Source organism: Hyla sarda, chromosome 1, assembly GCF_029499605.1.
Source record: "Hyla sarda isolate aHylSar1 chromosome 1, aHylSar1.hap1, whole genome shotgun sequence".
Taxonomy (NCBI): domain Eukaryota; kingdom Metazoa; phylum Chordata; class Amphibia; order Anura; family Hylidae; genus Hyla; species Hyla sarda.
Genome location: NC_079189.1, coordinates 10,569,525 through 10,641,613, shown reverse-complemented (window position 1 = coordinate 10,641,613; position 72,089 = coordinate 10,569,525). Strand labels below are relative to the sequence as shown.

At 45.7% G+C, this 72,089-nt stretch overlaps 1 protein-coding gene across 1 annotated transcript; it reads right to left on the bottom strand.

Moving 5' to 3' along the window:
- Positions 1-35,559: 35,559 nt before the first annotated feature.
- On the bottom strand, positions 35,560-70,589 carry LOC130267152 (vomeronasal type-2 receptor 26-like). Its single transcript, XM_056545052.1, has 4 exons — positions 70,403-70,589; positions 56,323-56,543; positions 54,626-54,749; positions 35,560-36,467 (listed from the first exon to the last, which is right to left on the bottom strand). The coding sequence occupies exons 1-4, from the start codon at positions 70,587-70,589 to the stop codon at positions 35,560-35,562; spliced, it is 1,440 nt and encodes a 479-aa protein (XP_056401027.1).
- Between the last annotated feature and the right edge of the window lie 1,500 nt (positions 70,590-72,089).

Below are 72,089 nucleotides of genomic sequence, written 5' to 3'. Positions count from 1 at the left end.
CCCAAAATACCTGTGTAATAATAAGGTTAGCGCTAGCAGTTATATGGGCTAATGCTAAACCCCGGCTAAGTAAGGCATACCATCAAAGCCCAAAAAATACAAAAAAAGACCTATACAAGGTTTAAAAAAATCAAAAGCTCGACCTGTTGAGCCTGCTATGCTGTGGCCCTCCAACTGTTGCAAATCTACTACACCCATCATGTTCTGGGAGCCACAGGCATGATTGGAGTTGTAGTTTGTCTTTTTTTTGTTTTATAAGAAGAAGATTGGATTACCTCAGATGTAAAACTGAAGAAAAATGTATTTTATTGATTTACTGTTTTTTTTTTCTTCTAATAAATGAAAAGGTCGATGAGGGGTTTAGGAGCATTTTTATATTAGTAGTTTTTTTCTTTTTAAACTTTGTTTGTGTCTTTTTTTTGTACATACTTTTGGTTTAGTAGCAAAAGCTGTGTGATATAGGCATCCTGTACTATGCCAAGACTAGCAAAAAAATACCATTATTACTGTGGTACCCACTGGCACGAAATGTACTGGGTAGAGCCGGGTGTTTTGGGACTAGACAGCAGCAACTAGCTATCTGGTATTATTAGGCTGCCCTTGCCATCCTAATGGTACCACCCTGCTAGTACTTGTTTCATTATCTGGCAAAGACAATTTATTTTAAATCTCCCCAGCCTAATAATAGCAGCCTGATACTGCCCCAGTCTACCGGCTTTTCCAAGTACCCCTAGTACTGGTGGTCATTTTATGGGCCAACCTTAAAAGAGTAGTCTAGTGCAGACTACTATAACTCTATGTGCTCAGGCTGAAATAAAAACCTTCCTGCGTTCCCCCAGAGCGCCACTACAGCTGATCAGTCCTCCGTTCCGGTCTTCATCCTTCTTCCTGTGCACGGATCGTAACACCGCGCTCAGCCTATAACCGGCCGAGGCGCGACATCGCTGCAACCGGTGATAGGCTGAGCGTCGTATAACGATCTGTGCACAAGAAAGAAGGGAGAAGACGGGACCTGAGGACCAATCAGCTGTAGCGGTGCCCTGGGGGAACGCAGGAAGGTGAGTGAAAGTTTGTTGGCACAACAGAGTTGGAATAGTCTGCACTCGACTACTCCTTTAATCCCAAGATTAGCAATAGAAACTGTCTCTCAGTCAGCTTCCGCTATTAAGCAAAAAATAAATACAAAAACACACACGGTTTTAACCCCTTAAGGATATGCATCATAAATGTAGGGCACTGCTTAGCACAACTTAGCGCACAGCATTGTACATTTACGGTGCAGTGTTCAGGTATCGTCATGTCACCAGACACGTGATCGGGCCAGGACGGCTGCTGTTATCTAACAGCAGACATCCCGGCATATCACCCAGGGGGGTCCTGAGACCCCTCCATGACGGCAAATCGCAAATCGCCGGTCAATTCAGCTCATATGGGTCTTCAGTGACCCGGTGACCCAGAAAATAAGGGGGATCGAAAGCGACCAAACAATAGCAGATTGGGGGCGGGGGGATGAAGTTCAGTTCCTACGTTCTGCCCACCGACGGTAATCCCGGCAGAACGGGGGAACTGTCCTGTGACCGGTGGCGGCGGAGGTCCCTTACCGGCAGCGGGCGGCGATCCTCTCTCCCCCTGGTGCGGAGTGCAGCGATCCTACCGAAGCCGGTGAGTTGCCTAGCAACATCTGGGGGCTACAGTTTGGAGACCACTATACAGTGGTCACTCAACTGTAGAACTCCAGATGTTGCAAAACTACAAATCCCAGCATGCCCACACAGAAGTTTGCTGTCTGTGCATGCTGGGATTTGTAGTTTTGCAACATCTGGAGGGCCACAGTTTGGAAATCACTGTGCGGTGGTTTCTAAACCTTGGCCCTCTAAATCTTGCAAAACTATAACTCCCAGCATGCACGAACAGGCTGTCTCACCATGCTGGGAGTTGTGGTTGCGTACCTCCAGCTGTTGTATAACTACATCTCCCAGCATGCCCTTTGGCGATAAGTACATGCTGGGAGTTGTAGTTTTGCAACAGCTGGAGGGACACTGGTTGGAACATAGTGAGTTAGGTAACAGAACCTGACTGCCCAGAACACTGCTCCTCCCCTTACACTGGGTTAAATATAGCCTTCCCACTAATAAATAGCACATTTGACAACAATTAACCTTTTAACTGGACTGAGGTGGTCGGTCACAGCTATTTATTAATATAAAATGCTTAGCAGTTAACATATCAACATAAAAATCTCCGGCTCGACCTACTGCTTCTCACTGAATCAGTATGCCTGCAGCCGGGTCCCCGACAGGCATGTGTGCCTTCAGCTTCCCTGATGGCAGGTCATCTTCCACCGCCAGATGTGACTTGAAGATAAAACCTATTATATCAGAAGGGGAAAAAGAGAGAAAAACAGTACAGCAAAATACCAAAGAAACAGTGCACCGAGAAATAAAGTGACCTGGCAAAACCCACCAAAAGCTGGAATGTAGAAATTTTATTTTATTTTTATTTATTTAAACGCGATCCATTAACATACATATATAATTTTTTATATATATATATATATATATATATATATATATATATATATAGTCAAAAGGGTAACAAAAGCAGGGGCAGACCAACAAAGAAACAGGTACAAAATGAACAGAAAACAAGGGAAGGAGGGCGGGACAAGATTCTCCCAAGCTGGTGAGTGATCAAAAGAGGGGGAAGGAAGTGCAGAGAGTAATATAACCCAGTAGGTGTGCTTTAGAGTCCCCTCCCCCTGGACAGGATGTTAACCCCTAGTGGTTTGGCTGTTAACCCCTTCTTCTCGCAAACCCAGGTCCTGGCAGTCAGAGTCACCTAGCCCTGAGCAGGCCGGTGGCCAGTGATCAAACTAAAGGTTTTCCATCCAGTGTGCCTCCAGCTGTTGCAAAAGTACAACTCCCAGCATGCACGGTCTATCAGTATATGCTTGAGTTGTAGTTTTGCAACAGCTGGAGATTTGCCCCCCCCCCCCCCCCCCCCATGTGAATGTACAGGGTTCATTCACACGGGCTTCAAGTTTGAGCTGCAGCAAATTTTCTGCCGAAGCGCAAACTCCTAGCAGGAAACTCACTGTAAACCCACCAGTGCAAATGTACCCTACTCCAAAACGGAGCCTCCAGCTGTTGCAAAACAACAACTCCCAGCATTTCCGGACAGTCACTGACTGTCTAGCCATGCTGGGAGTTTAGCAACAGCTGGAGGCACCCTGATTGGGAATCACTGTCGTAGCATACCCCTATGTCCACCCCTATGCAATCCCTAATATAGTCCTCAAATGCGCATGGCGCTCTCTCACTTTGGGGCCCTGTCATATTTCAAGGAAACAGTTTAGTGCCACATATGGGGTATTTCCATACTCAGGAGAAATTTCATTACAAATTTTGGGGGCTTTTTCTCCTTATGAAAAGGAAAAGTTGGGGTCTACACCAGCCTGTTTAAAAAAATTTTTATTTTTACACTAACATGCTGGTGTTGCCCCATACTTTTTATTTTCACAAGAGGTAAAAGGAAAAAAAGACCCCCAAAATTTGTAACACAATTTCTCCTGAGTACGGAAATACCCCATATGTGGGCGTAAAATGCTCTGCAGATGCACAACAAGGCTCAGGAGTGAAAGTGCACTATGTACATTTGAGGCCTAAATTTGTGATTTGCACATGGGTGGCTGATTTTACAGCGGTTCTGACATAAACGCAAAAAAATAAATACCCACATGTGACGCCCATTTTGGAAACTACACCCCTCACGGAACGTGACAAGGGGTATAGTGAGCCTTAACACCCCACAGGTGTTTGACGAATTCCCGTTAAAGTTGGATGGGAAAATGAAAAAAAAAATTAAACTAAAATGCTGGTGTTACCCAAAATTTTTCATTTTCACATAAAATATGAAAAAAGCCACCCCAAATTTGTAACCCCATTTCTTCTGAGCAAGATTATACCCCATATGTGGATGTAAAGTGTTCTGCGGGTGAACTACAATGCTCAGAAGAGAAGGAGCGCCATTGGGCATTTAGAGAGAAAATTTGTCCGGAATTGAAGGTCATGTATGTTTACAAAGCCCCCATAGTGCAAAAACAATGGACCCCCCACACACACACACACACATGTGACCCCATTTTGTAAACTACACCCCTCACGGAATGTAATAAGGGGTACATTGAGCAATTACGCCCCACAGGGGTCTGACAGATTTTTGGAACAGTGGTCCGTGAAAATGAAAAATTGTATTTTTCATTTGCTCAGCCCACTGTTCCAAAGATCTGTCAAACACCAGTTGGGTGTAAATGCCCACTGCACCCCTTATTAAATTCTGTGATGGGTGTAGTTTCCAAAATGGGGTCACATGAGTGGGGGTCCACTGTTCTGGCACCATGGGGACTTTGTAAACGCACAAGGCCCACGACTTCTATTCCAACCAAATTCTCTCGCCAAAAGCCCAATGGCTCTCCTTCTCTTCTGAGCATTGTAGTGCGGCAGCAGAGCCCTTGACGTCCACACATGGGGTATTTCCATACTCAGAAGAAATCGGGTTACACATTTTGGGGGGCATGTTCTCCTATTACCCCTTGTAAAAATGTAAAATTTGGGGGAAAACCACCATTTTAGTGAAAAAAAAGATTTAATGAATTTTTGAATTGCTGTAAAGCATTTTGTAGCAATTATATGTAGCAACCTGATTACTCAGAGTTCACACTGTTACTTGGGCCACTCACAGCTCCTGCTATGTGCTTCCAACAGGGCCCGCTGTCTCCCCCTTACAGCGACCTACTGTTTCCAAGGGAGAGCCCAGATCAGACTGAGCCTCTTCCTTTTGAACACCTCCCCTGTCTGCTGCCTGACTACTTAGGCCCCAGGTGAGGGATCCTTCAGAGTCAGTAAAGGAAACACACCCTTTCCTTGCCACTTTATCACAATATATATAATTTTTATTTTTTAAATAATTTATAGATACTGAAAATTGTCAAAAGTGTCCTGAGGATCAATGGCCAAATGAGGAAAAGAATGAATGTCTTCCAAAAGTTATAGATTTTCTGTCCTATGAGAAGGACATAATGGCGACAGTTCTTCCTTCCATATCTGGACTATTTCTCCTCATAACCGTCTCTGTATCAGGGATTTTCCTCTCATTCTTGGACTCTCCAATCGTAAAAGCCAATAATCGGAACATCAGCTTCATTCTTCTTTTATCCCTGAAGCTGAGTTTATTCTGTGTGTTCCTGTTCATTGGTCGGCCAGATGATATAACCTGCATGTTACGACAAATCTCCACCGGAGTCACCTTCACTGTTGCGGTGTCCTCTATCCTGGCCAAGACTATTATGGTTTCCATTGCTTTCAAAGCCACCAGACCTGGAAGCTCCTGGAGGAAATGGATGGGGGTAACACTGCCCAATTCTGTAGTATTGATCTGCTCCATTGTTCAGGTTCTGAATGGAATTATTTGGTTGTCGGTTTCTCCTCCATTTCAGGAGCAGGACATTGACTCTTATCCTGGAAAAATCATCATTCAGTGTAATGAAGGTTCTGTGGTGGCTTTTTATTTCATGTTGGGTTATTTGGGGTTTCTGGCAGCGTTGAGTTTTGTTCTGGCCTTTATGGTGAGGACATTACCTGATATCTATAATGAAGCCAAGTACATCACCTTCAGCATGCTGCTGTTCTGCAGTGTGTGGATCTGTGCCATCCCAGTGTATCTGAGCAGTAAGGGGAAGAACATGGTCATGATGGAGATATTTGCTATATTGGCTTCAGAGATTGGGATTCTCGGCTGTATATTTTTTCCTAAATGCTACAATATTATTATGAGGCCGCAGATGAACAGTAGAAGGCAGTTCCTGGAAAAACAATAATTCCTGTTCTGATAACACTAGTTACATTGCTTATTACATGGATTGCTCATCTTTTGTCCAAAAAAAAAAAAAATATATATATATATATATATATATATATATATATATGATATTCCGTATAATATAGAGATATTTTATATTATTGTTGCTTTTTGAAGTAAACTAGAAGACTAGGGATCCTCTAAATGCTGAGGCATGTATAAGATTCAAAAAACATAATAAAGATAAACAGTTACGTAAGCATCAGAAAATATTGACTTATAGCATATTGGGTTACAAGGAGTACGAGTGTATTGGGTTAAAGGAGTACTGTAGTGCAAATTTTAGTTTTGTAAGTAAAAAAAAAAAAAAAAACTTGGCAGGTGATAGGCTAAGCACAGTGTCATAACAAGTTCGGCCAGCAGGGAGAATGTGGGGCCCAGGCTCGTTACATGACACTGCACTCAGGCTAGGCGGGACATCGCTGTGGCCAGCGGGGGGAACATCGGATGGTGATTTAAAGTTGGATTTTCTACTTTTTGCAGCTTGGGCACAGGGTCAAAATAAACATTTGCACTTTAGTACTGCTGTAAGGGTATTTTGTTACATCATTCGATTGTGACCTATTTTCCTTTTTCCACCTTATCTAAGCTTCAGGCTGGTTGAGGGCCTTAGACTCCCTTATAATGTACTGTATTGAAAATATTTATAGAAAGAATTGGCATTATATATAAAAATGCCTAAAATGAAGAATGAATGATCGTCTCTCAGACAGGTCTTCGGAAGTGACATTGTTAACGCATATTAATAAGTTATCTGCACTTTTTTGGTCTGACCAGTCATATATCTTAAAATGGTTTATTGTGTGAGACATTATTAGTAACTTATACAAAAAGAAAGTCCTACAGCATCTATTGGTGTAGAGATTCACTCGCAAATCGGGTCCCAAATGTTCCAATAGAAAACTCCAACAACATAAATAGAAGTGTTCAACTGTTTATTGGCAATTCCCAATACATCATTGTGCTACGTTTCAACATTTATGGTCTTCCACACTAATGGACCTGGCCACTTACAAATTGGTGGTGTTTTGTTTTAAATTATAAGTTAAATTATAATGTGGTGGAAAGTTTTTGATTCTGCTTTGCTTAAATAATAAAATTACAGAAACTTTACAAAATCAGTTTTAAACTTTGGTGTCAATGGGCATTATTCATTATAGAAATGCTACCCCTAATACAAAACACTAGCACACAAAAATTCAAGAAAAATATATGACAATCTTTATTAGAAAATACATGATATAAAAACATTTAAGAAAAATGGCACCAGTAACTATCTCTATGCGTTATATGGCAGGATAAGGCTACATAAGTAATAAAATATGCATCAAATGGGAAAACATTACACAGTGTCAATATTATAAATGGAGTAGATACAATGTAGGCACTATAGCAGCAGAAAACTATATATGGTGTACATCCCAAAATTTATCTGGGGCAGCATATAAAGGGCATAGTGAAATCTATAGCAGCATCCCCCCTGAGGAAGCTTATGGTGGCGAAACATATGTTGGGGTCTGTTATGTGTCTGGTAAGGCTCAATTCATGAATGCTGGGACTTCTTTTGTACTGTTATATTTGCTGTTACATTGCTTATCTGCTGCTATGTTATCTACCCTATATGCTGCTACATAGTGTCTTGGACATGCTGCTATAGATTTCACTATGCCCTTTATATGCTGCCCCAGATAACTTTCGGGATGTACACCATATATACTTTTCTGCTGCTATAGTGCCTTCATTGTATCTACTCCATTTATAATATTGATACTGTGTAATGTTTTCCCAGATGATATATATTCTATTACTTATGTAGCCTTATCCTGCCATATAACGCATAAAGATAGTTACTGGTGCCTTTTTTCGTAAATATTTTTATATCATGTATTTTCTAATAAAGATTGTCTTATATTTTTCTTGAATTTTTGTGTGCTAGTGTTTTGTATTTGGGGTAGTATATATATTGTGACACTTCACTCTATATTATTCTGACAGAGCTTTGTTGATGCTGTCTGTTATGCTTTTTGGTGTATCATTATAGAAATGATTAATAGGCTTACAGTGTAAATATTCCTCACATTGCTGTAGTATATATTTACAGTAGTATATAGCAACAACTGAAGCCTTACAGCTCTACTGAACCAAATCTAGATGACCATAGGCTTCCATGAACAGTGAGGGATCTTGGTGTTACACTGAGAATAAAACACAAAAATGTGGTTGTAACTTGTAAAAATGGCTTATGAGAACTAAATATATAACATATGGTAAAGCTTTATGAATCAATCAGGAACCTTAGATATGTTCAAAAAGACTGTGGCGATTCACTTTTTGAATTAATTAAATTTTAATGAGTTTTTATCTAGGGTTAAAGTATGATCTGTGGTGAATAGAAGTGACTGAAAATCAAAGCCGAGACTGGCTGACTAGTATGAAACTTAACTAGAACGATGGATCGGCCACACCGGAAATAATTAGTCAATGTTGCCCTGGCTTCCATGACATTCTGATATAACACCCTGTGACTTCTATCTGTGGACAACTGATCTTCCCCTCTACAGTGGACTACAGCTTTAAAGGGGTACGCCACCCCTAGACTACTTATCCCCTATACAAAGGATAGGGGATAAGATGTCTGATCGCGGGGGTCCCACAGCTGGGGACCCCCACAATCTCTCCTGCAGCACCCATTTGTCATCAGCTACATACCCCCTCCCATAGGCTTGCATTGAGGGGGCGGGGTGTGGTGTCACACCGTAACGTCACGGTACTCCGGCCCCTGTATCGTGAGTCATCAGACACGGAGCTTTGAACATTGTAGTGTATAGGTGTGACCATTGATGGCCACCGGGACACACCCGATATGACACAGGGTCACTACGTGACCCCGCGGCATATCGCGGGAACCGGCGGAGGTCGTAAATATACGTCCTTCGTCGTTAAGGAGTTAATCACTCCAGGGAAGATTTATCAAGGACAAAAAATTGTGAATATTGTGTGAAAAAACTATGCAAAGTGATTGGAATTTAAAATTCACTGAAATTATGAGCAGTTTTAAGTAGCAAAAATTCCATTTGCGCTCTGAGCACAACAGTAAACATTTTTTTAACCCCTTAAGGACCAAGCCCATTTTCACCTTAAGGACCAGAGCATTATTTGCACATGACCACTGTCATTTTAAAGCGTTCCCATCAAATCCAACAAAACACATTTTTTAATATATCACTCAGTACCTAATCCTGACAATGTATATCTAATTTTCATATGTGTAGCACTCACAGCCCTGCATGCACAGCTGTCAATCAAGGAAGTGTGTCCATGACATAGGTGCAAAATTTCTAATGAAAGCAATTGCAAAACCTCTCGGTTTTGCGTGCTTTACAACACAATAAAATATTTTGCATCTGACAGTGCCCATTTAAGCATTAATAACTCTGGGATGCTATTACTTATGAATTTGATTCCGAGATAGTTTTTTCATCAATACTTGCATCATATCTGAGTGAAAAAGTCCAAAATGTCATGAAAAATTAGAAAATTTAGCATTTTTCTAACTTTGAAGCTCTCTGCTTGGAAGGAAAATAGACATTCCCAAAAATATATATTGATTCACATAAACAATATGTCTACTTTATGTTTGCTTTATAACGTTGGCATGTTTTTACTTTTGGAAGACATCAGAGGGCTTCAAAGTTCAGCAGCAATTTTCAAATTTTTTTCAACATTTTCAAAATCTGAATTTTTCAGGGACCAGTTCACGTATGAAGTTTATTTGAGGGGCTTTCATATTAGAAATATCATATAAATGACCCCTATTATAAAAACTGCACCCCTCAAAGTATACAATATCACATTCATAAAGTTTGTTAACCCTTTAGGTGATTCACAGGAATAGCAGCAAAGTGAAGGAGAAAATTCAAAATCTAAATTTTTTTACAATAACATGTTCTTGTAGACCCAGTTTTTGAATTTCTACAAGGGGTAAAAAGGAGAAAATGCCCCCCAAAATGTGTAACCCAATTTCTCTTGAGTAAGGAAATACCTCATATGTGAATGTAAAGTGCTCTGTGGGTGCACTAGAGGGCTCAGAAGGGAAGGAGTGACAATGGGATTTTGGAAAGTGAATTTAGCTGAAATGGTTTTTGGGTCGCATTTGGGAAACCCCTATGGTGCCATAACAGCAAAAAAAAAAAACACATGGCATACTATTTTAGAAACTACACCCCTCATGGCATGTAACAAGGGGTACAGTGAGCCTTAATGCCCCACAGGTGTTTGACAACTTTTCGGTAAAGTCGGATGTGTAAATGAGAAAAAAAAATGTTTCATTAAAATGCAGTTTTTTCCCCAAATTTACAATTTTTACAAGAGGTAATAGGAGAAAATGCCCCCCAAAAGTTGTAACCCCATTTCCCAGTATGGAAATATCCCATATGTGGATGTAAAGTGCTCTGCAGTTGAATTACAATGCTCAGAAGAGAAGGAGCGCCATTGTGCTTTTGGAGAGAGAATTTGTTTGGAATGGAACTCGGGGGCCATGTGCGTTTACAAAGCCCCCATGGTGCCAGAACAGTGGACCCCCCACATGTGACCCCATTTTGGAAACTACACCCTTCATGGAATGTATTAAGGGGTGCAGTGAGCTTTTACACCCCACTGGCATTTGACAGACTTTTGGAACAGTGGGCTGTGCAAATGAAAAATAAAAATTTTCATTTTCATGGACCACTGTTCAAAAAATCTGTCAGGCACCTGTGGGGTGTAAATGCTGCTCACTGTACCCCTTATTACATTCTGTGAGGGGTGTAGTTTACAAAATGGAGTCACATGTGGGGGGGGTCCACTGTTCTGGCACCATGGGGGCTTTGAAAACGCACATGGCCTTCAATTCAAGGCAAATTCTCTCTCCAAAAGCCCAATAGCTTCTCTTCTGAGACCTGTAATGCTCCCAAAGAGCACTTTACATCCACACCTGGGGTATTTATATACTCAGAAGAAATGGTGTTACATATTATGGGGGGCTTTTTTCCTATTACCCCTTGTGAAAATAAAAAAATTGGGATAACACCAGCATTTTAGTGAAAAAATATAAATATTTCATTTTCACGTCCAGCTTTAACTAAAATTATTCAAACACCTGTGGGGTTTTAAGGCTCACTATACCCCTTGTTACATTCCGTGAGTGGTGTAGTTTCCAAAATGCTGTAATGATCAGCCACTCCTGTCAAAATCACCTCAAATGTACATGGCTCTCTCACTCCTGAGCCCTGTTGTGTTCCCGCAGAGCATTTTACGTCCACATATGGGGTATTTTGCGTTACAAATTTTGGGGATCTTTTTTTCCTTTTACCTCTTGTGAAAATGAAAAGTATAGGGCAACACCAGCATGTTAGTGTAAAAAATAAAATTTTATTACAATAACATGCTAGAGTAGACCCCAACTTTACCTTTTCATAAGGGGTGAAAGGAGAAAAAGCCCCCAAAATTTGTTAGGCAATTTCTCCCGAGTACAGAAATACCCCATATAGTATGTGGCCCTAAACTGTTATACTGAAATACGACAGGGCTCCAAAGTGAAAGAGCGCCATGTGCATTTGAGGCCTAAATTAGGGATTTTGTATAGGGACGGACCCTGATGTAAGAATTACACTTCAATACCAAAATTACCTTATGGCAGTGTTTCTCAAACAGGGTGCCTCCAGCTGTTGCAAAACTCCCAGCATGCCTGGACAGTCAATGGCTGTCTGGCAATATTGGGAGTTGTTATTTTGCAACAGCTGAAGGCTCCGTTTTGGAAACAGTGACGTACCAGACGTTTTTCATTTTTATTGGGGAAGGGTAACTTTGTAAGGGTATGTGTATCTACAAAGTGATCACAAGGCTAGGTTGGTAGCCATGGAGATACCTTGATTCACTGGGAACGTAGCTCTCTGACCAAGAGGCCCAGCTAAAAGTCTATGAGCAGAAAGTGTCCAAGATGGCGCAGCTGAATAAAGACAATGAGCAGATGAGAGAACAACTGCTGTCCCTGGAGGATACTGTCAAAAACTTGACAGAATTGTTGGAAAGTGAGTAGGTGAACTCTGCTAAGCTCAAGAGTGAGAAGCAGAAACATTTAGGCTAGGTTCAGACTACGGCATTTCCACCTGCAATTCTGCTTTGAAATTGCAGGCGGAAATTCCGCTTGCTAAAATGTACTGTATAGTGAATGGGTTTCCGTTCACAAATTCACACTTCGGAATTTGTGAAGCGGAATTTGTGAACGGAAAATCTGCTTGGAAATTTCCGCCTGAAGAAAGGGGTTGCTCTTTCTTCAGGCGGAAATCTGCGCGGAACACATTGTAGTCTATTGGAGACTGCAGTGTCCCCGCGGTACTAGCGCCGACTGATTCAGTCAGCGCTGGCCGCACTCGGAGTCTCCGGGCAGAAATTTTCTGCCCGGAGATTCTGTAGTCTGAACCTAGCCTTAAATCTACTGGAGGCTGAGATGCTTTATCTAAAAGTGGCTAAAAGAGTCTAAGCAATGGACTCAAGAAACGGTAGAGTCTGAAGACCATGAGAGGAAGCCATATGAGAAGTCCTCTGAAGCTGAGACTGGGGTGAAACCCTATGAAAGGTCCTCTGAAGCTGAGACTGAGGTGAAACCCTATGAAAGGTCCTCTGAAGCTGAGACTGAGGTGAAACCCTATAAAAGGGTTCTCTGAAGCTGCAGAGATATGGACATTGGATGGTGAAAATGCTGAGGCAGAGAAGTTCTATGAGGCAGAAGCTAAACCAGAGATAACTGCAAAAGTCCTGCAAATGGGTGATACAGGCTTGGTTGGCCACAAGCAAAGTTCGGGCGATGGTCGTACGGGTGACAAAAGAAGACAAAGGCCCGGAGCATCTGCCTTGTCCGCACCTAGTGTCCAGAGCACTGCACAGACCAAAGTGAAGTACCGGGTGTTGGAAAGGTGTGACATGAATAGAGCCTTTGCTTGGTGGCTGATGAAAGTGCAAATGAAAGAATGGTGCGCCATTGAAGTGGTGCATATAAAATCTGCTGAAGAAGTAAGTCAAGTGCCTCAAAACCTGTTGGACGAAGTTGTTCAAGGAAAAGGAAAGGCAGTTGGACTCTGCCTTTTGAATACAAGTGCTCCTTCCCGGTGGTCTGAGCAGAGGGGGAAGGGTGTATTTCCCTAGCTAACCCTGGAGAAACCTCAACCTGTGGCCTACTTAATGAGGTAGCAGAAAGGGGAAGTGTGTTTAAAAGGAACTCAGACAGTGTAGTCTGGGCTTTCCCTAGAAGACAGCAAGGTGCCTGTAGGGGGAGGCAGGGGTCCTGGCGAGGAACACACAGCCTGAACTGTGAGTGGCCCCAAAAGTGATATGGACGAGACACAAAGCAAGAGGTTGCAAACGCTGTGTGTGAACAGTGAGTAGAAGGTTGGAGGAGGCATACACTTAACTGGCAAGGAAAAGTCCTCCAGTTGATAGTCAGGGCATGCTGGATTGTTTAGTTGTTTAGGGATTTTTTTGTTCCTGTCTTATGTTTTATTTATCCTGCAACCTGTCTAATAAAGCTGGTGAGGGCCCGGACTTGCATAAAGTACTGTTGTTTGCCTGCTGATTGAAGTGAAAACGTGTCCTGTGGCAGTGTCAAGGACGATCCCAGAGCTATCCCCAGGGAGAAATTCTTACAATATATATATATACATATATATATATATATATATATATATATATATATATATATAGTGACACATTCCCTTTAATACAAAATCAGCAGGTGAAAGAAAAGGCCAGGTCACAGGCAAAGGTCAGGTCAAGTCAGGCAAGGAACACAACACTAGTGGAAGGAAACTTCCACAATCACAGGCTTAGGATTAACACATTGAGGAGTTTAAATATCCCATCTCTGGGAGGCATGAGCTCTGGCGCTCATTGGTCCGACGTTAGCCTTTCCTTCAGACTAGGCTGGCCACATCACACGGTGACGAGTGGACATGCAGAACTGTCACCAGGACAATGAGGTTCATCACCAGCCACCTGAGAGTGGACCGAAGGTGGAGCTGCAGCTTTTTCACATGTAGATCTTTATCTCTTCCAGTGTACAGGATATAGTAAGCCCCCTGAACCTTTCTACAATCTAAGACTCTGGAAACCTCATACTCCAGTTCCCTCTCCACAATAACCACAGCAGGAGGTCACCTAAGAGGTACCAAAGATGGTAAATTATGGCTAAATTAAATAGACAACCTCAGGTGATAGGGCATCAGATTAGCCACCTGGATGAACTCATAAGGTCCAACGTAACAGGCTGCTAGTTTATTGAACATAAGTTTTTAGTTGACATAAACACCTTACAACCTAATGAGAGAGGTGGACCTGCTAAGTGTTTATTTTGTCTCTTTTTTTGGGATGCTCTGTGCTTTTTCTAGGTTCTTTTAAATCTGGGCCCAGACTGTGCTCAGATTAGAATAGATAACATCCACCTCTGGGTTTTCTTAGCAAGCTGAGATGATGAGAATCAAGGGTATAGTCCATTGTTACAATAAAACAAAGAGACCTCAATAAAACTTTTCACCTGGTTATTCAGAGGAAACTTTGCAAAAGCCTAATGCAATGCCCAATCTGACTGATGATCAGACACAAAACACCTCAAATGCTGTTCAACAGAATGGCACTCCACGTCACTTTGGAGCGTAAATGTATCCTGGCTCCACTAGTGATGTCTAACAAAGGGTGGACAAAAGAAAAAGAGCAATGTTACATTGTAGGCAGGAAGGATAGGTAGTCATGCTGGCATAAATTTAAAACATCTGAAGGTTTTTACATTTTTTTTTGTCATTAACCCCTTAAGGACCGGAGGTTTTTCCGTTTTTGCATTTTCGTTTTTTGCTCCTTGCCTTTAAAAAATCATAACTCTTTCAAATTTACACCTAAAAATCCATATGATGGCTTATTTTTTGCGCCACCAATTCTACTTTGTAATGACGTCAGTCATTTTGCCCAAAAATCTATGGTGAAGCGGGAAAAAAAATCATTGTGCGACAAAATTGAAAAAAAAACGCTGTTTTGTAACTTTTGGGGGCTTCCGTTTCTACGTAGTACATTTTTCGGTAAAAATGACACCTGATATGTATTCTGTAGGTCCATACGATTAAAATGATACCCTACTTATATAGGTTTGATTTTGTCGGACTTTTGGAAAAAATCATAACTACATGCAGGAAAATTAATACGTTTAAAATTGTCATCTTCTGACCCCTATAACTTTTTTATTTTTCCGTGTATGGGGCGGTATGAGGGCTCATTTTTTGCGCCGTGATCTGAAGTTTTTAACGGTACCATTTTTGCATTGATAGGACTTATTGATCACTTTTTATTCATTTTTAAATTATATAAAAAGTGACCAAAAATGCACTATTTTGGACTTTGGAATTTTTTTGCGCGCACGCCATTGACCGAGCGGTTTAATTAATGATATATTTTTATAATTCGGACATTTTCGCACGCGGTGATACCACATATGTTTATTTTAATTTTTATTTACACTGTGTTTTTTTTTTTATTGGAAAAGGGGGGTGATTCAAACTTTTAATAGGGGAGGAGTTAAATGATCTTTATTCACTTTTTTTTTCACTTTTTTTGTGCAGTGTTATAGGTCCCATAGGGACCTATAACACTGCACACACTGATCTTCTATGTTGATCACTGGTTTCTCATAAGAAACCAGTGATCAACGATTCTGCCGGATGACTGCTCATGCCTGGATCTCAGGCACTGAGCAGTCATTCGGCGATCGGACAGCGAGGAGGCAGGTAGGGGCCCTCCCGCTGTCCTGTCAGCTGTTCGGGGTGCCGCGATTAGCCGCGGCTATCCCGAACAGCCCGACTGAGCTAGCCGGGAACTTTCACTTTCACTTTTAGCCGCGCGGCTCAGCTTTGAGCGCGCGGCTAAAGGGTTAATAGCGCGCGGCGCCGCGATCGGCGCTGCGCGCTATTAGAGGCGGGTCCCGGCTTCACTATGACGCCGGGCCCGCCATGATATGACGCGGGGTTACTGTGTAACCCCGCGTTATATCAGAAGAGCAGGACCAAGGACGTACCGGTACGTCCTTGGTCCTTAAGGGGTTAAGACCGAGAGCACCCAGTGTATTGGTGCGCATGATCCAGATATTGGGCAGGTAGTATTCCTCGGGTGGACCTCTGTGACCTTCGCAGAATCACCTCCTTTAGAGTAGATTTGACAGGCAGGTCTGGTACTGGCACTGGTTCCGCAGCATCGATAGGAGTCACAACTGGCTGTCTTGAAACAGGTAATAGGGCTGGAACCAAAGAGGTAAGATTGGTGGCTGGTGCCAGACAAAAGTACACAGGCTGGTTGAGTGAGAACATGGGTATATCCATGGATGGAGAAATCCCTTTAAATTGAGGAATGGTGGGAGTTGTTTCTGCAACACACTGAGGTGGTGAGGTGGCTCTAGTGTTTATGTATACCTTTACACTGTAAGTGTAACTGTCACTGTAAATAAAAACAAAATAAAAACAAAGAAACACAACTTAAAAATTTGCAGGGATTGTGGGCCATAATCAAGCACACATTCTGCTCTTAACTAACAAATGATATGGCTGTGACCAGAGTCTGCACAGGACCCAGGCATAGTTTGTTTATATTTTTTTTTACTAAGATTTTTTATCCTTTTTTTTTTTCTTTTTTACAGGTTCCTAAATTAGATTCTTTGGTCAAAGAGGGGTTTGAGATGAATTTTTGTTATCATGAAGTTATGTATTTATTTTTCTTATGTTTGTCTTCAGTGTACAGCCTGGTACCATGAGGACTGGGGTCGTCATAAATAATACTCCATTTATGGGGCGAGGACAGTTTGAAGGGTCCAAAATCTAATACTGGTAATACTAGACTGCTGGTGGTTGTATCTGGCTTGTTTTAAAAAAGCAAGGGAGCCCTGAGGAACCATTGGAAGGCAAGTCTGGTGCCAGCAGCCTCAGTAATTCTAGCTCCAATATTATATAATTGCTTCAGTGTAAAATATGGCAAAGCTCCTAGTTGTATCTTAAAATCGAGCTGGCAGGCCACCACGAGGCCAGCTACATCCTGTCCCGGCCCCTGCCTTTCAGCGCACCCCCATGTTCTGAGTGTCCACTTGAAAAGGCAGGGACTGCAGTACCAGCAACTTGGACAGGAGCACATTCAGCTCTGTGCCGTTGGATAAGTGAGCGCATAAAGCTAGAAGGGGCTGCAATGAAAAAGCTTATATCTTTATATGAAGCTTGTATCTTTAAATGAAGCTGACAGTCCGCCACGAGGCGAGCTACCAACTGTTCCAGCCCCTGCCTCTCAGTGCTCCAACCTGTTTCATTGGATTCTTGTGGTAATTCCACCGGTAATATATGACGACGACCGTAGGGTCTCACAATTGAAAAGAGATTTTTTTAAATTTAAATTGAACATTTTGATTAGATGCACAAGTTTAATGTCCCGGGTGCCCGAAACGTTTACTTGGAACTAATAATGTATGACCACAAAACGCAATATAACAAGGAGTCACATGGTGGCACAATGACAGAGCATAGAGGTGGCAGCAGCCCGATGAGACCATATGACCTCACAATTGAAAAGATTAAAGATATCTTGTAAAATTTAAATTGAAGAATTTATATAGATTAAAATGTTAAAAGTTTAATTTAATGTGCCAACAGCATGAGGAGACCATATGGTGGAACAATGACACAAGGTGGAAGATGCATGAGGAGACCATAATGTGGCAGAATGACACAGCCTGGAATGTGCAGCAGCAAGAGGAGACCATATATTGAATGACCTAGCCTGGAGGTGGCAACAGCCTGACGAGACCATAGGGACTCACAATTGAAAATATTAAAGATATTTTGTACAATTTTAATTGAAGATTTTAAATAGATGAACCTTGAAAGTTTCATTTAGGTGCCAGCAGCATGAGAAGACCACATGGCGGCACAATGACACAGCCTGGAGGTAGCAGCAGCATGAGGAGACTATAATGTGGCACAATGACCCAGCCTGGAGGTGGCAACAACCTGACAAGACCATAGGGCCTCACAATTGAAAGGATTAAACATATTTTGTAAAATATATTTTATATAGATTCAAATTTGAAAAGTTGAATTGAATGTGCCAACAGCATGAGGAGACCATATGGTGGCACAATGACACAGCCTGGAGGTCGCAGCAGCATGAGGACACCATAATGTGTCAGAATGACCCAGCCTGGAGGTGGTAATAGCCTGACGAGACCCTGGGGCCTCACAATTGAAAAGATTAAATATATTTTGTAAAATATAAATAGAAAATTTAAAATAGATTAAGATACAGTTTCATTTAATGTGCCAGCAGCACTAGACCACATGGCCATGGTGTCTCGTCTTCCTCATCACCCTCTAGCTCCAAAACCTGTTCCTCCTCTCCTGTAGGATGACTATTAAAACCACCCATTTCACAAAACCTTGCCTCTGCTCCACTGTCCCCCTCCCCCTCCTCCTCCAGTTCAGCCCTCACAGGGCTCATGTGGCTGTGAGATATAGGCGCCACTTCACCAGTGCCCTGACCAGCCATAGTTTCCAACACGTGTTGTAGGAAATGAAGCAGTTGAATGACTTTGTTCATCCTGTAATCCTGGCGATTTACTAATAATGTGGCTTCCTCAAAGGGCCTGAGCAAACGGCAGGTGTCACGTATGAGCTGCCACTGGTTCACATTGAAGTTACACAGGGGAGTAGCCCTATCCGCTTGGATCATCAAGAAATCAGTGATGGCTTTTCTCTATTTGTATAGTTGGTCCAAAATATGGAGGGTGGAAATGTCCCAAATCAGACTATGTTGGGGGATGGCGTTCTGACGGTGCAGCTCAAGGAGGATGTGCTTTGCGGTATACGAGTGGCTGAAGTGCATGCAACGTTTTCTTCCCATTGTTAGGATGTCTTGCACATGGGGGGGAACACTTCAGGAATCTTTTGACAACCAGTTTGAACACGTGTGCCATGCAGGGCGCAGGGCTCAGGCTTCCTTGACGCAACGCAGACAAGATGTTCTTCTCGTTGTCGGTCACCATGGTTCCCATTTCCAGTTTTCGTGGAGTAAGCCATGATTTGATTTCTTGATGAATGACTTTTAGCAGTTTCTCCTTTGTGGGACTCCATTCGCCAAGGCAAACCATGTGAAGAACAGCGAGAAACCACTGTGCCCTGCACACATGGTATGCTAGAGAGGCACTGAGACTTGTCCGTGTAGTGGAGGCTGACGACACAGTGGAGGATGAGGAGGCGGAGTCGCACACTGTAGCAGGACCAACAGCCTGAGAGCGTGGAGGCGGAAGTGGCGTGACCTGTCCAAGTTGCTGTTGTGGCTGTGCAGGAGCCACATTCACCCAGGGTGCCGTAAAGGACATGTATTGTCCCTGACCGTAGTTACAGCTCCACACTTTGGTAGAGTGGGGTGGTGGGTGTTAATACCAGTACCTGGTGACGAAGATGGGTGAAATAAGGAGAACTTGGCGTCAAATGTGGGATATCAGGTGGGTGGCAGGATCAGAATAGTAGCTGAGGCAGGTACGCAGAAGAAAACAGTCTCTTTTGTCAAAGTTTTGGTGTGCACAAGTAAGTATTGATGATATGCATTACGTAAAACTTAACTTTTAATTTTATTCTTAGGATAAAATGTATGGACCAACAATTTTTTTGAAAACTAACAAAAGGAAAGGTGTGCAAAAAAAAAAAAAAAAACACCATGTGCCACCTACACCACCAAGTATTGCTGTGATGCAAAGACCTCTAAAAGGTGGAAGTGAACAATGTATGGTCCATTGTAACAGATGGGGTAAAAACTTCCCCTGTAAAGCCCTACTCTGACACTATTAATTCCCTTCTTGGCAAGTGTTACTCGTACTAAAAAGGGTGGCAGGAAAGGGCAGTGTTTTTAGTTGGAAATAGGGAGAGGTTCCTGTGTGGGGCCACCCTTTTTAGGGCGAGTAACACTTGCCAAGAAATGAATTAATAGTGCGAGAGGAGAGCCTTACAGTGGAAGGTTTTACCCCCACCTGTTGGACCATATGTTGTTCCCTTCCACCTCTTAGAGGTCTTTGCATCGCATCAATACTTGGTGGTGTAGGTTGTACATGTTTTTTTTTTGCACACCATTCCTTTTGTTAGATTTCCAAAAATGTTTGGATCCGTATATTTTATCCTAAGAAAATTTTCGTTTTAGCTAATGCGTATCCTCAATATTTACTTGTGGTCTAATGCGGGGGAAATTTTGTAACTGGGGCAGCAACTTAATTATGTTTTGCAGTATTCATGGCAGCACAATGAGAGAGTCTGGAGGTGGTAGCATCAGCATGAGGAGATCATATGGCGGCACAATGAGAGAGCCTGGAGGTGGCAGCATGAGCATGAGGAGACCATATGGCACCACAATGAGAGAGCCTGGAGGTGGCAGAATCAGCATGAGAAGTCCATATGGCGGCACAATGAGAGAGCCTGGAGGTGGCAGCATCAGCATGAGGAGACCATATGGTGGCACAATGACAGAGCCTCGAGGTGGCAGAATCAGCATGGGAAGTCCATATGGTGGCACAATGAGAGAGCCTGGAGGTGGCAGCATCAGCATGAGGAGACCATATGGCGGCTCAATGACAGAGCCTGGAGGTGGCAACATCAGCATGGGGAGACCATATGGTGGCACAATGAGAGAACCTGGAGGTGGCAGCAGCATAAGGGCCATGCCAACTGAGGGTTGAGTCTGAGGAATCCACTGACTGTTGACTGGGAGTGTCAGATGTCACTTGGGATGAAGTGGATGACCAAATGAACCAATCAATCATGACTGCTGGGTTGCTGGTCGAGACACGACTGCTAGCTGACACCGGGAGCTCATACCTCTCGCTGCGACTCCTGCTGCCACACGTCCCTACTCATCTGTGACCTCTGCCTGCGTCTGATGAATTTAGGCCTCTGCCACTCCTCTGTGCATGTCCTGACACTTCTCTGCCTGACATACTTATACACCAGCTGAGTGCGGATATGTTACACTTATGAGAGGAGGACCATGCGCTCCACTACGTTTAAAACTGTATTAGACTACAGAAACAAGTGTGTAGCTTTGTCTTGCCTTTTGCAGGCCCAAATTTGTTTAACAGGGAAATATGTAAAGGACACCACATAGGTGTACATACAGTTTACAATTATGAGAGGTGGACAATACGCTCCACTACAAACTGAATAAGGCTACAAAAACAAGTGGGTAGCTTTGTCTGGCCTTTCACAGTAACTAGGCCAAATTAGTTTTACAGGAAAATATATAAAGGACACCACATAGGTGTACGTACAGTTTAAATTTATGAGAGAAGGACTATGTGCTCCTCTACAAACTGTATAAGGCTACAGAAAAAAGTGGGTAGCTTTGGCTGGCCTTTCACAGTAACTAGGCCAAAATTAGTTTTTGAGGACAAAAAACGTACACCACTTAGGTGTACATACAGGTTACACTTATGAGAGGTGGACAATAAGCTCCACTTAAAACGATTAGGCTACAAAAACAAGGGTGTAGTTTTGGCTGGCCTTTCTCAGTAACTAGGCCCAAATTGGTTTTACAGGGCAAAAAAACGTAAACCACTTATGTACGCACAGGTTACACTTATGAGAGATGGACAACACGCTCTGCTTAAAACTTTATTAGGCTACAGAAAACAAGGGTGCAGCTTTGGCTGGCCTTTCACAGTAACTAGGCCCAAATTAGTTTTACAGTAAAAAAATTTAACGTACACCACTTATGTACGCACAGGTTACACTTATGAGAGGACAATAAGCTCCACTACGCAACCTGTATTAGGCACTGTAATCAGGTGACTATGACTTTTCGTGCTCACCCTAACTGGCCCCTGTTAGCTTTACAGTTGTTGTAGATCCAACTGCAGCAGTACAGAATCGCTGTGTAGTAGAGCCCAGTACAGTATTATTAGGCATTAATAGCAGGTGACAATGGATTTTAGTGCTCAGCCTAACTGACCCCTATAAGCTTTAGAGTGGCTGTACGCAACTGCATCAGTAGAGTCGCTGTGTATTACACCCAAAAGTGGACTTTCTTTCTCCCTTCCCTGTCAGAGTTTTTCTGCAGTGATTTGGGCTTGTGCTGAATCGCTGCTGTCAAGCTATTTTTCTGGGCAAAGCACACTCTGCTCTATCTCTCCCTGCAATGAAACGATCTCTCTGAAATAAAACGCTGGAATGCCTGGCCGCAAGATGGCTGCCGACTATATAGGGCTGTGACATCACAGGGGTGACTGGCTGCTGATAGGCTGCATCCTGCATGTGATTCAGGGTCATCCCACCTACCGTTGTTCCCGCCTTCCCAGAGTTCCTTGCCCAATGTCCTCACATGTGGATAGGCCATTTCAGATGCCCTGTAGCCTGGACCACACTAAATGGAGTTTAATGAAGCGATTCATGCAATCAAATTGTGGCAATATTCAGATTCGTTGTGAAGCGAATTTTTTCTTAAAGGGTACCTCTCATCAAATAAACTTGTGATATATTTTAGATTAATGAATGCTGAATAACTTTCCAATAGCATGTTAATGAAAAATATGCTTCTTTCTATTGTATTTTTCCCGATCAGTCCTGTCAGCAAGCATTTCAGACTCATGCTGGAGTCCTAAACACTACGAGCTGCCAGCCTGCTTTGTTCACAAAGGAGAACATTCAGAGCTGCCAGCCTGCTTTGTTCACAGCCAAACAGGCTGTGAACAAAGCAGGCTGGCAGCTCTGAATGTTCTCCTTTGTGAACAAAGCAGACTGGCAGCTCGTAGTGTTTAGGACTCCAGCATGAGTCTGAAATGCTTGCTGCCAGGACTGGTAGGGAGACCCCTAGTGGTCATTTCTTCAAAGTGGAAAATTAAATAGAAAGAAGCATATTTTTTTATAACATGCAATTGTAAAGTTATTCTGCATACATTAATCTACATATAAGGCCCGACATCCACAGGTGGGGGTTGTGCTTACAGCCCAACACCGTGCAGGATGTTTGGCATTTGCCAGAGAACACTAAGATTGGCAAATTCATCACTGGTGCCCTGTGCATCTTCACAGATGAAAGCAGGTTTACACTGAGCACATGTGACACACATGACAGAGTCTGGAGATGCCGTGGAGAATGTTCTGCTGCCTGCAATATTCTCCAGCATGACCGGTTTGGCAGTGGGTCAGTAATGGTGTGGGGTGGTATTTCTTTGGGGGGGCTGCACAGCCCTCCATGTCCTTGTCATAGGTAGCCTGACTGTCATTAGGTACAGAGATGAGATCCTCCGACCCCTTATGAGACCATATGCTGGTGTGGTTGGCCCTGGGTTCCTCCTAATGCAAGGCAATGCTTGACCTCATGTGGCTGGAGTGTGTCAGCAGTTCCTGCACGAGGAAGGCATTGATGCTATGGACTGGCCCGTCCGTTCCCCAGACCTCAATCCGATTGAACACATCTAGGACATCATATCTCGCTTCATCCACCACAGACTGTCCAGGAGTTGCTTAAGTCCAGGTCTGGGAGGACCTCCCTCAGTAGACCAACCGCCACCTCATCAGGATCATGTCCAGGCGTTGTAGGGAGGTCATACGGGCATGTGGAGGCCACACACACTGCTGAGCCTCATTTTGACTTGCTTTAAGGACAGTACATCAAGTTGGATCAGCCTGTAGTGTGGTTTTCCACTTTGATTTTGAGTGTGACTAACTATGTACGGACAAAAGTGTTTCATACGATTAGTTCATTTATTCAGATCTAGGATGTGTTATCTTAGTCTTCCCTTTATTTTTTTGAGCAGTATATATATTGTTTTTTTCTTTTTTTTAAATGGGAAAAGGGGGGGGGGGTGATTTAAGCTTTTATTAGTTTAGGTGTTAATTCACATTTATATTTTTATTTCTATTTTTACACTATTTTATAGTCCCCATACTATTACGTGCAATGTTCTGATTGCATACAATGCTCAATGCTATGCCATAGCATAGCATTGATCCATGTTATTGGTGCTCAATTGCTCCAGCCTGCAGAGCAGGGCTTGAGCATCCTAGCAATGACTTGACAGTGAAGAGGCAGGTAAGGGCCTTCCCGCTATCCTCTAAGCTGATCGGGACCCTGCACTCCCAAACAGCTCTGCTAAGCTCTCAGGATAATTTTTTTATTTATTTAAGACTCATCAATCAACTCGTGGCATCTAAGGGGTTAATGCCGGACATCACTGTGGTGGTGATGTCCAGTATTAGCCACTGGTCCCGGCTGCTGATAGCCGTTGGGACAATCCCGCTATGATGTGGGTTCAGCCCATGACCCCGCGTCATACAAGGGGAGTGGGACGAGGGCATACATGTATGCCCTTGGTCCAGGAGGGGCTAAAAAGAAAGTTATGCAGTTGTGTGCTCCTGCCACTAAATAGAGCACTGGTGAGACCTTACTTGGAGTATTGTGCGCAGTACGTGAGACCATATCTCCAAGAGGATATAGATACTTTGGAAAGAGCTCAGAGAATACATAAATACATAAAGGGACTCAACACAGTAAAGGAGAAGAAGAGATTTATAAAGGAGAAAAACTACCACATGAGGACATTTTAAATTAGAGTGGCAAAAGTTTTTGCAGTAATATCAGGAAGCATTACTTTACTGAGAGGGTAGTGGATGCATGGAATAGCCCTCCTGTAGAAGTGGTGGCTGCAAATACAGTGACAGAGTTTAAACATGCATGAGATAGGCATGTGTAAAGCTTAGACAGGAGGCAGGTGTTCCAGATCCCCGCTGGACTGCTAGGCGGTGATCAGAGTATAGCGTAAATACAAAAAGTAGAACAAAGCAGAAGACTGCTATAAGACTTTATTCCATGTAGCGGATCATGACACAGTCCATGTCGGGGAAGAGAGATGGAGGAGGTAGGGGGTACAGGTGGGTACATTCTGTGTTGCTGTGTTTACTCCAGTCTGACCACAGTGCTCTCTGCTGACACCTCTGTCCATGTCAGGAACTGTCCAGAGAAGAAGCAAATTCCCATAGCAAACCTCTTGCTCTGGACAGTTCCTGACATGGACAGAGGTGTCAGCAGAGAGCACTGTGGTCAGAATGGAAATAACTACACAACTTTCTCTGTTGCATAAAGCAGCTGATGAGTACTGGAAGGATCAATATTTAAAAATAGAAGAAATGTACAAATCTGTTTAGCTTTCTGTCACCAGTTGATTTGAAGACATTTCTTTTCCACCATCGTAGCCCTTTAAGATGAGAGAAGAATCATGGGAACTGTAATCCTTTACATCATAATCACACAAACAGCAAGCAGTGGGAGCATTAAAGCAAAGGCTCTACACCAGACCTTGGCAAGATAATAAGGATAAAACATTATCTGCTTCTGAGCTGTGGTGGAGTCATCTGGAGACCGTTCAGACACATAAAGTTAATTTAAATGTTTTTCATAAACTACTTTTTCCCATAGAAAGAGGTAAATCTACTAATGCTACACAGAGATTTTTTTTTAGAACGTATTGAAAGAGATGGAATCACATTATTACATTTATATATATTTCTCATATATATATATATATATATATATATATATATATATATGTGGAGGTTAGCTGAAACAGTTAACCTAATTTGTGGGAGGAGTCTGGTCTTTATTTACTCACCTGATTCACACAGGTGCTGTCGGCAGCTTGCAAGACATCCATCAGCAGGTTTGGTCACTTCACTGTTATATTCTTTTATGTTTTGTCTATACGGGTCTGTTGTTGTCACTTTATGGATGGCATGGTTCAATAGGATTACTTATATGTGTAGTACGGGACACTTACAAATTGTTTCTCTTCTGGCACTACCTATCTAAATACCTACTGATGTCTGTGTTTTGGCCACTTCTCAATCTAACCGACTCATTGTACCTCCTGTCTATCTAGCACTTCTCCAACATTTTCTATCTCTGTCACTTGGGTTACCTTTATCCATGCACACCCTGGTAGTACCATTCTGGTAGGCGCTATGGGTCCAGTAGTGCCAAGTGGTATATCCAGAATTCCATCATGGTTTTGCCTCCATAACAGCTGAGCCAGCTTCTGGGTAGTAGCGTTGCTCGCGAATATTCGCAAAGCGAATTTTATTCGCGAATATCGCATATTCGCGAATATTCGCGAATATAGCACTATATATTCGTAATTACGAATATTCGGGTTTTTTTTTTTTTTTTTTTTCACAGTACACATAACAGTGATTATCCTTCCAGCTTGTGTGGTGTAAAGAAGGCTCTAATACTACTGTGTGAGACTGGCGTGCAAATTTTCGCATATGCAAACATTTACATATGCAAATTTTCGCATATGCGAATTTTCGCTTATGCAAATTCTTATATGAAAATTTTCGCATATGTAAATTTTTGCATTTGCAAATTTTCGCATATGCGAAAATAAAACGAGGATATCACGAATATGCGAATATTCACGAATATATGACGAATATTCGTCCATATATTCGCGAATATTCGCGAATTCGAATATAGCCTATGCCACTCAACACTACTGGGTAGGGGATACTCTTTGTCAGTTATCACTTAAATGTTAAGTAAGTTAGGGCACTGTTATCGCTCTGTTCCATTGACACGTTCCAACCTCCGGCTATTAATTGGAGCATTTTATCTGTTATCTTGGGTTTATATGACGTAGGTTAAGCTTAACCATTAATTCATGCATTACCAAACTGATGTATATTTCCCCCCTTTCTTTAGGACACCCTTCACGGCCTGCCAGGCACACCCCAGGCCTAATTATTCATGCAAATTGTACTCTACTCACTCTACATGTAACCTGACCACAAGTGGAGGATAGCTGAAACAGTTAACCTAATTTGTGGGAGAAGTCTGGTCTTTATTTACTCACCTGATCCACACAGGTGCTGTCGGCAGCTTGCAAGACGTCCCCAACCCTCCCTCCCCTTTTTTTCTACAGTCACTCTCAGGGTATCCCCTTTTCTTTACGATTCCCTGCATGGCCGGTCAGGCACACCCCAGGCCTAGTTATTCATGCAAATGGTCTGGGACAGTCTGGGACAGTCAGCACTGATGGGGTAAAAAAAACGATCCAGTTAACGGTGGTGCTAAACGTCTTGGAATCAAGTGTAACATGTAGAAATTGCAAAGAAAGGAAGGACGTAGCAACTCACCGAAGTATCAGATGTCTTTATTGTGGTGATCTCTTCGGAACACGAAGACAGCGGGATCGTGCGGGTACAGGTGCGGGTGAGGGAGCGGGAGGGTGTAGCTAGACGACAGCTCTGTTTCACGTCATTTGACGCTTCATCCGGTCTGGCTAGTACAGGTGTAGCTGGTCATTTATACTCACACCCCAATCTGGGGCGGGGAGAATAGGTGGGTGAGACAAGTTAAAGGAGTAGTCCAGTGGTGATTCAGTGGTGGGCAACTTATCCCCTATCCTAAGGATAGGGGATAAGTTGCAGATCGCGGGGGGTCCGACCGCTGGGGCCCCCTGCGATCTCCTGTACGGAGCCCCGACAGCCCGCGGGAAGGGGGCGTGTCGACCTCCGCACGAGGCGGCGGCCGACACGCCCCCTCAATACAACTCTATGGCAGAGCCGAAGCGCTGCCTTCGGCAATCTCCGGCTCTGCCATAGAGATGTATTGAGGGGGCGTGTCGGCCGCCGCCTCGTGCGGGGGTCGACACCCGCTATCTCGGCGGAGAGCCGGGGCCCTGTACAGAGAGATCGCAGGGGGCCCCAGCGGTCGGACCCCCCGCGATCTCAAACTTATCCCCTATCCTTAGTATAGGGGATAAGTTTTTCAACACTGGACTACCCCTTTAATGTGAACACGTACTTAAAACATAAAACAAAGTGCACATACCGAAACCAAGGAATACACCATTAAAACAACTGACCTGTATTGTCTACAGGTAACGGGATAGATCATTGCGGTCATTCAACCCCATGGGTCCTAATGCCTCAAGATGACTAATCCATTTGATCTCTTTTTTCATGAGGATGCGATCGCGATCCACCCCCTGACCTGCAGACAGTACTCCTTTGATTCCTGTGAACTTTAAATGATTAACATTATTATTATGGACCTCTCGCATATGTGCTATAAACTTTGAGGATCCCTTTCCTGTTGTGAGACTATAGTTCTTTTATTCTTTTATTTAAATTTATTTTCGTTTTTCCAATGTAATACATGTTGCAAGTACACACGAGCGCATATACTACGTGTGTACTGCGGCATGCAATAAATTGTTTGACTTGCACATTGGCACTTCCCAATCTAAATTTATTTTGCTGGAGATTATGTTTGCAGACACTACATGTTTCATAGGAAAAATTACCACTTGGGGCCGTTTTACTTAGCCATGTAGTTGGTTGCTTTTTATAGTTTTTAATTCTTTTATTCAAATAGCCTGCAATAGTGGTACTACGTTGATATGTAATTATTGGACTTTTTTTGCGACTTCGGCTAGATCACTATCGGTTTCGAGGATGTACCAGTGCTTGTTAATTGTTCTTTTTATGATATCATTCATTGGAGAATTATGAAAACTAAAAATAAAATGCTTTTAATATTTGTCTTTTTGGTGACATTTTATGCTCTGCACTTCTTGTTTTGTTTTATTTTGGACTTTTTGGTAAGCTTGTTCCATGATTTCTTGGGGATAATCGCGTTCTAGTAGGCGATTCTTCAGTTCCTGCGTCTGAGTCTGATACACCGAGTTCTCTGTGTTAATCATTCTCAGGCGCAGGAACTGGCTGTACGGAATCCATCTCTGTACATGCTGGGCGTGTGAACTTTTCTAAATCATGTGGCTTTGATTACATTGCCTTCTGCCCACAAATGGACATTCAAGAAATCAAGCTGCTGGTCCCCAAATTGATAGGTGAATAGCATATTCTGTTTATTGGTGTCATTCATGTATGTCACAAATTGTTTGAATAGGTCAGCCGACCCATCCCAAATGACGAACACGTAGTCGACGTAACGCATGTAAAGTTTTATATATTTTTTTGATGGGTTTTTTGAGGAGTAAATGATGTTGCTCTCCATCACTGCTAGGAAGATGTTGGTGTATGTGCAAGAAACCGGGGTACCCATCGCGGTACCCCGGTTCTGCACATACCAATTACCTGCCTGCATAAACGTGTTCTGTGTGAGGATAAGCTCGACTCCCTCTGTGATGAAGTTTTTGAATGTCAAAGATTTGTCAGAATTATCCAGGAAAGTCTTGAGAGCCCCTATACCCGCATCATGCGGGATGTGAGTATAGAGGCTCTCCTCATCAATAGAAGCCATGTAAGAGGTACTTTCCCACTGGAAATTCCGAACAATGTACAATAGCTCATCTGTATTTTTTAAATAAGCCAGTATACAGGATAAAAGTGGTGACAATAACCATTCCTTGTACGAGGAAAATGCCTCGGTCGCTGACCCAATCCCCAAGACGATTGGACGTCCCGGGGGTTGAGTCCGCGATTTGTGCACCTTTGGCACAATGTACCATTTAGGTACTTGGGAAACCTGTGGAATACATTTTTCCATGGTCTTCTCACTAATTTGTTCCAAACGGGCGTACTTCATGAGAAAATTCCTCAATTTAGACATGACCCTTCCAGTCGGATTTTCTGTTAGTTTTGTATATACAGATGAATCAGTTAGTTCACGCAACACTTTCTTATCATGTTGGTCTCTACTCCATACAACTATTGATCCACCTTTGTCCGCCTTTGATATTACTAACTGTGGTTGATCTGCTAGCCAATTAAGTGCTATTTTTTCTTCTCTAGATGGCTTTGATGGCTTTTATGTCTCTTAATACTGCTCTTTGGAACATGTCTACTGCCCCTCCTGGTAAAGGTTGGGGGTATAATGTTAAGGACCGTATTTTTTGCCGTATAAGACGCACTTTTTCTTCACCAAAACTGGGGGGGGAAAGTTGGTGCGTCTTATGCGGCGAATACACCCCGATCGCGGCGGTCCCTGCGGCCATCAACGGCTGGGACCCGCGGCTAATACAGGACATCACCGATCGCGGTGATGCCCTGTATTAACCCTTCAGACGCGGCGATCAAAGCTGACCGCCGCGTCTGAAGTGAAAGTGACACTAACCCGGTTGTTCAGTCGGGCTGTTCGGGACTGCCGCGATTTCACCGCGGCGGTCCCGAACAGCCCGACAGAATAGCCGGGTTAGTGCTTACAGCACACCGGGTGGGAACTTACCTGCCTCCACGGTATCTTCTCCGTTCAGGGATCCCCTGTATGGCCGGCGCTCTCCTTCCTCGTCATCACGTCGTCGCGTACGTGCGTCGGCGTGCGTAACGACGTGATGGCGGCGACGGAGAGCGAGGATACCCGGCCGGCAGCAGAGACGTTCCGGAGCGACGGGGACACGGCGACAACGATGGAGCGACATCCAGGGCAGCGGTGACGGGTCCGGAGCGGCGGGGACACGTGAGTATTACCTCCTCCTGCAGTGGTCTTCAATCTGCGGACCTCCAGATGTTGCAAAACTACAACTCCCAGCATGCCCGGACAGCCAACGGCTGTCCGGGCATGCTGGAAGTTGTAGTTTTGCAACATCTGGAGGTCCGCAGGTTGAAGACCACTATTGGGTTAAAAATCTTTATTTTTTTAGATTTTGCCCCTAAAAATTGGGTGCGTCTTATACGCCGGTGCGTCCTATAGGACGAAAAATACGGTATGTACTTTTTATCCCATGTTGGGAACCCTCATCTCTCCCCTGTAATTGACACAACATATCTAGACATTCTTGTTCATAAGTATTGAACTCTGGTACCATGGGGAAATGCAACTGATCCACATCACATGGGATTTCTCCCTCCTTTTTTTCTATTGCTATGCTCGTTTTAATATTAGAAAAATATTTGTGGATATTTATCTTACGGAGAGCTTTATACAACTCAATTTCAAAGTGGTGAAATAATAAAATAATTAAAAACAATGAAAAACAACCAAGTACATGGCTAAGTAAAACGGCCCCAAGTGGTAATTTTTCCTATGAAACATGTAGTGTCTGCAAACATAATCTCCAGCAAAATAAATTTAGATTGGGAAGTGCCAATGTGCAAGTCAAACAATTTATTGCATGCCGCAGTACACACGTAGTATATGCGCTCGTGTGTACTTGCAACATGTATTACATTGGAAAAACGAAAAGACATTTAAATAAAAGAATAAAAGAACTATAGTCTCACAACAGGAAAGGGATCCCCAAAGTTTATAGCACATATGCGAGAGGTCCATAATAATAATGTTAATCATTTAAAGTTCACAGCAATCAAAGGAGTACTGTCTGCAGGTCAGGGGGTGGATCGCGATCACATCCTCATGAAAAAAGAGATCAAATGGATTAGTCATCTTGAGGCATTAGGACCCATGGGGTTGAATGACCGCAATGATCTATCCCCTTACCTGTAGACAATACAGGTAAGTTGTTTTTAATGGTGTATTCCTTGGTTTCGGTATGTGCACTTTGTTTTATGTTTTAAGTATGTGTTCACATTACCTTGTCTCACCCACCTATGCTCCCATCCCCACAATGGGGCGTGAGTACAAATGACAAGCTACACCTGTACTAGCCAGACCAGATGAAGTGTCAAATGACGTGAAACAGAGCTGTCGTCTAGCTGCACCCTCCCGCTCCCTGAACCGCACCTGTACCCGCACGATCCCGCTGTCTTTGTGTTCCGAAGAGATCGCCACAATAAAGACATCTGATACTTCGGTGAGTTGCTACATCCCTCCTTTCTTTGCAATTTCTATATATATATATATATATATATATATATATATATATATATATATATATATATATAAAACTCAATATATGTGTGTATGTATGTGTATATGTTCCACAAAAACGTCCAAACAGCTAAAGATATTAACATGAAACTTGGCACACATGTTACATATATGTCAACAACAAACATAGGATAGGTAATTTAACCCTTACTCACCCCCATTTGCCAGGGGCGGGGTTTATGTTTAAAGCCCCATACAACTCTATGGGAACTATATGTTACAGCATAACTTACAAACGGCTGGAGATATTTTGATAATACTTGGTCACATGTTACTTATATGTCCACTTAAAATATAGGATAGCTAATTTAACCCTTAACCACCCCCATTTGTGAGGGTTGGGGTTTTTGTTTAAAGTCCTATGAAAATCAATGGGAAATGTATGTTCCCACGTAACTTCCATACGGCTGGAGATATTTCAATACCTGGTGCACATATTACGGGTCGGGATATGAGGTCGGGATAGAAGGTCGAGTTAGGAGGTCGGGAAATGAGGACGGGATTTGAGGATGGGATAGGAGGTCGGGATAGGAGCTTGGGATATGAGGACGGGATGGGAGGTCAAGATAGGAGGACGGGATAGGAGGACGGGAGAGGAGGTCGAGATAGGAGGTCAGGATAGGAGGACGGGAAAGGAGGACGGAATAGGAGGTCGAGATAGGAGGACGGGATAGGAGGTCAGGATAGGAGGTTGGGATAGGGGGATGAGGGACCAAAAGTTCCCCAGGAAGTCTCAGGGCAATTAAATTATATACAATGTTAGGGACAAGCCCCTCAGGACTGCTCTAAACTAGAGACTACATCAGTCTAAGTTAAAACTTAGCTTTTATTATTGCTAGTAAAACTTAACAATAAAGTTCTCTGGTACCTAAAGTGAAAACTAATCTTTAAAATTTGCGGTCACTAATTCTGCATGCACTTTGAGTGGTAGTATTTGCTACCACTTATTAACACAAGCTTACAGTGTGTGGTGGTTGTCAGCGCTGCTGCGCCTGACACCACTCACAACCACACTGAACTACTGTTTATTCAACTGTTATGTGCTGCTAAAGTGCCACCATTAAAAGCATATCACCTCAGCTGACGTTTCGCCCCTGGATCGGGCTTTATCAAAGCAAGGAGGTCTGGCGTACCATGCTTCCCCTACCTATTTATAATACTACTAATCAATATAGCGCACATGTCACTTCCAGTGCGCTGTCCAGCGCATCATTTCCTATGCGCTGGAATCATCCTATGGGATAATCTCATACCTTGGCATTAACGCCCCTATTTACCTGGTGGATCAGACCTTCGTATTTGCTGGATGTTTATCTTACGGGTCGCATAGGAGCGGTCATGTGATTCAGGCATAATTTACCGTGTCTGACAAGCTCGCGCATGCGCGAGAACTTAGACTCACAGTCTCTTCCTCAGCTCGCGCAAGCGCAAGAACTTAGACTATCAACTCATGCGACTTGCACTCGCGCATGCGCGAGAACTTACACTCTCCTTCCTCAATATCTTCTCTCCACGCTTGCGTGCAGACTTAGAATTATATCAGTAATCTGATACCATTATAGAAGCTTATAATAATGTATACCGCAACACGAGTGCATGTAACAAGTTTAGATGTTGTCAACTAGGCTTCTAATAATGTAACCAATAACATAAATGCAGGAGGATGGCATAGGAGGAATGGGATAGGAGGACGGGATAGGAGGACGGGATAGGAGGTCGGGATAGAAGGTCGAGATAGGAGGACGGGATGGGAGGTCGAGATAGGAGGTCGAGTTAGGAGGTCGGAATAAGAGGACGGGATAAGAGGACAGGATAGGAGGTGGAGATAGGAGGTGGAGATAGGAGGACGGATAGGAGGTTGGGATAGGAGATCTGGATAGGAGTATGGGATAAAGGGCGAAATAGTAGGACGGGATAGGAGGTAGGGATAGGAGATCGAGATAGGAGATCGAGTTAGGAGGTCGGGATATGAGGACGGGATAAGAGGAGGCGGCGATAGGAGGCGGAGATAGGAGGTGGAGATAGGAGGACGGGATAGGAGGATGGGATAGGAGGTCGGGATAGGAGGTCGGGATATGAGGACGGGATAGGAGGTCGGGATAGGAGGTCGAGATAGGAGGAGGGGATAGGAGTATGGGATAGGAGATTGGGATAGGAGGTCGAGTTAGGAGGTCAGGATATGAGGACAGGATAGGAGGTGGAGATAGGAGGACGGGATAAGAGGACAGGATAAGAGGTCGGGATAGGAGGTCGGGATATGAGGATGGGATAGGAGGTCGAGATAGGAGGATGGGATAGGAGGTCAGGATAGGAGGTCGGTGTCACGGATCGGCAGGCTGGAGGTGGATCCTCTGTGTCAGAGAGGGTTTGGCGTGGACCGTGTTGGTGGACCGGTTCTAAGTAGCTACTGGTTTTCACCAGAGCCCGCCGCAAAGCGGGATGGTCTTGCAGCGGCGGTAGCAACCAGGTCGTATTCACCGGCAACGGCTCAACCTCTCTGACTGCTGAGATAGGCATGGTACAAGGGATAAGGCAAGAGCAAGGTCGGACGTAGCAGAAGGTCAGGGCAGGCAGCAAGGATCGTAGTCAGGGGCAACGGCAGGAGGTCTGGAACACAGGCTAGGAACACACAAGGAAAGGCTTTCTCTGGCACAAGGGCAACAAGATCCGGCAAGGGAGTGCAGGGGAAGTGAGGCATAAGTAGGGAGTGCACAGGTGGAAACTAATCAAGGTGATTGGGCCAGGCACCAATCATTGGTGCACTGGCCCTTTAAGTCTCAGAGAGCTGGCGCGCGCGCGCCCTAGAGAGCGGAGCCGCGCGCGCCAGCACATGACAGCAGGGGACCGGGACGGGTAAGTGACTTGGGATGCGATTCGCGAGCGGGCGCGTCCCGCTGTGCGAATCGCATCCCCAACGGCCATGTCAGTGCAGCGCTCCCGGTCAGCGGGACTGACCGGGGCGCTGCAGGGAGAGAGACGCCGTGAGCGCTCCGGGGAGGAGCGGGGACCCGGAGCGCTCGGCGTAACAGTCGGGATATGAGGATGGGATAAAAGGACGGGATAGTAGGTGGAGATAGTAGGTGGAGATAGGAGGACAGGATAGGAGGACAGGATAGGAGGTCGAGATAGGAGGACGGGATAGGAGGTCGAGATAGGAGGTTGAGATAGGAGGAGGGGATAGAAGGATGGGATAGGAGGTTGGGATAGGAGGGTGGGATACGAGGTCGAGTTAGGAGGTCAGGATATGAGGTGGAGATAGGAGGTCGGGATAGGAGGTCGGGATATGAGGACGGGATAGGAGGTCGAGACAGGAGGACGGGATAGGAGGTTGGGATAGGAGGTCGGGATAGGAGGTTGAGATAGGAGGAGGGGATAGGAGGAGGGGATAGGAGGTCTTGATAGGGGGTCGGGATAGGAGGTCGAGATAGGAGGATGGGATACGAGGTCGGGACAGGAGGTCGAGATACAAGTACGGGATAGGAGGACTGGATAGGAGGTGGGATAGGAGGTCGGGGTATGAGGATGAGATATGGGGTTGGGATATGACAACAATATATGGGGATGGGATCTGAAGTCAAAAGCTTCCTCCTCTGTTGATTTTCCTCCCCAACAAGGATGAGGAAGGAAAAACCGGGCAACGCCGGGTACAAAGCTAGTATATATATATATTTCAAGCTTATACAAACTGGTTAATTAACATTCAATTATATATTATAATGTTTCTATGTGATTACTGTTCATAGATAGAGGTGGGGGTGAATATTTTCATTTCTTCCTTTTCCCCAGTAGGTCAGTTTTTCTATTCATTTCAGATTTCAATAAAATGATAAAACATTTTGGGAAAAACCCACACCCTAAAAGTCCAGCACTGGACGCCATTACTGCAAAGATCTCCACAGCCACCATGGATTTCCCTGTGGTGCTCAGATAAGCCGGGATCATGGCGATCCAGACACTGCAGAACAGCAGCATGCTGAAGGTGATGTACTTGGCCTCATTGAAAGTGTCCGGTAATGTCCTCACCATGAAAGCCAGAACAAAGCTCACCGCTGCCAGGAACCCCAGATAACCCAACACAGAGTAGAACCAGATATCTGAACCTGTATTACACTGAATGATGATCTTCCCAAGATAAGACTGAGTGTCCAGGTCCTGGAATGGGGGAGAGATAGACAACCAGATAACACAGATTACAACTTGAATGGATGAACACAACAACACTATGGTATAGGGCAGCTTCACACTCAGCCATTTTCTCCAGGGACTTCCAGGCTTTGTGGACTTAAAAGCAACACAAACCATAACAGTCTTGACAAGAAGAGAAGAGACGGCGACTGAGAAGAAGACTCCAAAACTGGTTTCACGTAATCTACAAGAGACATCACTGGGACGACCAAGAAATAAGAAGACAGAGAGGAAGCTGAGGAGGATGGAGACCAGGAGGAGATAACTCAGGTTTCGGTTATTAGCTTTAACAATAGGAGTGTCCCGGTAGGAGATAAATATTCCAAATATGAAGCCAGTCACAAGACATCCGAAGATGGAGACACAGGAGAATACAGAAGCCATTGTGTCATTTTGGTAAGAGATGAAATCTATGACTTTGGGCAGGCATCGGTCTCTCTTCTCATTTGGCCATTCATCACTTGGGCATTTCATGCAGTTTTCTGAATCTGTGGGAAGATTTCATAACATATTACAATAATTTCCAGGACCATGATATTGAGGGCCTGTCTCGCACATTGAACCCCCACAGATCAGTTTTTCAGGTGAGCCTTGACAGCCAGATCCAAATTTTATACTAGGCTGCTATTTTCTTCAATGGCAACGCCAGTACACAGTGGGAAGAGCTGAGACTTCTATCCAGGTGCCACTCCTCACCCAATAAGTTGATTGATGGGGGTACCAGTTTGCTTGTGGATAGGCCATCAATACTATTTCCCTTGAAAACCCCTTTAAATCTACAATTAATTCAATTTATGGAGAATTAAAAACTGAGACAAGAGGGTGCGGCAAAATAAAGCAATATGGATCTACCACTTAGACCCAATTCAGCCCCACTATATATTTCTTGTACACTAGTACCCAGTACTAGTGATTTGTACAGTAGTAGAATGATTTCCTTGTTGTGTATTTTTATGCCCCTTTTGATGCTCACCATGATTGTATTTGACTTGGCTGCTGCTGCTCGACTCTGGCCGCTATTGTCTGTACCAAAAATGTTGATATGTCATAGAGTCATATGAAAAAGTTTACCCTGACATAAAAATAGAAGATGATGTGAGAAGGGTAGGCTTAGTCCATTCTCTCTCTGGGCTTATTATCCCATGAACGAGACAGTCTTCTAATACAAGTCTATGGGACCATGTCACTCACATATACACAGAGCAGGTAGATAAACACACACCCTGAGCAGAAAATAGTTCAGTAATAGGAGATAAATTATTGTTAGATACATTACCAGTAGAGATGAGCGAGTCAAATCCGGCACACCTGGATTTAACCCAAACTTTATGATATTTCCCGCTTGGCAAACACTCAAGCTTTTACTGGTTGGACACATGCGATCCAGTAAAAAGCATGAAAAACCTGAAAGCATGTTTTTTTGGCAGACAAAAGAAGCAGGGCAGGCAGAGGGCGTTGAGAGGATGTAGGGAAAGCAGCAGATCACATGATAACTCAGGTCTGTCAAGTGATTTGCTGCTTACTGTGTCAATCAAGCAAAAAGGCCAATAGGACACAGCCAGGGACATAGTTAAAAGGCCAGTGATGTCACCCACAGCGTTCAGAGCACTGGGAACTTCTGCAGTGAGAAGACAGAGAGAGGGAGCCAGACATAGGGATAGTTAGTGGTTAGAAAGAGAGACACTGTGTGTTTTTGTGTGTGTCAATAGGATTCAATCCCAATACACTCCTATACACTAAAGCAGCATATAAGAGGACATCCTAATCACAGCTTCTGAAAGACTCATCTTTTGCTACCACAAATCCACAGCTTTTTTCAAGGCTCATACCTGCATATACCTGAATTGGATAATGTTTCTGAACCAGCTCCAGTGAGGTGCAGTGATCTGTGCCACCCTCCCACAAAGTGTATTATAGTGGCACCTATATACCTATAGGGTCAAAAGGATGAGCCAATTAAAGTCAAACAGGGCTTTTAAAAATTATCCCCACCAAAAATCACACATATATAAAGAAAACTGGGGTATGACTTACAAGTTAAAACTGTAATTTATTGGGTTAATCACTAAAAACATATAACCCCTTAACATACAACAATAATTATTCTCCTATGACCGCCAGGGAATAATATACTCTCGGAGAATAGATAAATTATCTCCACCGCCACCTTATTATTCCACAGATACAGTTATTGCACATATATAATTGCACATCCCATTAGTCACCAAAAGGGTTAACTATAAGTCTGATATTGCACAGTTATGAACAACTACCACTCTTAAGTCAGATGTAAGTGGTCTGTTGCAATTAACTAAAACTATGCTAGAAGAAAACACATAATAGGGCAGGCCCTTGAGATGGATGTCACGATGCCGGCTGGCAGGAGGTGGATCCTCTGTGCCAGAGAGGGATTGGCGTGGACCGTGCTAGTGGACCGGTTCTAAGTCACTACTGGTTTTCACCAGAGCCCGCCGCAAAGCGGGATGGTCTTGCTGCGGCGGTAGTGACCAGGTCGTATCCACTAGCAACGGCTCAACCTCTCTGGCTGCTGAAGATAGGCGCGGTACAAGGGAGTAGACAGAAGCAAGGTCGGACGTAGCAGAAGGTCGGGGCAGGCAGCAAGGATCGTAGTCAGGGGCAACGGCAGGAGGTCTGGAACACAGGCTAGGAACACACAAGGAAACGCTTTCACTGGCACAATGGCAACAAGATCCGGCGAGGGAGTGAAGGGGAAGTGAGGTATAAATAGGGAGTGCACAGGTGAACACACTAATTGGAACCACTGCGCCAATCAGCGGCGCAGTGGCCCTTTAAATCGCAGAGACCCGGCGCGCGCGCGCCCTAGGGAGCGGGGCCGCGCGCGCCGGGACAGGACAGACGGAGAGCGAGTCAGGTACGGGAGCCGGGATGCGCATCGCGAGCGGGCGCCACCCGCATCGCGAATCGCATCCCGGCTGGAGACGGTATCGCAGCGCACCGGGTCAGTGGAGCTGCCCGGAGCGCTGCGGTAGCGAGAGTGAAGCGAGCGCTCCGGGGAGGAGCGGGGACCCGGAGCGCTCGGCGTAACAGTACCCCCCCCCCTGGGTCTCCCCCTCTTCTTAGAGCCTGAGAACCTGAGGAGCAGACTTTTGTCTAGGATATTGTCCTCAGGTTCCCAGGATCTCTCTTCAGGACCACAACCCTCCCAATCGACCAGGAAAAAGGTTTTCCCTCTGACCTTCTTGGAGGCCAGTATCTCTTTAACGGAGAAGATGTCCGAGGAGCCGGAAACAGGAGTGGGAGAAACAAACTTAGGAGAGAAACGGTTGATGATAAGTGGTTTAAGAAGAGAAACGTGAAAGGCATTAGGAATTCGAAGAGAAGGAGGAAGAAGAAGTTTGTAAGAGACAGGATTAATCTGGCACAAGATTTTGAAAGGACCAAGATAGCGTGGTCCCAATTTGTAGCTAGGGACACGGAAGCGGACATATTTAGCGGAGAGCCATACCTTGTCTCCAGGAGAAAAAATGGGGGGAGCTCTTCTTTTTCTATCAGCAAACTTCTTCATGCGTGATGAGGCCTGTAAAAGAGAATTTTGGGTCTCTTTCCATATGGTGGAAAGATCACGAGATACTTCATCCACAGCGGGCAAACCAGAGGGCAAGGGAGTAGGGAGGGGGGGAAGAGGGTGACGGCCGTACACCACAAAAAATGGGGATTTGGAGGAGGATTCAGAGACTCTGAAGTTATACGAAAATTCGGCCCATGGTAGAAGATCTGCCCAGTCATCCTGGCGGGAGGAAACAAAATGGCGTAAATAATCACCCAGGACCTGGTTAATTCTTTCTACTTGCCCATTGGATTGAGGATGATATGCAGAGGAAAAGTTTAATTTAATCTTGAGTTGTTTACAGAGAGCCCTCCAGAATTTTGACACGAATTGGACGCCTCTATCCGAGACGATCTGCGTGGGCAACCCGTGAAGACGAAAAATGTGTACAAAAAATTGTTTTGCCAACTGAGGCGCTGAAGGAAGACCAGGAAGAGGGATGAAATGTGCCATCTTGGAGAATCGATCAACGACCACCCAAACAACAGTGTTGCCACGGGATGGGGGTAAGTCCGTAATAAAGTCCATACCAATCAGAGACCAAGGCTGTTCGGGGACAGGCAGAGGATGAAGAAGACCAGCGGGCTTCTGGCGAGGAGTCTTATCCCGGGCACAAACAGTGCAGGCTCGTACAAAATCCACAACATCCGTCTCCAGAGTCGGCCACCAATAGAAACGAGAGATGAGTTGCACGGATTTCTTGATACCCGCATGACCTGCGAGATGGGAGGAGTGACCCCATTTGAGGATTCCGAGGCGTTGGCGTGGAGAAACGAAGGTCTTCCCTGGAGGAGTTTGCCTGATGGAGGCTGGAGAAGTGGAGATCAGGCAGTCAGGGGGGATGATGTGTTGCGGAGAGAGCTCTACTTCCGAGGCATCCGAGGAACGAGAGAGAGCATCGGCCCTAATGTTCTTATCGGCAGGCCGAAAGTGAATTTCAAAATTAAATCGGGCAAAGAACAGAGACCACCTGGCCTGGCGAGGATTCAGCGGTTGGGCAGACTGGAGATAGGAGAGGTTCTTGTGATCGGTGTAAATAATAACTGGAAATCTTGATCCCTCCAACAGATGCCTCCAATCCTCAAGTGCTAATTTAATGGCTAGAAGCTCTCGGTCCCCGATGGAGTAGTTCCTCTCAGCTGGAGAGAAGGTCCTAGAAAAAAAACCACAAGTAACAGCATGCCCGGAAGAATTTTTCTGTAGAAGGACCGCTCCAGCTCCTACAGAGGAGGCATCAACCTCCAATAGGAAGGGTTTAGATGGGTCAGGTCTGGAGAGCACGGGAGCCGAAGAAAAGGCAGACTTGAGCTGTTTAAAGGCGTCTTCCGCTTGAGGAGGCCATGACTTAGGATTGGCATTCTTTTTGGTTAAAGCCACAATAGGAGCCACAATGGTGGAAAAATGTGGAATGAATTGTCTGTAATAATTGGCGAACCCCAAAAAACGTTGGATAGCACGAAGTCCGGAGGGGCGTGGCCAATCTAAGACGGCAGAGAGTTTGTCTGGATCCATTTGTAGTCCCTGGCCAGAGACCAAGTATCCTAGGAAAGGAAGAGATTGACATTCAAACAGACATTTCTCCATTTTGGCATACAGTTGATTGTCACGAAGTCTCTGAAGAACCATGCGGACATGCTGGCGGTGTTCTTCTAGGTTGGCAGAAAAAATCAGGATATCGTCCAGATATACAACAACACAGGAATATAAGAGATCACGAAAGATTTCATTAACAAAGTCTTGGAAGACGGCAGGGGCGTTGCACAGGCCAAAGGGCATGACCAGATACTCAAAGTGTCCATCTCTGGTGTTAAATGCCGTTTTCCATTCATCCCCCTCTCTGATGCGAATGAGATTATAGGCACCTCTTAAGTCCAGTTTGGTAAAGATGTGGGCACCTTGGAGGCGATCAAAGAGTTCAGAGATGAGAGGTAGGGGGTAGCGGTTTTTTACAGTGATTTTATTAAGACCACGGTAGTCAATGCAAGGACGTAGAGAGCCATCTTTTTTGGACACAAAGAAAAATCCGGCTCCGGCAGGAGAGGAAGATTTGCGGATAAAGCCCTTCTTTAAATTTTCCTGGATATACTCAGACATAGCAAGAGTCTCTGGGACAGAGAGAGGATAAATTCTGCCCCGGGGTGGAGTAGTACCCGGGAGGAGGTCAATGGGACAGTCATAAGGCCTGTGAGGAGGTAAAGTCTCAGCTTGTCTTTTGCAAAAAACATCCGCAAAGTCCATATAGGCCTTAGGGAGACCGGTTACAGGAGGCACCACAGGGTCACGGCAGGGAGTACTGGGAACCGGTTTAAGACAGTTCTTGGAACAAGAGGGGCCCCAACTCTTGATCTCCCCAGTGGACCAATCCAGGGTAGGGGAGTGGTGTTGAAGCCAGGGTAGTCCAAGGAGAATTTCGGAAGTGCAATTGGGGAGGACCAAAAACTCAATTTTTTCATGGTGAGATCCGATGCACATTAGGAGGGGCTCCGTGCGGAAACGTATGGTACAGTCCAATCTTTCATTGTTAACACAATTGATGTAGAGAGGTCTGGCGAGACTGGTCAGCGGGATGTTGAACCTGTTGGTGAGAGAGGCCAAAATAAAATTACCTGCAGATCCGGAATCCAAGAAGGCCATAGTAGAGAAGGAGAAGGTAGAGGCGGATACCCGCACAGGCACAGTAAGACGCGGAGAAGCAGAGTTGACATCAAGGGCTGTCTCACCTTTGTGCGGGGTCAGCGTACGTCTTTCCAGGCGGGGAGGACGGATAGGACAATCCTTCAGGAAGTGTTCGGTACCGGCACAGTACAGGCAGAGATTATCCATGCGGCGTCGTGTCCTCTCTTGAGGTGTCAGGCGAGACCGGTCAACCTGCATAGCCTCCACGGCGGGAGGCACAGGAACGGATTGCAGGGGACCAGAGGAGAGAGGAGCCGGGGAGAAAAAACGCCTTGTGCGAACAAGGTCCATATCCTGGCGGAGCTCCTGACGCCTTTCGGAAAAACGCATGTCAATGCGAGTGGCTAGATGAATGAGTTCATGTAGGTTAGCAGGGATTTCTCGTGCGGCCAGAACATCTTTAATGTTGCTGGATAGGCCTTTTTTAAAGGTCGCGCAGAGGGCCTCATTATTCCAGGATAGTTCTGAAGCAAGAGTACGGAATTGTACGGCGTACTCGCCAACGGAAGAATTACCCTGGACCAAGTTCAACAGGGCAGTCTCAGCAGAAGAGGCTCGGGCAGGTTCCTCAAAGACACTTCGAATTTCCGAGAAGAAGGAGTGTACAGAGGCAGTGACGGGGTCATTGCGGTCCCAGAGCGGTGTAGCCCACGACAGAGCTTTTCCAGACAGAAGGCTGACTACGAAAGCCACCTTAGACCTTTCAGTGGGAAACTGGTCCGACATCATCTCCAAGTGCAGGGAACATTGAGAAAGGAAGCCACGGCAAAATTTAGAGTCCCCATCAAATTTATCCGGCAAGGATAGTCGTAGGCCTGAAGCGGCCACTCGCTGCGGAGGAGGTGCAGGAGCTGGCGGAGGAGATGATTGCTGAAGCTGTGGTAGTAGCTGCTGTAGCATCACGGTCAGTTGAGACAGCTGGTGGCCTTGTTGCGCTATCTGTTGTGACTGCTGGGCGACCACCGTGGTGAGGTCGGCGACAACTGGCAGAGGGACTTCAGCGGGATCCATGGCCGGATCTACTGTCACGATGCCGGCTGGCAGGAGGTGGATCCTCTGTGCCAGAGAGGGATTGGCGTGGACCGTGCTAGTGGACCGGTTCTAAGTCACTACTGGTTTTCACCAGAGCCCGCCGCAAAGCGGGATGGTCTTGCTGCGGCGGTAGTGACCAGGTCGTATCCACTAGCAACGGCTCAACCTCTCTGGCTGCTGAAGATAGGCGCGGTACAAGGGAGTAGACAGAAGCAAGGTCGGACGTAGCAGAAGGTCGGGGCAGGCAGCAAGGATCGTAGTCAGGGGCAACGGCAGGAGGTCTGGAACACAGGCTAGGAACACACAAGGAAACGCTTTCACTGGCACAATGGCAACAAGATCCGGCGAGGGAGTGAAGGGGAAGTGAGGTATAAATAGGGAGTGCACAGGTGAACACACTAATTGGAACCACTGCGCCAATCAGCGGCGCAGTGGCCCTTTAAATCGCAGAGACCCGGCGCGCGCGCGCCCTAGGGAGCGGGGCCGCACGCGCCGGGACAGGACAGACGGAGAGCGAGTCAGGTACGGGAGCCGGGATGCGCATCGCGAGCGGGCGCCACCCGCATCGCGAATCGCATCCCGGCTGGAGACGGTATCGCAGCGCACCGGGTCAGTGGAGCTGCCCGGAGCGCTGCGGTAGCGAGAGTGAAGCGAGCGCTCCGGGGAGGAGCGGGGACCCGGAGCGCTCGGCGTAACAATGGATAATTATAAATGACAGGGAAGACTGATGTATGCTGTCCCTAATCCGCCTATTAATCCCTAATGTGTTGTGCTAAAGAGCCCTTAATAGCAGCTTCCCCCTCACTGTTTGGCACGTAACTGGGCCACTCGTCCTAACAAGGACGACTGCCTGTCAGGATTCGGCAGGCTGGAGGTGGATCCTCTGTGCCAGAGAGGGATTGGCGTGGACCGTGTCGGTGGACCGGTTCTAAGTTGCTACTGGTTTTCACCAGAGCCCGCCGCAAAGCGGGATGGTCTTGCAGCGGCGGTAGCAACTAGGTCGTATCCACCGGCAACGGCTCAACCTCTCTGACTACTGAGATAGGCGCGGTACAAGGGATTAGACAAGAGCAAGGTCGGACGTAGCAGAAGGTCAGGGCAGGCAGCAAGGATCGTAGTCAGGGGCAACGGCAAGAGGTCTGGAACACTGGCTAGGGATACACAAGGAACGCTTTCACTGGCACAATGGCAACAAGATCCGGCAAGGAAGTGCAGGGGAAGTGAGGTAATATAGGGAAGTGCACAGGTGAACATACTAATTAAAAGCCATGCGCCAATCAGTGGTGCACCGGCCCTTTAAATCGCAAAGAACCGGCGTGTGCACGCCCTAGGGAGCTGGGCCGCGCGCGCCAGGACAGCACAGACGGGGAGCGGGTCTGGTAAGCGTGTCAAAGGGGCGTTGCAAAGCCCAAAGGGCATAACCAGATATTCAAAGTGTCCATCTCTGGTGTTAAACGCGGTCTTCCACTCGTCCCCTTCCCTGATGTGGATGAGATTATATGCACCTCTTAAATCCAATTTGGTAAAGATGTTGGCGCCACGTAGGCGATCAAAGAGGCAGGGGATAGCAGTTTTTTATAGTGATTTCATTAAGACCGCGGTAATCAATGCAAGGTCGTAAGGAACCGTCTTTTTTGGAGACAAAGAAGAACCCTGCTCCGGCAGGGAAGGAAGACTTGCGGATAAATCCCCTTTTTAAATTCTCTTGGATGTACTCTGTCATGGCAAGTGTTTCCGGAGCAGACAGAGGATAGATCCTGCCCCGGGGTGGAGTGGTACCAGGGAGGAGATCAATAGGACAGTCATAAGGCCTGTGAGGAGGCAAAGTCTCTGCTTGTTTTTTGCAAAAAAAAAATCAGCATAGTCCAGATAGGCCTTGGGGAGACCTGGTATCGGAGAAGACATAGGGTTTTGACTGGCAGGACTGGGAGCAGACATAAGGTATTTTTTGTGGCAAGAAGTACCCCAGTTCTTGATTTCCCCGGTGGTCCAGTCAAGGGTAGGGGAATGGCGTTGCAGCCACGGTAGTCGAAGAAGAATTTCAGAGGTGCAGTTAGAAAGTACCAGAAATTCAATTTTTTCGTGATGGGGTCCAATGCACATTAAGAGGGGTTCTGTGCGGTACCGCACGGTACAGTCCAATCTTTCACCATTAACAGAGGCGATGTAGAGGGGTCTGGCGAGACTGGTCACTGGGATGTTGAACCTGTTGACAAAAGAGGCCAAAATTAAATTTCCTGCAGATCCGGAATCCAAGAAGGCCACAGCTGAGAAGGAGAAGTTAGAAGAAGAAATCCGCACAGGCACAGTAAGACGTGGAGAAGCAGAGTTCACACCTAGAGCTGTCTCGCCTTTGTGCGGAATCGGATTGCGTCTTTCCTGGCGTGGAGGTCGGATAGGGCAATCTTTCAAGAAGTGTTCGGTACTGGCACAGTACAGGCATAGGTTCTCATTGCGGCGAGGTGTCCTCTCTTGAGGTGTCAGACGAGACCGGTCTACTTGCATGGCCTCCACGGCTGAAGGCCCAGGAACAGATTGCAGCGGACCAGAGAAGAGAGGAGCCGGGGAGAGAAACCGCCTTGTGCGAACAAAGTCCATATCCTGGCGGAGCTCCTGACTAGTGTTGCTCGCGAATATTCGCAATGCAAATTTTATTCGCGAATATCGCATATTCGCGAATTCGCGAATATTCGTGAATATAGCACTATATATTCGTAATTACGAATATTCGTTTTTTTTTTTTTTTTCACAGTACACATCACAGTGATCATCCCTCTCTGCTTCCAGCTTGTGTGGTGTAAAGAAGGCTCTAATACTACTGTGTGAGACTGGTGTGCGAATTTTCGCATATGCGAATTTTAACAAATGTTAATTTTCACATACGCGAATTTTTGCATATGCGAAAATAAAACGAGAATATTATGAATATGCGAATATTCGCGAATATATGACGAATATTCATTCATATATTCGCGAATATTCGCGAATTCGAATATGGCCTATGCCGCTCAACACTACTCCTGACATCTTTCGGAAAAACGCATGTCAATGCGGGTGGCAAGATGAATAAGTTCATGCAGGTTAGCAGGGATTTCTCGTGCGGCCAGCACATCTTTGATGTTACTGGATAGGCCTTTTTTGAAGGTCGCGCAGAGGGCCTCGTTATTCCAGGACAATTCGGAGGCGAGAGTACGGAATTGGATGGTGTACTCGCCTACTGAAGAATTACCCTGGACTAGGTTCAGCAGGGCAGTTTCGGCAGAAGAGGCTCGGGCTGGTTCCTCGAAGACACTTTGAATCTCCGCAAAGAAAGAGTGTACAGAGGCAGTGACAGGATCATTGCGGTCCCAGAGCGGTGTGGCCCATGACAGGGCTTTCCCAGACAGAAGGCTGACCACGAAAGCCACCTTTGACCTTTCAGTTGGAAATTGGTCCGACATCATCTCCAAATGCAGGGAACATTGCGAGAGAAAACCACGGCAAAGTTTAGAGTCCCCATCAAACTTGTCCGGCAATGATAAACGGAGGCTGGATGCGGCCACTCGCTGTGGAGGAGGTGCAGGAGCTGGCGGAGGAGATGGTTGCTGAAGCTGTGGTAGCAGCTGCTGTAGCATCACAGTCAGTTGAGACAGCTGGTGACCTTGTTGCGCTATCTGTTGCGACTGCTGGGCGACCACAGTGGTAAGGTCAGCGACAACTGGCAGCGGGACCTCAGCGGGATCCATAGCCGGATCTACTGTCAGGATTCGGCAGGCTGGAGGTGGATCCTCTGTGCCAGAGAGGGATTGGCGTGGACCGTGTCGGTGGACCGTTCTAAGTTGCTACTGGTTTTCACCAGAGCCCGCCGCAAAGCGGGATGGTCTTGCAGCGGCGGTAGCAACTAGGTTTTATCCACCGACAACGGCTCAACCTCTCTGACTGCTGAGATAGGCGCGGTACAAGGAATTAGACAAGAGCAGAGTCGGACGTAGCAGAAGGTCAGGGCAGGCAGCAAGGATCGTAGTCAGGGGCAACGGCAAGAGGTCTGAAACACTGGCTAGGGATACACAAGGAACGCTTTCACTGGCACAATGGCAACAAGATCCGGCAAGGAAGTGCAGGGGAAGTGAGGTAATATAGGGAAGTGCACAGGTGAACATACTAATTAAAAGCCATGCGCCAATCAGTGGCGCACCGGCCCTTTAAATCGCAGCGCACCCGGTCAGCGGGTCTGACCGGGGCGCTGCGAGTAGGAGAACGCTGTGAGCGCTCCGGGGAGGAGCGGGGACCCGGAGCGCTCGGCGTAACACCGCCGTGCCTCCGGACCCTGTCCCTGTCCTGTTACGTGCCTAACAAATGTGTACAGCAGAGGGAAATAAAGTGCAATATGTGCTATTAGAAATATACAAAAATTAATGAGGAGTGCCTTGAATCATGTTGATGTGTAACCAACCATAAAATACAAACATCACCTAGCCTCCAACGCGGCGTTTCGCTATACTTAGCTCGTCAGGGAGACATGTTTGCTGGCTTTTATATCCCGGCAGGGTGGAATGGCAGTGGCAATCTTACTTACCCTTCGCGGTCTTTTTACGTATTATACTCCTCCCTTTTTGGTGAGGTCACCAATCTGCATCAACAAGGAGCTGCCACTGGCAGCTTAATTTTTGTATTTTTCTAATAGCACATATTACACTTTATTTCCCTCTGCTGTATATTATTTCCCTCTGCAGTATATTATTCCCTTGAGGTCATAGGAGAATAATTATTGTTGTATGTTAAGGGGTTATATGTTTTTAGTGATTAACCCAATAAATGACAGTTTTAACTTGTAAGTCATACCCCAGTTTTCTTTATATATATAAATATAGGGCCTGTCAACACAGTAGTGAATATAATAGATTTCTGGAAACACGATCAGTACACATTGGCCCTCATTTACTTAGAAAATCGGGTTGTAAGTCTATGTTGCTTTCTTACCCGATTGCTTTTTTCCCCTGGTATTTATTATTATTATGTAGCATCCTGTTTGTCGCACGTGCATTTTTTTGGCTTGGTTTCCAACTCCTCTGAGTTGTAGGGAAAAAATCCACAACAATTCACCAACTTGGGGTTGGAAAGCTTTATAAATACGTGGGAAAGCTCAGAAATGTTGAGTTACGCCCCTTTTTCGGGGTTGGGAGAATCCAAATCTGTTCTGTCGGGAAAAAATGTTGCATCGTGTCACAGACAAATATGCGACAAAGAAACCCGACAAAACAAGTTGGGTTTAGAATAGTAAATCAGGGCCATTGTGCTGTCTCCTCTGCCACCCAAAAAGCATGTTGAAATTACACATATCTTGCCCGTAGTGTTATACGGTTCTGGTGTATTAAATATTGTTCCGCAAACACCTTCTGCACTCATTGTGCTGTCATCTCTGCCACTCAAAAAATGTTCAAAACATTGAAACCTAGATTTGACAAGAAGGTTGGTGAAAAATCACCTTAAAAGGATAAAAGTAACCCAAAAAAACATGTCTGGAAAACGACTTGGTGGGCAGGGCAGAAGATTCCCACCATTTTTTCTGCCAGTAAGAGTGTTCGTGGCAGTACTAGTATAGGTGGTGGCAACAGTAGCCAGGTGTTGTGTGATAGCCGCATCAGCCATCCCAAGTTCTTGTCACGATGCCGGCTGGCAGGAGGTGGATCCTCTGTGCCAGAGAGGGATTGGCGTGGACCGTGCTAGTGGACCGGTTCTAAGTCACTACTGGTGTTCACCAGAGCCCGCCGCAAAGCGGGATGGTCTTGCTGCGGCGGTAGTGACCAGGTCGTATCCACTAGCAACGGCTCAACCTCTCTGACTGCTGAAGATAGGCGCGGTACAAGGGAGTAGACAAAGCAAGGTCGGACGTAGCAGAAGGTCGGGGCAGGCAGCAAGAATCGTAGTCAATAAGGAATAGCAGGAGGTCAAATACACAGTATGGAGAAACACAGTAACGCTTTCACTAGGCTCTAAGGCAACAAGATCCGGCAGGGGAGTGCAGGGACAGAGAACAGATATAGTCTGGGAACAGGTGGAAGCCAATTAAGCTAATTGGGCCAGGCACCAATCATTGGTGCACTGGCCCTTTAAGTCTCAGGGAGCTGGCGCGCGCGCGCGCCCTAGAGAGCGGAGCCGCGCGCGCCAGCACATGACAGCAGGGGACCGGGACGGGTAAGTGACCTGGGATGCGATTCGCGAGCGGGCGCGTCCCGCTGTGCGAATCGCATCCCCGACGGCCATGACAGTGCAGCGCTCCCGGTCAGCGGGACCGACCGGGGCGCTGCGGAGAGAGAGACGCCGTAAGCGCTCCGGGGAGGAGCGGGGACCCGGAGCGCTAGGCGTAACAGTACCCCCCCCTTAGGTCTCCCCTTCTCTTTGTCCGGTAACTGCCTCCCCTGGGATGAGGACACCGGGAAAGAATGGAGGGTTTCCTCAACGGCAGGCAGTACAGCAGGAGTGGGAATGGGGAGGGAGGGCAGAGGGCGAGGCCTGGCACGGGGCAGTGTGACACCAGGACGGGGACCATGGGGAGGCACCGAGGCTTGCCTGACTGGACTGGGAGGGGGGGAGAGGCACTTCTTATGGCAGGCAGAGTCCATAAAGACCTCAGGGAGACCGGTTACAGGGGGAACCACAGGGTCACGGCAGGGAGTACTGGGAACCGGTTTAAGGCAGTCCTTGAAACAAGAGGAACCCCAGCTCTTGATCTCCCCCGTGGACCAATCCAGGGTTGGGGAATGGTGTTGAAGCCAGGGTAGTCCAAGGAGAATTTCGGAAGTGCAATTGGAGAGGACCAAAAACTCAATTTTTTCGTGATGAGGTCCGATGCACATTAGGAGGGGCTCCGTGCGGTAACGCACGGTGCAATCCAACCTGACTCCGTTGACCGCAGAAATGTAGAGTGGCTTGATGAGACGGGTCACCGGGATGCGGAATTTTTTCACCAAGGAATCCAAAATGAAATTCCCAGAGGCACCGGAGTCCAAGCAGGCCACGGCTGAGAGGGAGGAGTTGGCTGCAGGAGAAATCCGTACGGGTGCCGTGAGACGTGGAGAAGCCGACTTAGCATCAAGAGACGCCACACCCACGAGAGCTGGGTGCGAGCGTGCGTTTCCCAGACGTGGAGGACGGATAGGGCAGTCCACCAAGAAATGTTCGGTACTGGCACAGTACAGACAAAGATTTTCTTCCCTACGGCGATTCCTCTCTTCCTGGGTCAGGCGAGACCGATCCACTTGCATGGCCTCCTCGGCGGGAGGCCTAAGCGTAGATTGCAACGGAGACTGTGGGAGAGGTGCCCAGAGATCTAAGTCTTTTTCCTGGCGGAGCTCTTGATGTCTCTCAGAAAAACGCATGTCAATGCGAGTGGCAAGATGAATGAGTTCATGTAGATTAGCAGGAATTTCTCGTGCGGCCAGAACATCTTTAATGTTGCTGGATAGGCCTTTTTTAAAGGTCGCGCAGAGGGCCTCATTATTCCAGGATAGTTCAGAAGCAAGAGTACGGAATTGTATGGCGTACTCGCCAACGGAAGAATTACCCTGGACCAGGTTCAGCAGGGCAGTCTCAGCAGAAGAGGCTCGGGCAGGTTCCTCAAAGACACTACGAATTTCCGAGAAGAAGGAGTGTACAGAGGCAGTGACGGGGTCATTGCGGTCCCAGAGCAGTGTGGCCCATGACAGAGCTTTCCCAGACAGAAGGCTGACTACGAAAGCCACCTTAGACCTTTCAGTAGGAAACTGGTCCGACATCATCTCCAAGTGCAGGGAACATTGTGAAAGAAAGCCACGGCAAAACTTAGAGTCCCCATCAAATTTGTCCGGCAGGGACAAGCGGAGGCTAGGAGTGGCCACTCGCTGCGGAAGAGGTGCAGGAGCTGGCGGAGGAGATGGTTGTTGCTGCTGTAGCTGAGATTGAAATTGCTGTAGCTGTGACTGAAGCTGCTGTAGCTGCGACTGGAGTTGCTGTGTCATGGTGGACAAGTACGACAGCTGGTGATCTTGTTGGGCAATCTGTCGGGCTTGCTGGGCGACCAGTGTAGTGAGGTCGGCGACAACTGGCAGAGGAACTTCAGCGGGATCCATGGCCGGATCTACTGTCACGATGCCGGCTGGCAGGAGGTGGATCCTCTGTGCCAGAGAGGGATTGGCGTGGACCGTGCTAGTGGACCGGTTCTAAGTCACTACTGGTGTTCACCAGAGCCCGCCGCAAAGCGGGATGGTCTTGCTGCGGCGGTAGTGACCAGGTCGTATCCACTAGCAACGGCTCAACCTCTCTGACTGCTGAAGATAGGCGCGGTACAAGGGAGTAGACAAAGCAAGGTCGGACGTAGCAGAAGGTCGGGGCAGGCAGCAAGAATCGTAGTCAATAAGGAATAGCAGGAGGTCAAATACACAGTATGGAGAAACACAGTAACGCTTTCACTAGGCTCTAAGGCAACAAGATCCGGCAAGGGAGTGCAGGGACAGAGAACAGATCTGGGAGCAGGTGGAAGCCAATTAAGCTAATTGGGCCAGGCACCAATCATTGGTGCACTGGCCCTTTAAGTCTCAGGGAGCTGGCGCGCGCGCCCTAGAGAGCGGAGCCGCGTGCGCCAGCACATGACAGCAGGGGACCGGGACGGGTAAGTGACCTGGGATGCGATTCGCGAGCGGGCGCGTCCCGCTGTGCGAATCGCATCCCCGACGGCCATGACAGTGCAGCGCTCCCGGTCAGCGGGACCGACCGGGGCGCTGCGGAGAGAGAGACGCCATAAGCGCTCCGGGGAGGAGCGGGGACCCGGAGCGCTAGGCGTAACAGTTCTCACTGCCTGAGAGAGGTTATGTGGTTTCACAGGATGATCCGGCTCTACTGGAATAGTTCTGTCATACGACTTCTGAGGAGGAAGACACTGACAATATGACCACCGGTCAGTGGATTCCTTGCCATCTAACACTGACATGGGAAAGTGGAAAGGTCCATCCTAAACGCTGGGGATATGATAGAAACTTTTAAATACATAAAGGGAATCAACACGTTAAAGGAAAAGAGCATATTTAAAAGAAGAAAAACTACCACAAGAGGACATACTTTTAAATTAGAAGGGCAAAGGTTTAAAAGAAATATCAGAAAGTATTACTTTACTGAGAGAGTAGTGGATGCATGGAATAGCCTTACTGCAGAAGCGGTAGCTGAAAATACAGAGAAGGAGTTTAAGCATGCATGGGATAAGCATAAGGCCATAATTCATATAAGATAGGGCCAGGGACTATTGATAGGATTAAGGTTATTGGGCAGACTAGATGGGCCAAATGGTTCTTATCTGCCAACACATTCTATGTTTCTATGTTATCTCTGGCTTTGCTTCCCTCCTACTGCTATGCAGAATGATAGCACTAGCCACAAGGAGAATTTGTGTGGGGACAGTCAAGCTTTGGAGTGTGTTGGCGAGGTGGAGGTAGAATCAGTGGTCGAGCCCTGGTGGTGGTAGGCGAGGTGGGGATACTGTAAGGGATCAAGGTGGCTATGCTGAGGGGGGAACAAGGAGCCCAAGAAGTCCATGCAGAGAGGAGTGGCATGGATGATGAGGAGTTTGATGTTGACAAGGATGTGGTGTTGGACAGGGTGTGGGAACCACCTGGGCATGAGTTGACATGTCCAGAGCAGGAGGGTAGTGGCATTGTCAGCGAAAAAGTGCATAGCCGAGGTACGGGAAGAAAACCTGTGAAACGTAACTGGCATAGGGCTACTGGTCTGATGAGCTCAAGTGACGGCGACGCTGCTGCATGTCCAGGTTCTATTAAAAAACCATCCAGAGGAGGGGCACAGTCAGGTAGTGCAGTACCTGTCTGATATTCTGATGTGTGGAACTTTTTTTTCACTTTACCTGATGCAGAGAACATGGCAATATGTCATTTCTGCAAATAGAGGGCCCAAGTTTAGGAACTACGTCCCTACTTAGGTCACCAGCGTCACCACAAGGCCGTGGGGGACTGTTGAGGCACCCAACAAATTGAGGAAAATGCTGCTGCTTCTATTGATGATCCTCCTGATCCATCCCAAAAGTCTAACAGCCAGGCCTCTTCCACAGGCAGCACATTTTCGGGATTTGCTTCATCTGTGTTATCCATTGGGGAATCCATGTCCTCCAGACAACAGAATTCTCCCCGTCACCCTGTTGTAGTGAGCGTACCCAGTCGGCATTATTTTGCAAAGCTAATTTCTTGAGACAGTGTGATTTAAATTGGCAGCTAAACCGGGACATTTGTCATGTGCTCTTGCAAACAGCCTGCGGCCAGCCAGGGCTGCCGGCCAAATTAAAATAGCTTTTTTTGGCAATGTGCTACTTCCAGCCAGCCCTCGGCCACCCAGCTTGTTGGGGCAAAAGTCTGATTTATTGCGGTTGCTGTTGCAACCTCCCTGCAGCCAGCCAGGCCTGGGTCACCTGGCTTGCCAAATTTGAATTACTTCTAATGGTTTCTCAACCTGCTCAACTACAACTTCCTCCAATAACCAGTATGGCATGTTCTTCTGGTAATTTCAGCCAGGTCTATTCATACACAACCCAGGCAAGTCAGCATCACCAGTTCAGGAACCATATAATTGAATTTTTCTTTTAAGTTCAAAATTAAAAAACAATTGAAACACTTTCAAATTTAATTTAAAATACACCACTATCCTGCTACTACCAGTTCGCCATCACCTGCTGAACGCTGTAGACTTAAGTCCGCAATCTCATGCTGTACGATACTAACATCAGTCAGCCACCACCTGCTGTATACTGGCTACTACTTAAAAACACCAATCCACCATCATCCTACTTCTATTTAGGCCTACATGTACACAACCCATCATCCACAAAAAAGGGATAATTTTTGGCACGCTGAGATAAAGCCACTGTGTCTTCCCATGCCTCTGTGTGCATATTAACACCAGAAGGCATCTACCAACAACCAGGGATACTTTATGCCGCTTTTGTTGTGAATAGGCCTAAAAATGGGCAAGCTGTAATAGTTACCATGGGTAACTGCATGTCGCCATAACTGAGCCTTGAAAGCACTTTAAAACTACTTGTATACATTCCTGGCAGTGTTAGTCAGGGGTTTAGAGCTCTTAGGCAGTGTTATAAATGTGTCATTGCCGATTCAATGTTGACCCAAGCAAAACCGAACTAGTGATTTACGAAAAGTTTGTCAAGTCTAGCAAACCGAACTTTTGAAAAGTTTGTTGAACTCTAATTATCAGCAAAGTACTGAAACAATAGTAACTACTCCTCATACTACTATATGCTGGTTATATTGGATATCTCTCCTTCTATTCATACTACTTTATACCAGTTATATTTGACATCTCTCCTTCTACTCATACCGGTTATATTGGATATCTCTCCTTCTGAACATGGGACGCAGTCATAGAAGCAGGTATAGATTGATTTTCCCGCCTTTTTCCGGCTTCCAGGTAAACATGGGTCTGAGCAGCAGGATACTGGGACCTGAATGAAAAGACAAAAACCTTCACTGGAATGTGTAAATGTGACAGTTAGTTATCAGTTGGTAGGTAAGGTACGCTATACATATGAGCACCGATCTCAAATAAATATATATATAGATCTATATATATTTGAGATCGGTGCTCATATGTATAGCGTACCTTACCTACCTACTGATAACTAACTGTCACAAGATTACCCCCTAAGCTATAAGCTAGGCAGTTTGTGTTGTGCCAAATACTGCCGCGTATGAGTACACCTGAAAATAGAGGGTATACCGTGAAAGAGAATTGAAATGAGATATAAAAAAGGGGGAGGGATGAAGAACCCCAGGTTATATAGACAGTGACAGCTGCGGGTTCTGATATGTAAGCTGAGCCCCTCCCAGAAATACAGGCTAATGAATTAGCCTTCCCACTTGTGATCGGTGCTCATAGGTGTAGAGTACCTTACCTACCTACTGATAAGTAACTGTGACAAGATAACCCCCAAGCTATAAGCTAGAAAGTTTGTTTTGTGCCAAATACTGCCGCATAGGAGTACACCTGAGAGGGCAAAACTCAAATGTCAGAACAAAAACACTTTTATTACAAAACATGCTACATCACCATTACAAATTTCTGATCTTGGATTAGGTATGCATCTCATATATGTACTAGACTTCTAGCTCCCTAATTTCTTAATCACATGAGCTGGAACACTGTGACGAGATGCTGAAGCAGCTGCTCTGATGTGAAGAGAATGACCAGATATAACTGCCGGATAACCACCTAAAGATTTAACTAAAACACGTAAATACTTCACAAATATCGAGGTAGACAAGGTGCCACCATTGAACAGAAGCAAAGGGCTATCACTGCTGTGACCTTGGCAAGCAGAAAACTACGCATGCAAGACTTTGACTGGGCACCACCCATGAGATGTGGGAAAATAACATACTACAACTAACTGGCCAGGCAATGTAGTTTGAGTACTATTTAACCTTCAAGCATAATGATCCGAATCCCATGATAGCTGGTGCAATTGTAAGAATGGATCTTTACACGTAATTTATATGTAAATTTACCAGGCCTGAGAAACCCATAATAGCCCAAGAATAATGCAGCCTTCAATGTTAAACTATCGATATAACCACATGGGGATCTATCTAGCACATCGGCCAGTTGTGTGAACAAGTCCCTAGTTAACGGTTGCCGGCTGGGGGGTTTACAAACCTGACTCTTCTGAATACCCTCCAGAGCCACTTTGAAGGTATGCAATCCAAATATGGACGCCCTGTTGGGACGGGACAAAGTGAGGAAATGTTGGAATCTGTAGGCGCTATATAAATAAATAAAATAGACTCCTGACATCTCAATCTTTATGGTATTATAGGCCAGGTGAAGGGAAAAGGGGCAAAACCTGATGAATGCTAATAGGAAAGAAGTGGAATTTGGGTCTTCCTCTGGATGATTGCCACAAAACTTTGTGAACGTACTCCAAGACGTGTGGGCACACGTGAAGTGAAAATTGTCACACAATGATAACCACATTATTCTTCTAGCTAATGACATGATGACTGGGGAATTGGATTTACCCTTGAGTAGTATGTCAACTGTAGCCGCATTATCTGACACAAACATAACTGTCTTCTTGTACCACTGATGACCCCCACACTAGCCGCTGCCACTGTCGGGTAGAGCTCAAACAATGCTGAATTGGCGCTGAACCCAGGCAGCTGGAACACCTCTGTAGGTAAAGTATTAGCTAACCAGTGATTTTCCCAGATGGCTGCGAACCCCACCGTGTATGACGCATCTGAGAACACAAAAGGAGACTGATTGTTGACCCCAGGGACAAAGAAAGAAATTCCATTCCAGTCAGATAAAAAAGCGTCCCACATCACAAGGTCAGCTATGGCATATCTATCCAATTGAACAATATAATTTTAATTGGGTACCAAAGACATTAACCCCTTAAGGACTCGGTTTTTTTTTCGTTTTTGCACTTTCTTTTTTTCCTCCTTACCTTTTAAAAATCATAACCCTTTAAATTTTGCGCCTAAAATTCCATATTATGGCTTATTTTTGCGCCACCAATTCTAATTTGCAGTGACATTAGTCATTTTACCAAAAAATCCACGGCGAAACGGAAAACATAATTCCTTGTGCTACAAAATTGATGAAAAAATGCCATTTTGTAATTTTGGGGGCTTCGGTTTCTACGGAGCGCATTTTTCAGTAAAAATGACAGCTATTCTTTATTTGGTAGGTCCGTGCGATTAAAAAGATACCCTACTTATATAGGTTTGATCTTGTCTTACTTCTGGAAAAACATCATAACTAGATGCACAAAAATGAATACGTTTGAAATTGTCAAGTTTTGACCCCTATAACAATGACCGTGCTGTTTAATTAATTATATATTTTTATAGCTCGAAAATTTCCGTATGCGAAGGAACCACATATGTTTATTTTTATTTACACAGTTTTTTTATATTTTTTTTAAATGGGAAAAGGGGGTGATTCTTACTTTTATGAGCATAAGTGAAAAAACAGAAGATATAGCTTTCAGGCACTGCGGAGCAATAGAGACCAGCCTAACATGTTGGACAATTAACTGCCGGTATAACAACTGCTGCTGTTTCTGGGGATCTAGGGCGGTGCGGCTTCAACAGTAATGTAGAAGATATAGACTTCAAAAGCAAGAGACAAAATTAATTGCACTCACCGCATGTGTAGTCCCGATATATCAGACGTTTATTCCATACAAATTGGAAGCAGCAAATCCAGGAATGGTAATTCCATGGAGCGGGGAGTGAGAGCAGCCGCTCTCGAGACGCAGGGGCACTCGAGAGCGGCTGCTCTCCCTCCCCACTCCATGGAATTGCCATTCCTATATATGCTGCTTCATCGTTGTACAGAATAAAGGTCTGATATTTCAGGACTACACATGCGGTGAGTGTGATTCATTTCGTCTCTTGCTTCGTCAGGGGGCACCCCCGACGATGCGACAAGCGAAAACGCGTTTGGGGTAGGTGAGCTGTCCCATGATAGGGTGTATGACCAGAGTTTGCTTGTAATTATTGCTTTTTCTACCCTGTCATCTGACTTTATCTTTATCATTGTTTCTCATGGTCTCATACCTATATACATTATGTGCCTTTATGTTTCTGCTATCCTAAATAACTAAGCTGTTATATTGAAGGAGGCCATTTATCATCTATATCTCTTTTATATATTGGGGACATTCTCATCGCTTCTACAGTATGTGTTTTATGACCACCGACTTATTATTTTCTGTAATTTTATGATGATTTTTACTGTATTTTCAATAAAGTTTGTTATAATTTCTTCCATAGTTGGCCTCATAGTTTTTTGGTGAGAGTATCATATTGTGGACTATTGTACTATAATTACTTATAACATTTTTGGCTAAGAACGAGTAAGGTGCAGACAGGTCATAATTAATCTCTTTTTATTACTGAACTTTCCAGTAACAAGGCCGATGTGGTTGATTCTCCATACATCAAATGGGGATACATTGAAAGGGCCAATGATGAAACCTTTATCAATTTAAGCATTTATCAAAGCATCAATGGCTGCAGGATCTCTATGAGCTGATTTCAGGTTCTCAAGCTCATAGGTAGCACCGGGAAGAGCAACAAAACCAGTGTGAAAACCTGATCCAAACCCATTGAGCAAAGACTCAACAAATTGACGATCTGGATGATCTTGCAAATATAATTCCAAGAACGTCACATTTACCACTACTAGTCATGCCTTATTTTTCTGAGGACAAGTGTTTCTGGAATGTGCTCTATAACACACCACGCAAACATGGAGTAGCCTACACTGGTTGTAGTTACATATGGCGTAATTATAATTACGGTATTGCAAATTTGTGATTTGCCAAGATATTTTATTGGCCTACCTAGCTTGTCAGTTAAACCAGTGGTCTTCTGGCTTCTGGACTGAGGGGTAGATGTAGACATTCCGGGTTGTGCATCATCAGAAACATTATTGACACTACTACACCATTCTGCTGTGTGCGCTATTGATTGACAATGAGCGCAGACCGGCGCTTTTAGACCTGCAAAATGATTGCAGAATGTTTCTGTATCTATAAGTGCTGTAATGCCGAGCGCTCCGGGTCCCGCTCCATCCCCGGAGCGCTCACAGCGCCCCGGTCAGACCAGCTGACCGGGAGCGCTGCTCTGTGATTCTCGGAGGGGATGCCTGCCCGCGGGTCGCATCCCGTGTCACTCACCGGCCCCGTCCTCCTGCTCAGTCCCGGCGCGCGCGCGCGCCAGGTCTCTCGGATTTAGAGGGCCAGTGCACCATTCATTGGTGCCTGGCCCAATCAGTTCCAATCACTCCCTACTCTATAATAACCCACTTCCCCTTCCTGTCCTTGCCGGATCTTGTTGCCCTAGTGCCCTGAGAAAGCATTCTGTGTGTTCCCAAGCCTGTGTATCCAGACCCTTGCTGTTGCCCCTGACTGCGAAACCTTTGCCGCCTGCCTTGACCTCTTGCTACATCCGACCTTGCCTTCGCCTTGCCCTTGTGTACTACGCCTATCTCAGCTGTTAGTGAGGTCGAGTCGCTATCAGGGGATACGACCTGGGAGTTACCGCCGCAGCAAGTCCATCCCACCTTGCGTCAGGCTCTGGTAAAAACCAGTAACTTCTTAGAACTGGTCCCCTGGTACGACCCACGCCATCGCCTCACTAACACAGAGGATCCACTACGCGCTTCCTGTCCGGTTCCTGACAGTAGATCCGGCCATGGATCCCACTGAGGTACCACTGCCAAGCCTCGCTGATCTCACCACCGTGATCACCAAGCAGTCCCAGCAGATCGCCCAACAAGGACAGCAGCTGTCACAGTTGACTTTTATGTTCCAGCAGCTTCTACCTCCACAGCAGCAACCATCTCCTCCGCCAGCTCCAGCATCTCCTCCACAGCGAGCTGCCGCCTCCACGTCCAGAGTCTGCCTGTCTCTTTCTGACAAGTTTGATGGGGATTCTAAGCTCTGCCGGGGGTTGCTGATCCAGTGTTCGCTGCACCTGGTGATCATGTCGGACCACTTTCCCACGGAACGGTCTAAGGTGGCATTTGTGGTCAGTCTGCTATCTGGAAAGGCCTTGTCCTGGGCCACACAGCTTTGGGACCGCAGCGATCCTGCTACTGCTACCATCCAGTCCTTCTTCACCGAACTACGCAGTGTCTTTGAGGAACCTGCCCGTGCCTCTTCCGCTGAAACAGCCGTGCTAAACTTCGTCTACAGTGGGCGAATATGCCATGCAGTTCCGTACTCTGGCCTCTGAGTTGGCCTGGAATAATGAGGCTCTCTGCGCGTCCTTCAATAAAGGTTTATCCAGCCACATCAAGGATTGTCTGGCCGCACGAGAGATACCTTCCTTCCTGTCTGATCTCATTCATTTGGCAACCCGCATTGATATGCGCTACATTGAAAGACGCCAAGAGCTTCGCCAGGAAAAAGATCTTGTTCGCACCAGGCATAATCCGCGCCTGGCTCCTCTCTTTCAGCATCCATTGCAACCTGTTACTGTGCCTTCCGCCGAGGAGGCCATGCAAGTGGACTGGTCTCGCCTGACCCAACAAGAGAGGACTCGCCGTAGGAACAAGAACTTGTGTTTATACTGTGCGAGCTCTGAGCATTTCTTAAAGGACTGTCCTCTTTGTCCTCCGCATCAGGGAAACGCGCGCACCTAGTGAACGTGGGAGAGGCGTTACTAGGTGTGAATTCTTCCTCTCCACGTCCTACCATTCCGGATTTCCTTGCCCACTAAGTCTTCCTTCTCTGCTGAGGCCTTTCTGGAATCTGGTTCAGCAGGAAATTTAATCAAAGCCTCACTCATCAACAGGTACAATATTCCTGTTACCCGTCTCGTCAAACCTCTCTTCATAGCCTCGGTGAATGGAGAGAGACTGGTCTGCACCGTGCGTTATCGCACTGAACCCCTGCTCATGAACATTGGAGTTCACCATCTTGAAAATATCAAATTTTTCAGAAGTTCTTCTTGGCTTGCCCTGGCTTCAGCGTCACGCACCTATCCTCGACTGGGCCACTGGGGACGTTTAGAGTTGGGGACCTTCCTGCCACAAGCGATGTCTTAAGTTGGTTCCTGTCAATCTAGTCTCCATCGCTCCTCCATTGCCTGGTCTTCCAAAGGCCTATCAGGACTATTCAGAGTTTTTTTGTAAAAAGCAAGCAGAGGTCTTACCACCACAAAGACCATTTGACTGTCCTATCGACTTGCTCCCTGGCCCCACTCCGCCCCGTGGAAGGATTTACCCACTCTCCACTCCAGAAACGCAAGCCATGTCTGAATACATTCAGGAAAACCTAAAAAGAGGTTTTATCCGAAAATCTTCCTCTCCAGCCGGAGCTGGATTCTTCTTTGTTTCCAAAAAAGACGGATCTCTACTCCCTTGTATAGACTACCGCGGTCTTAATAAAATCACAGTAAAGAATCGCTATCCTTTGCCTCTGATCTCCGAACTCTTTGATTGACTGCGTGGGGCAAAAATGATCACCAAACTGGATCTAAGGGGCGCATATAACCTCATCCGTATTCGACAAGGTGATGAATGGAAAAACATCTTCAATACTAGAGATGGTCACTTCAAGTACCTTGTCATGCCCTTTGGACTTTGCAACGCCCCTGCAGTGTTTCAGGACTTTGTTAATGAGATCTTTCGGGACATGCTGTATTCCGGTGTGGTAGTCTATCTAGATGACATCCTCATTTTTTCCCCCAACCTAGAGGAACATCGCCTCCATGTCCGTCAAGTGCTTCAGCGCCTACGCAAAGATCATCTTTATGCCAAGATTGAGAAATGTCTCTTTGAATGCAGCAGCCGACCCTTCCTGGGTTACATAGTGTCCGGCCAAGGCCTTCAAATGGACCCTGACAAGCTATCTGCTGTAATGGATTGGCCACGCCCCACAGGTCTACAAGCTATCCAATGATTTCCCGGATTTGCTAATTATTACCGACAATTCATTCCCTACTTCTCCACCTTCGTTGCTCCTATTGTAGCATTAACCAAGAAGAATGCTAATCCGAAATCCTGGCCACCACAGGCGGAGGAAGCCTTTGATCATCTCAAAGCCACCTTCGCCTCTGCACCAGTCTTGTCCAGGCCCGATCCTCTCAAACCTTTCTTCCTTGAGGTTGACGCCTCCTCAGTTGGAGCCGGAGCTGTTCTTCTAAAAAAAAAAACTCTAAAGGAAAAAATGTCACTTGCAGATTTTTCTCCAAAACTTTTTCCCCTCCTGAAAAAAACTATTCCATAGGTGACCGTGAATTATTGGCCATCAAGTTGGCACTCTAAGAGTGGAGACATCTTCTGGAAGGGTCCCTTCATCCCATCATCATCTACACGGACCACAAAAACTTGTCCTATCTCCAGTCCGCCCAGCGTTTAAATCCTCGCCAGGCTAGATGGTCATTGTTTTTTTCCCGTATCAATTTTCAGATCCATTTTCACCCTGCGGACAAGAATATAAGGGCAGATGCTCTATCTCGTTCCACCGATGCCTCAGAATCTGAAGCTTTTCCTCAACACATCATACCTCCAGAATGTCTGATCTCCTCTGCTCCTGCTTCTATAGTGCCAATTCCTCCTGGAAAAAGGTATGTTCCTCCACGTCTTCGCCTCCAAACTCTTAAATGGGGTCATTCCTCCCACCTGGCTGGTCATGCTGGAATCAAAAAGTCCATACAGTTAATTGCCAGACATTATTGGTGGTCCTCTCTGGAGAAAGATGTGACAGATTTTGTACGGGCCTGTACAGTGTGCGCACGTGACAAAACTCCGCACCAGAAGCCGGCTGGACTTCTCCTTCCTCTGCCTGTGCCTGAACAACCATGGTCCCATATAAGTATGGACTTTATCACTGACCTTCCTGTATCTCATGGCAACACTGTCATTTGGGTGGTCGTGGATCGTTTTTCCAAAATGGCTCATTTTGTCCCACTTCCAGGTCTTCCCTCTGCGCCTCAATTGGCTAAAAAAAAAATTCTCCACATTTTTCGTCTCCACGGACTTCCCACGCATATTGTATCTGATAGAGGCGTTCAATTTGTTTCTAAATTTTGGAGAGCACATTGTAGTAAATTAAAAATCAAATTTAATTTCTCTTCCTCCAATCATCTGCAATCCAATGGACAAGTGGATAAGAGTGAACCAGATTCTTGGTGACTACCTTCGACATTTTGTCACCTCCCGTCAAGACGATTGGGTTGATCTTCTGCCCTGGGCTGAATTCTCGTACAACTTCAAAAATTCTGAATCTTCCTCCAATTCTCCTTTTTTTGTGGTGTACGGTCGTCATCCTCTTCCCCCTCCCCATTTCCACTTCTTCTGGAGTCCCTGCCATGGATGAATTGACTGAAGATTTCTTTTCCATCTGGAAAGAGACCCATAAGACGCTCCTGCTGGCCTCATCTCGCATGAAGAGACATGCTGACAAAAAGAGAAGAACTCCTCCTATCTTTTCCCCTGATGACAAAGTGTGGCTCCTCCTTCTCTCCGCATTCCTAATTCTTTTCATGTCTCCCTTCTCAAACCTCTCATACTTAACCGCTTTTCCCCAAGGTCACCGTTCCTGCTCCTGTCACTGAGTCCTCGGATGTCTTCTCCGTGAAAGAGATTCTCGCCTCCAAAGTTGTCCGAGGTAAAAAATGTTATCTTATTGGTTGGGAGAATTGTGGCCCCGAAGAGAGATCTTGGGAACCCGAGGCCAACATCCTTGACAAGGAACTCATTTGTAAATTATGGGGTTCCAAAAAGAGGGGGAGACCTAAGGGGGGGGGTACTGTAACACCGAGCGCTCCGGGTCCCGCTCCTCCCCCGGAGCGCTCACAGCGTTCTGCTCTTGCTTGCAGCGCCCCGGTCAGACCCGCTGACCGGGAGCGCTACTCTGTGTCTCTCGGAGGGGATGCGATCCCCGCGGTGGGATGTGCCTGTCACTCACCTGCCCCGTCCTCCTGCTCAGTCTCGGCGCGCGCGGCCCCGCTCTCTAGGGCGCGTGCGCCGGGTCTCTCTGATTTAAAGGGCCTGTGCACCATTAATTGGTGCCTGGCCCAATCAGTTCCAATCACTCCCTACTCTATAATAACCCGCTTCCCCTTCCTGTCCTTGCCAGATCTTGTTGCCCTAGTGCCCTGAGAAAGTGTTTTGTGTGTTCCCAAGCCTGTGTATCCAGACCCTTGCTGTTGCCCCTGACTACGAACCTTTGCCGCCTGCCTTGACCTCTGGCTACGTCCGACCTTGCCTTCACCTTGTCCTTGTGTACTACGCCTATCTCAGCTGTTAGTGAGGTTGAGTCGCTATCGGGGGATACGACCTGGGAGTTACTGCCGCAGCATGTCCATCCCAACTTGCGGCGGGCTCTTGTGAAAACCAGTAACTTCTTAGAACCGGTCCCCTGGTACGACCCACGCCATCGCCTCACTAAGACAGAGGCTTCCAGTCCGGTTCCTGAAAAGTGCCCAATTCATAGTGTAGTTGAACTGGGATAACGCGGGAGCAGCTTTCGCTGAAAAGATTTATGGTAATCGTAAAACACGTGACCACCCTATTTGTGGGAAAGCTCTGTGACCTTGTACAAATGCATGTCAAGTTCCTCACGCCTTTCTGGTTTTACGGAACAGATGACATCTCTGTAAATGGCGAAACCCATGCTGAACTCTTCTAAAGACAGCTTTCGTTTTAACCTAACATCCTTAGCTTTAAGTATCACCGATACCTCCCCGAATGCTATTGTTTTTCTGTTACATCATGGGACGCGATAAGTAATGAGGCTAGATTAACGTCCTTACCATCTAGTATGTCTTTCTTTAAGTTAGCAGGTCTGAAGTGGGCTGGCGCAATGTAGGGTATAACAGCAGGGAGGCCAATTGGTGCTACTGTAACCTGAGGCTAAACAGGTGTGGCAGCTGGAACGGGTGCGGCTGCGTTTCGTTTTTCTAAATTCTCCAACCTGGTGGACAAGGAATTAACCAATGCATGTAACTGGGTGATAGATGTATGGAGAGTCTGCATGGACATGTTAACAAACAACAAAAAACGTGGTCTCAAATGGCTGGAGGTGCTCAACCCCAAATGCGGTTGTGCATTTATACTGGGGGAGCAGATCCTGCCCTTGTAGTCCGTTGCTAAGGGCGATCCCCAGCATAAAAATGCATACAATGGAGGATGCCTGCAGCGGACTACAAGTGCCACAATAGAATCCTACACCAGATAAACGGTGTGGATGTGTAACAATTAGAATACAATACAGGAATATGGGTGCACTACTGTGGTAGATGTATACAATGACATTGGCTATCCCTCAACACTGATGTTAAAATTGAGACATTCGCCAGTGTATCCTTATATGAAGGACACACCAGAGCCCGCACACCAACGCCAAGGTTTCTCAAGATGGTGCGAGACCTAACGCTAATCCTACCTGTGCATGATAAGCAAAACAGGGGCCAGTGGGCAATTACGGCAGCATTCGGTCGACTCACAACTTCCTCCCAGATACCCTCCAGCGTGACTGAGCACACATGCAATGGGAGGAGGGAGGCAAGCTGCAAGCCCCACCTGAGTTGGCTATTATGGGTGCCTGGCCTCACAGGTGCTACCTTAATGCTGCCTTGAAGATATTCAAGTAGTGCACCCATATTCCTGTATTGTATTCTAATTGTTACACATCCACACCGTTTATCTGGTGTAGGATTCTATTGTGGCACTTGTAGTCCGCTGCAGGCATCCTCCATTGTATGCATTTTTATGCTGGGGATCGCCCTTAGCAACGGACTACAAGGGCAGGATCTGCTCCCCCAGTATAAATGCACAACCGCATTTGGGGTTGAGCACCTCCAGCCATTTGAGACCACGTTTTTTGTTGTTTGTTAAAATTTATACTTGGAGGTGTGTAAACTCCAAAATTGATGCGCCTTGAATATCTTCAAGGCAGCATTAAGGTAGCACCTGTGAGGCCAGGAACCCATAATAGCCAACTCAGGTGGGGCTTGCAGCTTGCCTCCCTCCTCCCATTGCATGTGTGCTCAGTCACGCTGGAGGGTATCTGGGAGGAAGTTGTGAGTCGACCGAATGCTGCCGTAATTGTCCACTGGCCCCTGTTTTGCTTATCAAGCACAGGTAGGATTAGCGTTAGGTCTCGCACCATCTTGAGAAACCTTGGTGTTGGTGTGCGGGCTCTGGTGTGTCCTTCATATAAGGATACACTGGCGAATGTCTCAATTTTAACATCAGTGTTAAGGGATAGCCAATGTCATTGTATACATCTACCACAGTAGTGCACCCATATTCCTGTATTGTATGCATGGACATGTCACCACTACTATTGACCATTTGATCACTAGGACCAGCCTGCTCTGGAACCACTAAACAATACAGTTCTGCTTTACGAGCTGTTTCAGGGAATGTAATCCCTCTACGCAGAAGTTCGGCTGTTAACTTCGGGATGGTCCAGCTACGTAAAGACGAAATTCTGCCATGTTCGGAGGTTCTGGTGGTATGTTCCAGAACAGAACCAACATTTTTAATGTCTGAGGCATGCGAAATCCTTAGTAACATAAACAAGAAGTTCTTACTAACTGACCAGTTAAAAAACACTACTAACAACGAAAAGACACCATCTAAACTCACCTACTGATGACTTACCTTAACTCCTCAACCTATAAGCGAAAGGAACTAACATACCACGATGAGCTGAAGAAAGGTCAACTTTACACAGAAAACAGCAAAAACGTGTCGAGACTCTAAGGCCTGATGATGTGACAGACCTAATGTCAAAACGTGAAGCAGTGTCATTAGTGCAACCATTTACTTGCAACTGTGACAAGTGAAAAAATAACATTAAATATTAAAAAGCGGAACCCAAAGACGTTTTGGGTAGGTAATAGCAGAAACGAATACCCAAAGACGTGATGGTTATTTTTTACTTAAAGAAATCACTACCTGCTCTGCGAAGGCCTCCACATACTTGACCTAAATTTAGGAATGGAACATAGGTATACATGTATTTAAAACTAGATCCAAAGCAAACATGCACAACTCTTACACCTACCCAGAAAACTAAGACTGAAGTGATCAGCAACAAATCTTAAGACAAATCGCTGCGTGAGACCTCAAATGTATGACTGAGGGCCTACACTTCTCAGTAACAAAATGAGCTTCAATCTGTACAAAATTGAGGACAGTTTGAGACAACTAGTGACATTTATAGCCGGGACGAATAAACCGTCTACCTCCCCTATATGTAAATACCCGAGACTACCAGTGACCAACCACAATCAGAAGAGGGACCCAGCACTGTGAAGCTAAAAAGGAAACATGAAGTAGAACAACTAAGAAGTGAAAAATATGTGAGACGTGATCAAGTGATTATGATACGACCACAGGTATACTCGGCGTGATATGTGCAAAACCCCGAACCAAGATGACACAAAACCCAAAGACGTGTTGGGTTGCAGTACGGCATGAAACACTAACCAAAGATGAGTTGGGCGTAACAGCAGTACGTCTATAAATCTATAAAAAATGCACAGTATCTAGATGGCATACTTCTATGTACCCTGAAAACAACCCGACCAGACAACATAAAGAATCAAAGGTACGGTTGACAGGAAACACAAGCTGTGCTTCAGAGCCAGACAAAAACGTATATACTGGAAGAGACCAAAGATAGTGCATGAAAAAAATGAGGTCAAACTGTGGCACGAAACAGGACTGAATTGATATCCCGCAACCTTATTAATGTTCACAGACGATCTTATCATAAATAAACCGAGTCATAACTACCAAGTGAACCAACTGTGAGCCCTACACCAACCGTGAGAACAATAAACGCTGTTGTAATACATACCTTATGATCCTGAAATGTGACTAGAGCAATTAACCTGCCCAAAACTTATAACAGATGCGAAATTGTGCAGCGACCACTAAACACAGAAAAATACATTAAAGCCAGTTCGCAAAAAAGCAGTAAATGGAGGAAAAAAGCGGAGGTAGCGCCGGGTGCGGTGTAGGTCTTTAGCCGGTGTAGGTGGGTACCCAGGTAGGGGTAGCGTATTCCGTGCCGGTGATGGTAGCTTGGTATGCAGGCCAGCAGCGTGAGGACAGAGCCCAGAGGAGAGTCCGTAGAGAAATGCAGAAGTATAGGAGAAAAAAGCTGCAATGGTGCTCCCAAGGAAGTAACCAAAGTCGTGGGTATTGATGCAAAATAATTTATTCTTATATAATAATCTTACATAAGAAAACAAAGAAAATAATAAATAAATATAAAGCAAGACGTGTTTCGGGAGTCACAGCTCCCTTTTTCAATTGCAGGTGGTTGTGGTTGCTGCAGGTGGTTGTTACAGCAACCACCTGCAATTAAAAAAAGGAGCTGTGACTCCCGAAACGTGTCTTGCTTTTTATTTATTTATTATTTTCTTTGTTTTTTTATGCTGTAAGAATAAATTTTTTTGCATCAATACCAACGACTTTGGTTACTTCCTTGGGAGCGCCATCGCAGCTTTTTTCTCCTCTACTTCTGCAGTTCGTAAAAAAGACCTAAAATATATGAACACAACCTACCAAATTAAGGACAGGAAATCATCTATGACCCAATAAACAGATTCTGAAAGCGACTGCTCCACACACTGCAATCAAACGTACAATATTGTGACCACTGCAAGAATAAATTCAACCTAACTATGTACTAACCCATACCGGAAAGCAGAGCATATATTGCAATAATCCTTGAATCAGAACTGTATGAACCACTCAAGACCAATATATGTTTCACACTAAATAAACATAATGATACATTAGTGGACAAATCATCACTATTACCAGAAAATTGTGACTAGACTAGACTTTTTACCGAAATGATGGAAATGGGTGTAACTTGTAGGAAGACGAAATACATGATAACGAACAGATTGACTTTTATCTTTTTTTTTTTTTTTTACCAATCGACATGAGGGAAAATGCTCCCATGAAAAGCTGCAAACCTGCGATATCCCCAGAATTAGTAGCGTGAGACACAATGTAACTGCTAAGCACTGCAGGAAAAGGCGGCCATTGTATGCCCCAACGAGAATCTACCCAGATATGCGAATTACCTCCAATTGATTCTGCTCATAACTTAGGACGCATGATGACCATAAGACATGCATAGTAAAAGCAGCCAGCCCTGACAGTGTCATAAGACAACGTGTGGTGACAAATGCGCTGTGCCACCATGCACGTGATACCTGTTGAACCCTGCTCATCCTTACATATATTATACATATTATATTATAATGAAATCTGATCGTAATGACCAACCGGCCAAAGCAGCCCCGCCACCAGTAGACTAATGCATTACACAATGGCCCCCACGCATTGCCTCCAGCCGACAAACCTGGAAAACCTTACCACGTTTATTGTGAGGAGCAGGCTGCTGAGTGTGAAGCCCCGCCTGATGCTGAGATCGCATCTAACAGCAGACCGAATCTGCCTGAGAATGGGGAACGAATCGGAGCCGCAGTGGGACTCGGAGCCGCGGCAAGGCGCCGCCATACTTACCACCCCATGTGACTGCTGAACTTCCTGTCAGGTGACCGGATCAGACGTTAGATGACCGGAACAACGTGAAGAACCCGTGGCGTGATACACAGCCCCTCCCACAAATACAGGCTAATGAATTAGCCTTCCGACATATATAACTGTATATAATACTCAACAATGTATATAAATATATATATATATATATATATATATATATATATATATGTATATATGTGTATGTACTGTATGTATCTATTGTATGCATTGCATGTATGTTTGAACTGTATGTATGTATGTATCTACTGTATGTATGTTTACACCATATGTATGTATGTATCTATTCTATGTATGTAAGTATGCATGTACTGTATGTTTGTATGTATGCACTGTATGTACATATGTACGGCAGTAGGCTGTAGCACTCAGGGTAGTAGTGGATTCGCTGGAACTGTGTGGTAGATGACGTGGTTCGTGCCAGGGAGCAGAGTCTAAGAGCCCGCGGGATGGATTTGCTGCGGCAGGCGGCACCCAGGTCGCTACCCCGGGCACGACCACATAGGCGGCTGAGGAAATTCGAGGCACAGGAGGGTTACGGCAACTTGTGGTCAGGATAGCAGAAGATCAGGGCAGGCGGCACAGGTGCGAAGTCAGGAACGTAGCAGGAGGTCAAAGGCAGGCTGCACAGGAGCAAGATCAGGTCACGGAACTGAGGGGTCAGGAACTGGCAAGGCAAGACACTGAATAGCTTTCACTACGGCACAATGGTAAACAAAGATCCGGCAAGGGTCAGTAGGAGGTGCAGGTACTTACAGAAAAGATGCAGGGTGTATGTCCTAATTACGGGTGCTTTGGGGAGTGACGGGTTGTGATTCGCATGCGGGTGCATCCCGCAATGTGAATCCTGACCCGGCCTTCTGAGGAGCGCAGAGTAGGAAAGCACTCATGACCAGCATGTCTGGCTGGAGTACTGGACATAACATCCAGTATTCATCTCTTTCCTTCAAGTGGGCAGTCAATGCGCAAGTAAGAAAGCATACAAATTGCCATGCCAGTTTTTCCAAGGGCCCAGCTTGTTTTGCCTCCGTCCTATACTGCCAAGGTTGGTCATCATCATCTTCACTGTCACTTGTGAAGGTTCCTTATCCAGATGTGAACCTTCCTCTATCCCTCCTTCCTCAATAATAACTGTGAACGTTTGCTCCAAATGGAATATCGGCAGCAGAACATCACTAATTCCAGTGTTCTCGCTGACAAATCTTGTTGCCTCTTCGAAAGGCATGAGCACGCAATAGGTGTCTCTGATTAGCTGCCAATGCCTTAGCTGAAAGTCATCCTGGCTCCAAAATTAGGAAGACTGTGACAAATTTGCACTTCTGGTCCATGTGTAACATTGCAAACAAGACAGTGTTGAGGAAGATGTTTTTGGCGCTATAGGTCAAGGAGGGCATATTTAAAAGTATAAGAATGGCTAAACAAAATGCAAACCTTCCTGCACATAGCCAGAACATCACTGAGCTAGCCACAATTCCTCAAGAAATGTTTGCAGACGAGATATAGCACATGTGCAGTACAGGGAGAGTGTGTCATGCCACCTAGACGCATCACTTTTTTACTATGTTTGTGCCATTAATGGCAACCACATTTTCCAATTTCAGATTATGAGCAGGAAGCCAGTGTGAAACTTCCTGTTTTCTCGCCCAAGCTTAGCAGATGTAATACAGTATGGCAGTGCTTGACTTTTCATTCAAGGAGAGGCAGGGGAGGAGTAGGGTAAGCTACCATCCATTTTTGGGAGGATGCAAGAGGACCTGGATGAGGAGGACGAGGAGGATAGGAGGTAGGTGTCAGAAGTTGATTGAGATCAAAGCAACCATGGAAGTTTTACTATTTCCTGACCTTGATGCAGTAGAACCTCATTCTGCAAAATGTTGACGCAGTGGGTCATATAAGACATGAATTGTCCCTGGCCATAGCTACTACTTCAAGTATCTACTGTGACATGCACTGTGCTGAACACAGACAACTGCATAGAGTGACCCACCCTCTCCACCATATGATTGTGCAATGTGGGAAGGCTTTCTTGGCAAAATAATGGTGACTTGGTATGCACCACCTGGGCTAGGCACACCCCATTAGTAGCCTGAAGATCATAGAGATGGTATTGGAGCAACTGTACCATCACTTTAGCCAGGTGAGAATTAAGGTGCACTACAACAGGGTAACAGGGCAAATACTGTTGTCTGTAAGACATAGATTCTCCAATAAACACATAGGTGAAGATTTATCAAAGGATTTAGACTGGCTTTTCCCATCTTAAATTGTCGCACAGAAAGTCGCAGTCTAAATACGTGCAACTTTTTTGCGACTTTTGCTTTAGAGGATTTTTAGTCCATGATGCATTATAGGCTATATTAGATTGAAAAATGTATTGGTGCTGAATTTATCAATAGCGTTTTTTTGGCGAAAATTTGCATCTAGCAAAAGTAAGCTGAAATCATGCTGAGATCAATCAGATCATGCTGGAGCAGGTTTAAATACAGTATAAACTGTAGATCCCGAAGTCTGTACACAGAATGTATCAAGAGCCATGCGACTTTTGAAAAATTAGGCACACAATAGACCGGTCTAACACTCTGTAGGTTGGTCTATATTGATGCGGGAAATAGACAGCTTTGATAAATCCCCCCAAAAGTTCCTATTTTCAGCAGAGACGGCACAGTGCCGTAGAAAAGAATTTCCACATGGAAGTATACTGGCACACCCCCACCTGACTATTCCC

Bases quoted from the DNA above. Each gene is read 5' to 3' on its own strand.
- LOC130267152 (XM_056545052.1), bottom strand. From the start codon at position 70,589: ATGCCTTTCGAAGAGGCAACAAGATTTGTCAGCGAGAACACTGGAATT. The intron at 56,544-70,402 runs GTATAGGACGGA...TTGTGTTCTCAG, and splicing joins GATGATGACCAACCTTGGCA to ATGCGTCATACACGGTGGGG. The intron at 54,750-56,322 runs GTAAATCCAATT...CTTTTCATTCAG, and splicing joins AGTTGACATACTACTCAAGG to GTCCCAGTATCCTGCTGCTC.